The 72,089-nt window shown below is 45.9% G+C and overlaps 3 protein-coding genes and 1 long non-coding RNA gene across 5 annotated transcripts in view; 1 reads left to right on the forward strand and 3 right to left on the reverse strand.

Annotated features, from left to right (window-relative positions):
• Window positions 1-680: 680 nt before the first annotated feature.
• Window positions 681-56,926, reverse strand: faf1 (Fas (TNFRSF6) associated factor 1). Of its 2 annotated transcripts, none has more exons than XM_060068102.1 (18): window positions 56,619-56,926; window positions 54,870-54,935; window positions 53,818-53,864; window positions 50,683-50,963; window positions 50,423-50,514; window positions 49,307-49,398; window positions 43,032-43,137; window positions 36,771-36,857; window positions 28,022-28,117; window positions 27,733-27,856; window positions 27,386-27,449; window positions 27,179-27,260; window positions 20,556-20,710; window positions 15,731-15,867; window positions 15,420-15,508; window positions 11,253-11,333; window positions 10,919-10,996; window positions 681-6,866 (listed from the first exon to the last, which is right to left on the reverse strand). In XM_060068102.1, exons 1-18 carry the CDS (start codon window positions 56,676-56,678, stop codon window positions 6,450-6,452), a joined length of 2,154 nt encoding a protein of 717 aa, XP_059924085.1. In that variant the 5' UTR covers window positions 56,679-56,926; the 3' UTR covers window positions 681-6,449. The 2 variants fall into 2 exon arrangements, with proteins under 2 accessions (XP_059924085.1, XP_059924084.1); XM_060068101.1 differs by having other exon boundaries at window positions 50,683-50,966.
• LOC132469961 (uncharacterized) lies at window positions 7,144-10,082 on the reverse strand. The gene is made up of 2 exons (XR_009528533.1): window positions 7,565-10,082; window positions 7,144-7,402 (listed from the first exon to the last, which is right to left on the reverse strand). It is a non-coding gene; the product is annotated as an uncharacterized LOC132469961 (long non-coding RNA).
• Window positions 56,927-65,045: 8,119 nt separating the features above from the next.
• Window positions 65,046-68,271, forward strand: rsph4a (radial spoke head component 4A). Its single transcript, XM_060067172.1, has 7 exons — window positions 65,046-65,338; window positions 65,552-65,777; window positions 65,892-66,191; window positions 66,262-66,714; window positions 66,835-66,979; window positions 67,074-67,191; window positions 67,278-68,271. Exons 1-7 carry the CDS (start codon window positions 65,259-65,261, stop codon window positions 67,516-67,518), a joined length of 1,563 nt encoding a protein of 520 aa, XP_059923155.1. The 5' UTR covers window positions 65,046-65,258; the 3' UTR covers window positions 67,519-68,271.
• The window catches only part of rnf11b (ring finger protein 11b), a 10,313-nt gene continuing 6,494 nt past the window's right edge, over window positions 68,271-72,089 (reverse strand). Inside the window, exons 2-3 of the mRNA XM_060067173.1 lie at window positions 71,400-71,569; window positions 68,271-70,671 (exon numbers count right to left, since the gene is read on the reverse strand). Of these exons, the coding sequence (XP_059923156.1) occupies window positions 70,500-70,671; window positions 71,400-71,569 (342 nt within the window). The 3' untranslated portion in view covers window positions 68,271-70,499. The remainder of the gene's footprint in view (window positions 70,672-71,399; window positions 71,570-72,089) is intronic.

Genomic DNA, 72,089 nt, shown 5'->3' on the forward strand with positions numbered 1-72,089 from the left:
GCGTCCTCATTTCGACGTGTCATTGAGGCTCTTTGACTTCTCAGCGGGGTCTTAAGGAGCCTGTCGGCGGGGCGGGGCTGTCGCCTCAAACCTAACGCAGCCCGGTCGGGTGAACCGCCTCATCACACCGCGTCCTTCGAACGCAAGATGGGGAGTCAAGCGGTGTGTGTTGATTTCAGTGCGCGGCACACACACACACACACACACACCTTACCTTGGTGTGTGCATGTGCATGCGCACATGCACACACCAAGGTAAGGTGTGTGTGTGTGTGTGTGTGTGTGTGTGTGTGTGTGTGTGTGTGTGTGTGTGTCGGGCCGCGACGGGAATCCGTCCCGGCCGCGGCGATAACTACCGACACAGCTGCTGGGCTCTTGTTTTTTCCCACCTCAGGAGTGGTGCACTGCAAATGGCTGCCATGTTAATGAACCTGAAAGGCTGTTATGACACCATAGCATCAGGTAGGGGTAAATTAGGCTTTTGGGGGTGGAGCGGGGATGGTGTGTGTGTGTGTGTGTGTGTGCGCGCACGAGTGCAAGTGTTTTTTTTTCTTATTGTGTGTGCGTTTGTGCGTGTATGTATCCATGCATGTTAAGCTAAAAGTCAAGTCTGGTGTGAATGCCTGTAACTGGGCTGCCCTCTTGGGTATTGGGAGAGGTAAGGGGGTGGGGATGGCGCAGGGTGTTGTTGGTGGGGGTGGGGGTGGGGGGGTGTGTGTGTGTGTGTGTGTGTGTGTGTGTGTGTGTGTGTGTGTGTGTGTGTGTGTGTGTGTGTGTGTGTGTGTGTGTGTGTGTGTGTGTGTGTGTGTGTGTGTGTGTGTGTGTGTGTCCGCACGCACGCACGCACGCCAGCATCTGACTAAGAAAATGAAAGTAGGGAAACAAGATGCCACACTGACACAGGAGACGAGTGCCATCGGTGATTGTTTACATTGTTATCCAATTAACAGACCATAAGCATGGAGGCATCTGTCAACAAACAAAGCTGTTGTTTTTTCCCCCTGCTCTGCCTAAGCCATATCTCCTTCTCTGTGTGGGCCTCTGCACGCGGCCACGCACACACACGCACCAGACAGACACAATCTCGCCCGCCTGCCTCCCCCCCCCACCCCGTTTGTTTTGACCTTGAGTCAATATCATTTCAATCAACCCATTTGGATTAAATCACTCCGTTACTTGTTGAATTATGAAATTGTTCGGCGACTAATTAAAGAAAACGTGATTCGCAAAGATTCCGGGTAAACTCGGAACAGCCTGCGAGCCATCGCCGCCGTTAAATAATAAAAAATACATCATAATTGAGGCGCTTAGAAATCTGAATTGATTCCAGCGTTTGTGTGCGGCCTGAATAACCAACAACGAAACAACAATACAATTACAGTCACTAAAGATTCTACCACCGCAAATCCAACTTCAAAACCTGGAACTTATGGAAAGGAGACCTGTCAATTCTTGGATTGAAAAACAGTAATAATGTCCTCCAATAATTAAATATTATATTTCAAACAAGTCGTCATCACATTTCACAATATAATAACGCGCTAATAATATCACCTCGGTTAATAGCCACAACGCGGTGGCACATCTCCTCGCGGCTCACATCACATCATTAACACTCACGGGGAACTCTGAAATGAGCGTCGCAAATGCAGATTGCCTTATCCAAATGAAAAAAACACATTGATAACAGAAGAGGGGGGTGGTGGGGGGGGACAGTAATGCTCGCGCAAAGAGAAAGAGAAAATAAACACAGCCCTCCTGAAAGATGTCCCGTTTCCAACTTAATCAAACGCGCAGCTGAAATAACGCATTTTTAATGAAGCCATTACAGGCCCTGACTATGTTAATTAAAACCAAATAACTTGTCTTTTTAAAACTAGTGTTGTCAAGTGTTTATTTGGCCAATTACAAAAGCAGTGGGAGATCATTATCCGCTGCCAGCCGCGGTGACAACACGTAGCGCCAGGGCGTGAACACAACACCGCTGAACAGCACAGATTAGGACCCGCACATCAAAGAGACGGCTGCCGCGGCCGGGCAACGGCTGGGGGCGGGGCCGGGGGAGAGAGAGAGGGGAGAGAGACACCGGCTGAGAGCAGGGGGTCGAGAGAGAGAGAGAGAGGGGAGAGAGACACCGGCTGGGAGCAGGGGGTCGAGGGAGAGAGAGAGAGAGGGGAGAGAGACACCGGCTGGGAGCAGGGGGCCGAGGGAGAGAGAGAGAGGGAGAGAGACACCGGCTGAGAGCAGGGGGCCGAGGGAGAGAGAGGGGAGAGAGACACCGGCTGAGAGCAGGGGGCCGAGGGAGAGAGAGAGAGGGGAGAGAGACACCGGCTGGGAGCAGGGGGCCGAGGGCGAGAGAGAGGAGAACAGAGGGAGAGAGACACCGGCTTGGAGCTGGGCCGAGGGAGAGAGAGGGGAGAACAGAGGGAGAGAGACAACAGGGGAGGGCCAGGGGAGGGGGGGAGAGAGAGAGAGAGAGAGAGAGAGAGAGAGAGAGAGTGAGAGCGAGAGCGAGAGAGAGACTAGTAGAGCCAGGGGAGAGAGAGAGAGAACAGAGAGAGAGAGAGAAGGAGACACCAGGAGAGCCACGGGAGAGAGAATAAAGAGAGGGATCAGCCGGCCAGTCTTGGAGGAGGGAAAGAAGTGTAGAACGAATGAAATAAAATAAGGAGCACAAAACACTCATTGAGAAAGGAGGAGGGGAGGGGGGGGGGGGGGGGTGAGGAGAGCAGGAGTGGAGCTGGCAGGAGTAGGAGGGGGGGGGAGGAGGCCGAGAGACATGGGAGGGAAAAGTGACGGCGGGAGAGGGAAAGTCAAGAGGAGGAGGAGTAGCTCAGAAGGACAGGGATCCCCCCGGGGGAAAACCGCTTTTTGACCTCAGGGAAGAAATTGGGACCCAAAGGCGTCTTCCTCTCTCCCTCTCTCCCTCTCTCCCGCTCTCCCACTCTTCCTCTCTCCCTCTCTCCCACTCTCCCTCTCTTCCTCTCTCCCTCTCTCCCGCTCCCGCAAAGAGGCAAGCGCACCTGCACACGTGCACACAGACAGGCCTTTTATCAATTACCTGGGGTCATAGCCAGGGACGTCTGCGTCGGTGTCCTGAAGGAGGCGTGTGGGTCCGATGCCTCAAACAGGATATTATGGGGACGGATTAATCCGAACCAAATAAACTGCAATAGTTCTTTTGCTAATTCTTTCAGAGTGAAAAAAACCCCCCCAACAACCGGTTTCGGTGCAGATGTGAAATCCATCTCACAGCCGTCCACAGACCACGCTGCGTCGTTTTTGAACAGCTCTGTTTATTTTCCCTGCATCTTAAGTTTTGTCTAAGAAGCATTTGGCTGAATTTGCACAGTTCAAACATTTGTTTGAGACGGAGCTGGAGGAGAGATTAGGAGAGTGGGAAAGCAGGAAGAGGGTACAGTATCACAGTACCAAGAATAATATGCTGCTCAGACCGTGTTTGGGTTGTCACAGAAGCTGCTTCGGGCGAGGAGTGAAAAACTGTGAAGGGGAGGAATAATGAGCCTGGGTCTGACTCATGGCGTCTAAACACGCTTTCTCGCTCGTCTAAAGAGGACGGGCTAACAGGCCTCTGCGATACAATAAACGCTACGGCACGATTTATTTATATCCCGACATGGCTGCTTCTGAATAAAAAAAACAACAACTGAAATCAACGACCCCCAAAATAACGTATAGGTCCCTCAACTGCCAGCTATACTCCACGCCATATTGCGGGGCCAATTGTACAGCATCTCTCCCTCATCCCCATTCATAAATGCTGAATTACTGCCGAGGATCCACCACCGCGACGGCTCGGTGCCCCAGGGCTGCCCAAAGACGGGGGTTAAGCGAGACTCTCCCTCTGCAGTAGCAGCCCGTCACTAAGAGAGGCTAAGTTTGCAGGGCACAACAAAGCCGGCTACACATGCTGCCAGTGTACAGGCTGCTGTAGCGCCGCGAGGAGCTAAGCCGCTCGCAACCAAATGTCGAGGAGGAGACGCCGTCCAAAAAACCGGGGGTAATTATAGTCCCCCGCTGGGCGACACACGGGGAACTGCCACGGCGCAAATCTAGGGAGGGGGATCGTATTGTTTTGGCATGCGTTTTGATGTACATCTCAATTTATTTCCATTTCGTCCTTTATTTGTTTTTTATCTATTTGACACACAGGAACCGGCTGTTTTTGTGGCAAAGTGCTTCCCGTTTTTTTGGGGTACGGTGCGTATTTCAGTCCCATCCACTAATTTATTTATTTTTTGCTTTCTTCCGCCGCAATACTGAAGACAACAGTAATGGCAATTCAGAGCGAGAAGGAAGAAGAAGGCAACACTGCGAGAAAAAAAAAACAGAGCAAACAAAAGACGAGAGAAGCCGCCGGAAAAAAGGAAGGTTTCAACAGTTGTGGCGTTGGAGAAATGCAATAGTGGTGGATCCTCCATCCTGGGCTGCTGGCAGCACGGCAGGGGGAAGCGTCTGGAGTGGATGAAGGCTCCCCTGCGCACCCCTCTCATTTAATTACATTACAGAGCTGCCGGATTAGAAGCGAGGCCTGTGTTCCGCACCGCCCCCCCCCCCTCCCAGCCCCCCCCCGCCCAGAGCCATCCCCCAAATCTCTCGCCTTTTGTTTTCTGGAAGCAACTCTCTTCCCTCAGCTCTCCTCCGCTTGTTGTTTTTATTTGTTCTTCCATACTCGCAGAATGTATCTCTAAATTAAATGTTTTCTTTGTTTAGGATTTTCCCCGCTCTCTCTCTCTCTCTCTCTCTCTCTCTCCCCCCCCCCCCCCCCCCCCCCGTCTCATCCCGTTCTGCAGAGTCAGCATCCCATCCGCTGTTTCCCCCCCCTCTCCCCTAATCCCGCCGTCCTGTTTCTGCCCCGAATTTCCTCTGCGATGCAGACACATCTTTATCTCTGTCTCAAACACATGTTTACTCTTGATTATAAAGAGACAACTGTGAATCCTTTAAGTGACAAAGTTGTGAGCGAGGCATGTCGTCGCTTGAAAATATTTGTGGATGTGTTGAAGTGGCTGATTGCGGCGCCGGGGCGAGAGTGTGCAGCGGCGGTGGCGGCGGCGATGTGTGTTAGTTTGAGACGTGTGTGCGCGTGTGTTAGTTTGAGGTGTTTGTGCGCCTAGCGTTCCCTGCAGACCGCCATGGCACACTGCCTGGGCAGGCCCACACACACACACACACACACACACACACACACACACACACACACACACACACACACACACACACACACACACACACACACACACACACACACACACGTTGCATGCGCGCGCACACTCCCCTCTTGATTAATGGAAATCTCATTTTTGTTTCCAGCCGCAAGGCTAATTAAGCAGGTAGTTAAAGCAGTGCTCATTAGCCAGCGAGCAGAGTGCTGCAGCCTAGGCCCCTTAATGAGAGACTGCAGCCGATTGGCTGCAGCGCGAGCCATAGAGAATACTCCCGTTAGTGCTGACAACTGTATCCTAACACTGACAGAGTGTAATGTATACACAATGGGCTGATACTAATTAATATTCACCCAATATATACACCCGGGCAGGTGCGCCTGGATTTAGCGGTTGGCTTAGCCGATCCTTTTCGCAGGTACGCGTAAACAAACACACAGACGTGGGAACGTGCCCGTCGCCGCACAGCGCCCAAGGCCCCACACTGAATCAACAACCACACGTACGATAAAAACTAAAAACACATCCACACACACACACACACACACAACACAAACATACAGCAAAAGTACAGCCTTGGGGCCGGGCGACAGGTACAGAGACAGTCCCCTCAGTGCGGGGGCCGGGCGACAGGGACAGAGCCATTCCCCTCAGCGGTGTGGTCCCGCTGTCCCTCCCCTCACAAGCCAGGCCCCGGAGGCCCGGCCGGGCATCACACCCGGGCGGACCTCTGCCCTCGGGCTGGGACACCGGAGCCAATTACAGCCGAGGAAATCTCCAGCAGAGAGGAAGGGAAGGAGGACAGAGAGCCGGCAGTAATTTGAGCTTGTGATAGTGGTGAAGGAGGAGGAGGAGGAGGAGGAGGAGGAGGAGGAGGAGGAGGGCAGATATCTTCTACCTCTTCGAATGATATCTCCCCATCTCCCTGGCACAGAGATGTACATAGATAAGGAGATACGGGTGGAAGAAAGCTTCTATTCTATCATGTAGAAACTATCTTTCAGTGCTCGTTGCTGTTTCTGATAGCTTAAATGGATGGTAGGTTAACATTTAATAGCTGTTATTGAGTGTGCTTGGTTAGAAAGTCTGCCATTAGTGAGTGATATGCGCTGTGAGAATATCTTTTCGGAGTGGGGAGGGCCCTTCTTTCAATGAGCCCATTTCGATTTGAATCACTCCCGTCTCATTTCTGAACAATCAAGGCCTCTCTTCCCGATTCAGTGAATCAGAGAAATCCTCCTGCCCGTCAAGCACAGCCAAGCACTCAGCGATAATCTATCAATGGCGGGGAAATGGAGTGCAGGGAGAGTGTGTTATCTTGGGGTTGTTTCTCTTCAAAATCCCACCAAAATCCCACCGTCTCTCTGCTCACACGCCTCGGACCCCACCCACAGCGCCGTCGAGTGGGTGGGTGTGGAGAAGCGTGTTTGTGTTGCGTGCGAGCCTTACGGCCGTCCTTACGTACATTTTTACGAGGGAAGGTGGTGAGCAGCTTGAACTCTTCGAAGGGGTACCCCTTGGACGCCACAAAGTCGAAGAGGACCTGCAGCTTACAGCTGCCGAGGAAACGCCGCTCCAGGAACTCGCCGCTTGGCGTGCGGATACGCAGCTTGCTGATTGGCTCCCCCTTCTCCTGGGTGGGCTCCGGCGGTAGGGCCTGCTCCAGGGACAGACGGATGGCCTGGGAGGGGGAGCAGAGAGGACAGAAGAGGAGGGGATGAAGGGCGGGACCCAGCACCTTATGAAACACCTGGTGGATAGAGTTTGATGAGTTTGACGTTTTTGAAGTGGCAATGTTTTGGAGCACTACCGCAATATCTCGTTAATCTGGCGAATGCATACGAATCTTAAATCAACCTTGGACTTATAGCATTCACGTTTTTAAAATATGTAAAGCTGCGCTGGGTGACCTTATTCCGTTGAAATATTTGCACACAATCTTTTGCCCAATATCGACATTAAAGAGACCCAATTATACTACTTTTCTGGTCTTAATTTCTTATTAATGACTCCTATAGCGCAACCTGACACGAATCACAGCACAAAAAACGATGTAGATTTTCGGGAAACTCTTCCTCTCATCTGGCCGCTTTCAGCATTCTCTCTCAATGCTCGGTTTCGTCCTTCTCTGCCCCCTCGCCCCCCTCCTGCCAACCCCACTCCGTTGTGATTGGTTACCTTCCGGAAGACCTGCTAAGGGCGGTCTTGCTCCACCCCCTCCTTCTGCGCGTGCATGTAGCCTACTACAGCAAAGGTAATCTTTCGGAAAACCAAATAAATTAAATAAGTTTCCCTCACAACCAAAAAAATATTTTTTGGGAGGGGAAGGCATTGTTCCATAAACGTGCAAAGCTACACTGTGAAGTGAAAAGTGTGGACTTGAAGCGCGCGCGGGCAGATTTGACCAGGCATATGGGGGCGTGGCAGGAGTGCCTCTACGTAGATGATTTCCCGGAAATGTGAACAAGTGAATCGCAAACGTTGTTTCGAGTGTTTAGCGCTTTGCACAGCCACCCCAGACTGTCGGCAGGGAATACGTCGAAATGCATGTACGTCATTATTTAACACTTTAGCATGGTTAAACATGACTATCACTCATTATAACAACGTTTATAGGCCATAAAAGCCGAAAAAAACCATAATAGGTCCCCTTTAAATAAACAAACAAGACACCAAAACTCCACCATCAACTCTGCTCTCCACAAGCAAAGCTAATCAACTCTCCAGCGTCTCCGAGACCCTGCTCCAACATCTCCCTCTGGCCTTCTCTCCGCCCTCGTTGTCCCTCCCACCCCCCCCCCCCCCCCCTCCCCCTCCCACCAGCGCCGCCTCCCCCAGCTTGTTGTTCGTGTTGGGCCAGCCGGGGAGCATATGCTGTGACAACAGGCTCCGGCTTTATTTACACAGCATAATGCAATTATATTTCATAAGAGTGTACAACAGTAGCTCATTAGCAGCTTCTGGTGTGCTGGTGGGCAGGGCAGGGCGCGTGCCGCCCAGCTACGACACGTCCCCCCAGGTACCCTGGCTGATGCTGACTGAGATAAAGGAGACCCCGGGGACAGACAGACAGACACACACACACACACACACACACACACTCACACAGGAGGGTGCACCCGGAAGGTTAACACAAAACCACATTGAGACAAAGACAACCACATACACACGTGTGCACATATGACAGTGCAAGCGTCCCTACTTAAAACACCACAAGGCTGGGGGAAGGGGGGGGGGGTGGCGCACACACACACGAGAGAGAGAGACCACGGCCTGCTGCGCCCAAAGAAGCGTGCATGGCTCCATCCCTCCTGGCGTCTATTCACCTTGCTAGCGCCGCCATGCTAACCACAGACAGAACAAACAGACTGGGGGAGGGTGCAGAAGAAGCAGAACCACCACCGCCACGCCCCCACATACACAAAAAAAAGTGACACCAAACCACATGGGCACATGGCTGTAAAAACACAAAAACATTTGCATGGCTGGGGGTGCACGTGCACATGCACGTAGGAGGTATGGACACACACACACACACACACACACACACACACACACACACACACAAACACACTGACACACCCTTCAATTCATCTACTCTTACTTTCATCTTCCTTTGCGTTGCACAAAGGTACACAAGCACCGAACTCTAATTCCCAGTCGCACTTTGGTCTCTCCTGCGACTGCTTGTGTTTTTGACTGTTCACAACAGTCGAAGACGTTAATTACCCTATAGTTTGTGTTTGAATATTGCTGATTTAAGAAAAACTTGAAACAATATTCAGTATGATACACAAGTTTCTATTTCTGTACATGAGAAATTATAAAAAAAAAAAGGTTTTATCCTGCCTCAGCAGCTCTCAGAGAATAAATGGTTAGTTATCATGATTGTAATTGAAGGCGTTGAAAACAGTGTCTATTTGTATTTACTACTTCATATATAGCTTTCCTGGTTTGTTGAAAAAACAACAACATCTAGTTTGTTCTTATGACCACCGTCAGTTAGCTAACTGACGGTGGTCATAAGAACAAACGAGATGTTGTTTTGTATCCACTCATTTATCACTACGGGGAGTTGCACTCATCAAATCTTTACAACTGTACTACTACGTCCATCCTCCACGGTGGAACAGCACAGGCTAATTCTCCCTTCAGGTCACGAGCCACGGTTATGACGACCCACGGAGGCCCCCATTGTCCGGTCTCCGAGAGGCAGCTGTCGCTAAACCCCACGTGGGTGGCTGCAGTGTAGCATAATGCTACCACTTCCGACCAGGGACACCATGGAAACCAACGAGTTTGCGGCAGGAGCAGGGACATAAATAAGAATGACACAGCGGTGATGACCAGTATAACCATAGCGATGGTTATAGTGTCCTTTGTTGTTTATAAAACACACACACACACACACACACACACACACACACACACACACACACACACACACACACACACACACACACACACACACACACACACACACACACACACACACACACACACACACACACACACAAGTTTGCGTAGTGGACAACAGTGATATAATTAAGAAGGCCGTCTTTTGTTGTAGTCTTTTTAAATTTGGAGACAAATCACCTGAGCGAGCTGGGTCACCTGATACCTTCCAGTGGCCTGAGTCTAACTGCTGCTGAGTAAACAGCAATCAGCCAGGGCTGCACTGTTCCACTAAAGGACCATTATTACACTGGTGCCATCTTCACACACAATATTGTTTTTCTTTTTACCCGCAAGCAGTGTGTGTGTACGGTGTGTGTGTGTGTGTGTGTGTGTGTGTGTGTGTGTGTGTGTGTGTGTGTGTGTGTGTGTGTGTGTGTGTGTGTGTGTGTGTGTGTGTGTGTGTGTGTGTGTGTGTGTGTGTGTGTGTGTGTTGTGTGTGTGTGTCCTGTTCACATGCAATTATTGCTGTGAGTGAACGTGTGTTTACTCAAGACTGTCTATGCATGTATGTGGCCATGTATGTGTAAGCCAATGTGTGTACGTTTGTGCGTCAGAAATTGTACATTGTCGTTTGTCCACCTGCGCTTCAATAAGAACCCTGTACAAATACGCAGCGTTTAAACGGAACAATAACTTAATTGAACTTGTGTGTGTGTGTGTGTGTGTGTGTGTGTGTGTGTGTGTGTGTGTGTGCATCTCCACCACACATGCAACACAAATGTGGTTTAGCGACTGAAAGGTTTTTAGCGATACTGCAATATATTTGTCTCATTCTGCTGTCCTGGCGGCAGTGACGGGGGATAATACACTGGATAAACAACCGCTGGCTCGGCCAATGCTGCCCCGTGAGTGGCACATCATGACACGAAACGCAAACAGCTCACAATACAACACTGAGGAACACGCCTGGCGAACGCACGACGGACACCCATATGAAACCTCCGCTTGATACTCGCTGTGCTACAGTACTAAACAAAGGAGCCAATCACCGGCACAATTATGAACATCCCACATTACAAAACGGACTATTTGATTATGGGGTTATGTAGGAAACAGAACGGCGTCCACAGCAAATAGGACCCGCTATCGACAATACATAATACCTGAAAAAAAGGGAGACTGTATTGGATCACCCAAGGATGAATCCCGAAACAATTGAGGTAATATTGCTCCACCCCTCCGGTGCCTTATAAATGATTATAATGAATGAATGGCTCGGTGAAAGAAAAACCAGAGGAAAGTGGCTTTGGTAGTGATGGACTATCCCCTGCTCACCTCCTTCTCATCTTCCTGCTCCTTCCTCATTTGTTCTTGGCGCACCTGTTCCGCCTCCTCCTTCTCTTGTGCTTCTCTCTGCAATGCAAACACATTATTATTAACATATTCCTCACGCTTCGCGTCCACGGCACGTCGCAGTCGGAGGTGGCGTGCGGTTGTAAACCCATCATCCTGACTGACGGGATTGACAGTTGAAATTAAAAATTGCAACAACCGCCGTGGGTTGGGCCGTTGTTTCATTGCCATAACCAGATTGTTGACTGGCATGTTGGCCTTCACCAGGTCCAAGACAACAAAATGGCCGTCCCCAGCCCCAGGCCCGTCAGTGTACCTTCTTACGGTCGGCCTCGAGGGACAGGCGGTAGGCCTCGTCCTGCTCTCGCTTCACCATCTCCCTCGCCTCGCGCTCGTCCTGGAGAGAGAGAGAGAGAGAGAGAGAGCGAGAGAGCGAGAGAGCGAGAGAGAGAACGAGAGCGAGAGCCGAGAGAGAAAACAAAAGGAAACAAAAGACAGTTTAGCTGAAGTACAACAGGGCACTCAAGGCATGTGTTGACCCAGGGACAAGACAAACATCTTTGTGCAACGGGAGCCATGGAAGACCTTGTGCATGGTGGGACTCAAACACCAGGTATAACAGAGCAGCGAGCGGGGAGCGGTTCATTCTGGCAGGCTCGTCCTTTGCCAGGGGGCCTCTTTTAGGTCCCCCCCCCCCACCCAACCCCAACACCACCCCCATCACCCACCCCCATCCCCACCCCATCCCCCCCCCCCCCCCCCCCCCCCCCATCTGTTTTTCCTCTTTTCCCTTTCATTCACTTTCTTTTGCTGTTTGTACAGAGGAAAGGGGACGCGCTCTACCTGCTGTGGGGACAAGGTGTTTTGTGAAGAGCAGAGCCTAAATAATTGGGCCCATTGTGCTGATAGCGCGCAGCCATTTGTCCCCTCCGCTCTATGGGGGCCCACACTGGGGGCCGGCCAGGATGTGACAAGGTACGGCGTCTATTGTGGGCGATGAGAGGGATAATGCGCCGCGAGGTTGGGGTTAGGCCTAGAAAAAGAGATGTGCCATATTGTTGCATTGAGTTTGAATTTGCAAAGGATACATTGGTGCTTTGAGTACACATAATACGTTCGACCGGTTAAAAGAAACTGTAGTTGAATGGCAGCGGGACGGCCTCAAAGAAATCAGTAAAAGACCATCAGTGTATGAATTCAAAGTCACGCAAACAATACAAATACAAAAAAAACACAAGCACACACACAAGCTTAAGAGAAACACTTTTTGTGCGGCACAACTGCGCCCTACAATATTGAAATTGTTTATCAAAAGGAAACGCCCCTGCTTTTCTGTATACAACTAAAGCCATTCACAGATAGCCATGTGCATTGCATTGTTTCCGCGTCTTCCCAGGTCCTGAAATGAGAATAAAGCAACCTGACATTGGCCCCCTTTATATGGACATGCAGGAAATGACATCATTAGCAACCTGGAAAAAAGACAACAAAACACATCAGCCCTCACAAAACAAACGGAAGCTAACCGCGGCTGAGCGGCGAGCCGGTGTGTTTAGCTTGTTGTCTCTTCTAGAACGTAGCCGGCCAGCTGCTTCCACTTCCACAGACACAACAGTCACTCTCAGACTGGAATGTCTAAGCAGGCTAGACGTTTTGCGGTCGTGTCTCACTGCCGAAGTTGAAGAGCAAAGAGAGAGCGAGAGAGATAGAGAGAGAGCGAGGGGGAGACAGAGGAGGAGGGGAAAAGGAAAGTCAAGAGAGAGAGAGGGGGGGGGGGGGGGGGGGGGGGGGTAAGTGGTGAAGAGAGACAAGACTCAGCGAGGATTGAGATCTTTGCCGCAACCCTAACATTTGGGATACCCGTTAAGGTTGACTTCACCCCAGAGATGGAAGGGATCTTGTCAGCTGGAGGATATAGTGGAATTCCTGTGGCTGTTCGAACCGGTGCAGAATAATCCTGGATGTGCATCACACCCTCATCGGCACTTGAACTCTCCTCGGCTGCATTATCACGAGCCATTTCCCCTACGAAGCCTGATGCCTGTGCAATTATCACACTTCACTCATAATTAAGGAGATGGGCCTTCCTGTCTGTCCCCAGCAGCTCTGACACAGCCTCATTCACACTGGCATATTGCAATCTGATTACATCAATATGTGGCGCACTTCTACCGGTCTAAAGCATTTGAGTGTGAAAAAACTATCTGATTGTGATTACAATAAAGTGTAGTATACGGTAAATGGTCTTTTAAAAAAGTATACTGCCCCCAACATAAAAGGCAAAGTAATGTCCAAATGAACAGATAAACGAAAGCAGAGCTCATGTATTACAATGAGGTTTAAGAGAGAGCTCATGTATTACAATGAGGTTTACACATGATGGTAAACGGAAGGAAACATGCTTTTAGCATGATCAAGAAATAGGTATGACATTGATCTAAAAATTGAAAACACAATAATTCCTGTTTTAGCATACAAGTGACCGTCCCAATAGAGGCACACCTTTAAGAACCCGTGCAACCCATCAATGACTCACTCTGTATTAAAGCATTCAAGATCTCACAAATGAACGCTAATGAGGGAGGGCCTTTTTACTTTACCCACACAAGCTTGAACTACTCAAGGCATGTGGCACAGTTGCCTACAGACAAACGGAATGAGCACTATGTACCAAACAACAAGAACACACTAGCAGACAACATCCAACACCCCAATCGCAACCTTGTGAATCACGACAGGTACATCATCGGAATAGCTCTGGTGGTTTCTGTTGAGCAGGCTTGATCTGTGTCAAGAGGACATTCGCTTGTCATTTGATGTGACTGCAGATCTCCATCCCTTGAGAGTCACCGACTAAACACAGAGAGGAGAGGTCGTGCCGCGGGGCTGGCGGTGACGACACAGTCCATGATCCCCTAGGTTCCCATGGCCGGGGTAAGACATTGTTGAGATAGCAGAGTTGACTCACTGCACGGGTGACTGGCTGATTTGAGACGGCTAAATACCTATGATGGTGTGACACTGGACTAAATTAGTTACAGTAGTCAAACATAGGCAAGGCAGATGTCTGAGTGACTTAATAGTCTGGGGGAACCTGAGGTCACAGGGTGAAGTCTCGCGTCATCAACTGTGCAGACCAAAGCCATACGATATGTCCCATTGGAAGACAATGGGAAAAATTAAAACACAATAAATGCTATTAATCATAATAAACTATTGATGCTAAAATATATACACTGAAAACTAATGCTAATAAAATAGTACCAATACTATTTGAATAATTTATTTTGAAATATAATGGTAATAATATGCTGCAAATACTAATGCTAACAGTAGAGAGAAAATGTAAACTGTACCCCCTCTCTACGGTAGAAACAAGTTGTACTTTCACTTTCCCAACAAGCCAACAATGCTCCAGGTGATTGCTCACAATGGAACTGTTTGATGCAAACAGATGATCTACCTTTAAAAAAAAGAGATCAACATCACTAAAACATCCAATGGCCTGCAAAGCAAAAGGCGCATAGAGCTGTATTCCAGACCCTGATTGAAGTCATTGACCAAACCAACAACCGAAAAAGGGCGAGCTCACTCTTTGACGGACACAAAGGGAAGACTGGGTGTGTGTGTGTGTGTGTGTGTGTGTGTGTGTGTGTGTGTGTGTGTGTGTGTGTGTGTGTGTGTGTGTGTGTGTGTGTGTGTGTGTGTGTGTGTGTGTGTGTGTGTGTGTGTGGGGGAGTCTTTGACAGTGAGTGAAACCTCTCTCGTCGTACTGTCCCAGAGAGCGAGCCGTCTCTCCCGACATGAAAGGGGGGAGAGCCACGGCGGCTGGGCTTTCTTCTGCGGAGCGGAGCCCTTGAATGGTGTTTGTCCTGGGTCTATTGGATTAAACGCAGGCCGCGGAGGACGGAGGCCGTGGAGCGCACCGACGGGCAGACACACGAGGTTGACTCAGGGGACAACTCTGTATCCTGTGCCTATTCAGACACCGAAAGGCCACAGTCGACTCACACTAAAAGGAGAGAGGGGGGGGGGGGGGGGGGTCGTGGGGAGGGGGGCGAAAGGGTGCTGTACCCCCCCCCCCCTCTGGACTCTGAGTTCAATGGCATGCATGCTGTTTGCATTCCTCTTACGACTCTTTGTGATGTGTCCCAGCATGTTGTCGTTTAGCTCTGCTCACGTCGCCAGACATCAGACCCACTCAAGTGGCCTTCCCTCACAAGGGTTAGACACCGTTGGTCGTTAGTACGGGGGACTCTGTGTACACCTGGGTTACTGTGCTACTGATCGTTACCAGTAAATAGGGTGTGTAGTGGGTTTGATCCCAAATCGGAGGGACACATTCAAGTCATTTTGGTTATGGAGCCCAACCCACAGTTTAACTCTCAATAACAAACCATGACTTCCACCCCTGAATGTCTACCACGAGGAACCTCTATTTTGGTCCCAGCGGTAAAAAGGAAACCGGTGGATTCCCCCTTACCTCGTCCTTGATGTCCTCTTGTTGCTGTGCTGTGAAGATTTCCTGGGCCCCCATTAGCCTCATCATCAGCTCATCCACTGTCGTGTTCCCTAAACACGTCAACGAACAACAAGGAGTCAAGACAGAGAGAGAGAGAGAGAGAGAGAGAGACAGAGACAGAGAGAGAGGACCGTTGCACCCCGCAGAAATATTTGTAGACACAAAAAGAATGATCACCAAGTAGGACATTGAAATTAACATTGAAACGATAAGGAAATATTGAAATTAATTCGAATGGGTGGAAAAACATTTGAGTCGTAGATTATAATAACCTTGAATGACGTTTAACACTTCGTTGGACGTGCGTTTGCCCATAACTATGAGGAGCAGGGGGAACTGGTCCGTCTTGTAGGTCCGTATGGTCTGTGCCACCACACTGCCAAAATGCCTTGTGCACATGGTGAGTAGTCTGGAACACAAAAATTAGGGCGGAAATTAGTTTATTTTTTTCCCACACAGGCCTCGTCTCTGCCGTGGTTAACAGACATGCGGCTACAAATTATGCAAATAAGATAACAAAGGCAAATGGATAGGCTAGAGGAGTTAGATTTGAGTCCATTACAGACACATTTGTGTGTATTAGACCCGCCTGCTTTGACGCACACACACACACACACACACACACACACACACACACACACACACACACACACACACACACACACGTGTGTATTTACCGACATTCCATATGCAAAGCACAAATACACCAAACTCACGGCATTAAAGACTTTAAAACCAATTCTGCCTTTTCCCTCATTCCATCAGAGTGACACGCTGTCTAAATAGGAACCCGCATATAAATTAGTATTCCTCACCAGGCTCCCTGAATTGATAGGGCAAGAGAGGATTTCTTATTCCATTACAAAGACAGAACTTTTTAAATTAACATTTCAGGGAAGGAAAAGGGTAGCAGGCAGCCGGAGCCCTGCCCAGCGCTCGCTGTAAATGTCATAATATTAATGAATTGCTATAGAGTGAATGCAAATATAGATTAGCTTTTTCCTCCTCCTCCTGCCGTCGCCGCCTTTTAATAAGATCTACTTTAATAACTGGGCTGGTAAAATGCAGGAGTAATGGAACGAGGCAGAGTGGCAGAGGGCCAGGGGGAGATGAGGTGGCGTGGTCAGAACAGACTGCCTTCAAATTAAAAACATGAATTAAAGTTAAGACTAGAGAGACTCGGGCCAAGTTCCGGATGCTGGAACAGGTGTGAGCACGAGAACGCTCTGGGATGAATCGGGATAATCGTGAATGTCAGGAATGTTGCATTTTCAAATGTAAAAATACTTTGGATTAAACTGTATCGATGTTCCTCAATGCTTTTGTTGCCCTGCCTTGTTTTCGAACAATCCACTCAAATGGTCGACCTACTCTATTTGAGAAAAGCTAAGACATCAACTCTTGGCTTTTTAAGGCCTTCAAATATGTTTTGTATAGATGAACGCTAGACCCCTAATAAACATCTCTGCTAAATAGATAAATAAATCTGACCCAGGGCACATTTAACATACTTTTAAACCATGAACTTCCTGTAACCTGGCGTAGCCCTTCTCAAACAGGGGCTGTCAAGGTACCCCAACTCCTGCAGTGCGTTTTGATCTTGACACTGGTTCTTGTAAAGCCCTCAGCCAAGGCCGACCACAACAATAGCTCGGAGGGAAACACTAAACTGTAATGAAAGTCTGGGGTGACAATGGACCCCACCTTGAAGGGAAACCCAATCTCACTACCCTCATCAAACACACTCCGTCGTCTTCTCAGGGGTCAGTTCAAGGCTTTCTTAGGCTGTGCTTCTGCATTTAAGGACTCGACATTATCACCATTCAGTCATCGTGGAGATAAGAAAAAAATTGTGGGGATAATAATGACTTTTTAAATGGGGAACGTCCATTGTCTATTATAAATGGTGGAATGACTCCTTGGATGCAGAATCGTGGTTTGCCCTCAGCGCGTGCCTCTAAGTTACAGGAGTAGGAAAGGAACATGAACACATGGATACAGACCCATGTATGGAACAAGTACTGACACAACAGTGAGTGAAGGAGGAAGTGGGGCTAACCCCAGGGAGCTGAGGTGAACAGTTCAGGGCTTCCTAAACCTGCCGCAAAAGCATCTCGCTAAGGAATGCAGCCGGAGCTACACTCAGGGCACCCAGAGGCCCCGACACAATCCTCACCAGACATGTCAAATTTAGAAAAAGAAAAACACCCTCATTACCAAAGTCGCGAAACCACGGACAAAAACTGCAAAACAAAAACCTCAACATTCATGACCTTTTGGCTCTTGGTTGGGCGACTAATGTGATGGACATGTTCAAATTCGTCACCGCACTCAACCCTAACGCGTCTGGAAGCACACTCAGGTAGCTAAAATGGATAATGTCCCCCCCTCCCCCCCAGCAAGTCAAGTTAACGTTCTCCCCCGTCAGTGCGGTGGCTGAGCACCAGAGACGACAGGCGGTCGGCACGACGACAGGGGCTGGGATTGGCAGCTGCAGAGCCAGGAGGGTACAGTTGCGCTGCGGGAAATCTTTCCGCCCCGTCACATGTATGGGAACCGGATGCAGCGCGTCTTGTGCTCAGTGTGTTACTTGGGCGTTATTGCTTTAAAAAACGAGCGAGGACATGTTATGATTGGACGAGAGCCCACGTCCTCTCACCAATGGTAATCACGTTTGCATCTGGGTCGAAGGACAGCCAACAGTCAAGTGTGCGGGACACATTTAGTGGTTTGCATTTTTTTGCTTTGTGTTCGTCCTGCAGTGAGTGTGAAATTACTAGGAATAAGGGTGTAGCAATAAACTAGTCGTACGATTCATAGAAAAAACATTTTGACTGCATTTGTATGTACCTATATGCGTGTTCGTGCATGTGTTATTATGTAGAATTATTTTGTATGTCGAAATCATGTGTTTTGTTATAATCATGTTTTGTTATAATCATTTAGTTTCTGTATAGCTGCAAGTCTAGGAGCTATACATAAACAAAATGGGTGCACAATTAAATGATTAGTAACAACGGGGTTATAATTTGCAAATAATTTCCTCATTAGTATCACCAACATACACACAATATATACACAAGTATATATGTATAAGTTATAATTAATCTTAATGAACTGGTGACTAGGCACCATGCTGGTCCAATGAATGGACACATCGCCATCCAATAACTGACTCATATTTCCACACAAAGCATGACGGCAGAAAAAAAGAAATCAGTTTAGTCTCCTCTATTAAACGTTTCAATATTTGGAATGTGCAGAGAGACTGTCGTGTCTGTGATAGATCACATGCCGTTCCCATGGGGGACAATTACACATTAGCATGCAATCAGCAGTACTGCCGTTATGCATAATTAATCATTAAACATTGAGGACTGTGAGAATAAAGAGAGGCAACTCTACATTCCAATAGCAGCAGGTTCATATAGCGCACGCGCGCACACACACAGACACACACACACACACACACACACACACACACACGTTACAGCCCCTGTGACTAATGCCAATCACTCGTCACTCTGGATCAACCATGGAGCGTGAGAATTCACCAGCGACAGTGCATGTGTATGCAAGCGTGCACGTGGGGCACCTGTGCATGTGTGCATGCATGCGTTAGCGGGGAAGCTGTGACTGGCTGTGTGCGATGAAAAGCCCCAGATGTTGCCTGGCATTTTTTTCTACGAGCAATAAAAAAGACTCCGCTGGGGCAAAAAGCAAAAGGAGAAAGAAAAAGAGAGAAGGAGAATGAGAGAAAGAGTGTGGAATGAAGCAAGCGGTGAATATCTCTAAAGGGAATAATGATGGGGTGAGGTCAGAGGGTGAGGGGCTTTTCTTAAACGCTTCCTACCAGGGGGCATTCATAACGCAGGGACGGGGGAGAGGGAGAGAAAGAGACCGAGCAAGAAAGAGAGAGAGAGAGAGAGAGTGTGAGAGTGAGAGTGTGAGAGAGAGAGAGAGAGAGAGAGAGAGAATGGAGAAGGAGGGAGGTAAAGAGGGAAAGAAAGAAAGTGGTTCAAATGAAAGGGCGAGGTGCATTGAGGAGAGGCGGTGAAGGATTGTCAACGCTCGGCTGATAACAGACTCTGGGTGAACAGGGGACATGTCCTTGCCCTGGCTCTCCTCAACACCTCAAATGTGAATGTCATAGCTACATACAATTTAAGATAAGGCCTTCGGCTTAAGAGCCAAAAGGCCCCATGGGCTATATGGGCAACATATCTGATTTTATATCGAGAGGGGGTAGAGCTTGCACATGCATAAAAGGTGATTTTTGGCCACTCCTAGCTCTAGATCTTCAACATCTGGTGTTTGGCCGTGTGAACAGTGGAAGAAAGTCTCAGTCTAGTTAAATAACAAAACACCGCCATCAGGCCCTCGTATGGCTTAATGTTACCACAATGAATAGGCTCGGCCGTCCCACTGACCGCAGAGATGGAGATGTCTGAACTCAGGCCTCAACCCCCATGGCCCCTGCGTTCAAACAGATTAGTCAAGTCCAGCCAATCAGAGCACAACATCCCGCAAACATCTTTTGTTCAAATGCGCAACGGTCTCCTTCAAAAGGTTCTCAAGTTAAAGAGACCGCACAAAGATACAGAGATATAGGTCCAGCCATGGGCTTCAGATATTGGCAGTAGGCAGAAGTCAGAAAACCAATCACATGATATTCTTTGCAGATGAAACCTCCCTATGTTGAGTCAGCATGGATAAAATATTTTCTTATCTTCAAGATCAATTATCTACCTTTCTTTAATATACGATGTAAGCTCATACCACAATTACCAACAGTGATTAGATATCAGTGACATTGATATACAACATTATTGTTCTTATTCAAATTAATTTACATTTTCTTCTGCGTCACTGTGCCTTTATTGATTTTTCGGTTGGCATGGAAACATCTTGTCAACATTTATAGTTGTCCATAACGTTGGATATGTAGCGCATTTACTCAGAACTGTTATTGAAAATAATGCACACCCGTGGAAAGTTATGACCAGTCAGGCTCAAGGATTGAACAACGCCGTGGAATAAACTCATATACACACACTGCTGTCCATGGTTCTGCTGATGTAGCACGCCATAAGGTACCTGGCCTTGTTAGCTTCTTTAGTGACGTCCCAGGCCCATGTGATGAAGTTCTGGCTCAGGTAGGCGACGATGGAGTCGGCGCACATCATCTGGGAGCAGAAGACGTTGCTAAGGACACTCTCGTCGTTGTGGAGGTAGATGGCCAGCAGCTTTCTCTGTGGCCAGGGAGAGAGAGAGAGAGAGAGAGAGAGAGAGAGAGAGAGCGAGAGCGAAAGAGCAACCAAAAGAGAGGGAGAAAGAAAAGGGAGGAAATGCACAGTTAATAGGATTTTTATACTTTCCTATATGTAAGTTTCTCAAATCGTTGAACTGAAAAAAGACCATTGATGTCCTGAAATCAGAGTTCAGCATTTCTTTCCTAGAGTATTAGATAGATACCACACAAGACCTGCAAACACTATCGCAAATAACCTTTTTTTAATCTGGATCAATTGCAGTCACCCAATTTAATATGTAAAGAAAGCGGATTGGAAACTGGGAAACGCAAGCCCTTGTCTTACATATGCTGTGAATTTAATGAAATTAACCAATAGAAAAATAGTGGAAGGGGAAAAAAGAAACAGTATTGACTACTTCCAATTCTGCCCTAAACATGGCAGAAAGGGGGCGGTGGGGGCGTTGTACTGCCTTATGTTGTAGTCATCACGCCGCTCGTGACATCTTCCTCTCTACAGGACCATAAGATGACCTGTGGGAGAGAATTAGGACCAGGGGCCGCACGGCTTCCATGCCCCGACGCAGAGAGACGCGCGCGGACGACGACAGGGGAGGAATAAAAAATAAAAATAAAACAGAGAGGCAAATACCACTCAAAATCACATGGACCGTGGTGTAAACAAAACTTCTCGAAGGAGGTGAAAGCGGCGCTACGGACAAAAACAAAACAGACAAATCACTATTTATTTTACACCAAATGCCAGCGGCCTGTACAGGTTAACCGCGACGGGGCCAGACAATATTGACGAAGCTCTAAGTCCTAGGCTATTGACACCTTCATATAAGCCCGGCAGATTCTCCCCGCTGACAAACTAATTAAAAAACAAACACACCCACAAACACAAAAGGTTCCCGGGGACGATGTAGAAAATAATGCACTCTAAATTACATGTCAATTCTCCTGCTATGATATATATATATATATATATATATATATAAAAAAATAAGAAAAAAACACAAATAAACAAACAACCAGATAGAACAATCACGCGCCATAGCGTATTGTTTTTTTGTCCCCCCAACCTGACCATCATTTGGTTGGTAGACTCGGTAGGGTTAGATGGTGTGGGCGGGGGGTGTTGCTGGTGGTGGAGCATGGAGGAGGGCGGTAAGCAAGGTTACATACACCCGAAAGCGAAAAATCCACACAGCCTGTTAAAAGTGAGAGAAAAGTTGACAAAAAAAAAAAAGAAGGAAAAGATAAAGAAAAGAGTTGTGCTATATTGTGGCCCGTGTGGAATGGGAGAGGGAGAAGACTGCTGTGTTTGCTCAGCGATTAGAGCTTTAGAATAATCTCCTGGGCTCCTGGAGAGAAAGGGCTTGGGACTCATTCACAAGACCAATTCGCCGGCCTGAAAAGATTAAACACTCATGCTGAGAGAAATGCAGTCTTGAGAGAGAAGCGACAGAGAGCAAGAGAGAGGGAGGGAGGGAGGCTCGGAGTGAACACAATCCAACACACACACACAAACGCAACACACATGTGTAGACATACAAGCGTCCCACTGTGTGACATGCACAAGTTAAGAGACTAGCGCTTGCGCACATGCTCAATTAGAGCAAATGTAAAGACCAATCAAAATGGGCATTTTTCCCCAACTGGAGGTTCAAATAACATCGTCCTTCATCTTAGTTAAACTGTCCATGCCCCTCTGTCCCCTCTCCTCTTTCAAGTTGAATCTTTTGTATTGCCTTTCTTAACAGGGAGGAGAAAATCCCCCGCTCAACTAAATTACTAGGTCCAACCTGAGCTAGATAGTGACCCCATAGCCTTCCACACACCTGTTCACCTAAACCTGAGCTCGGTGTGTGTGTGTGTGTGTGTGTGTGTGTGTGTGTGTGTGTGTGTGTGTGTGTGTGTGTGTGTGTGTGTGTGTGTGTGTGTGTGTGTGTGTGTGTGTGTGTGTGTGTGTGTGTGTGTGTGTGTGTGTGTGTGTGCATTGATTCAGCCTAAGGCCTCCTGCAGAATAAACATTATTTCACCATAAGTTCCCCAGGGAGCGTCAATCAATAGTGAATCCAGAAAAGAACAACTAGTGAAATCTACAATGGCAATGGCAATTAACGTTAGCATCCTCATGAACAAATGTATTTTAGATTACATTTAAAAAAGAAATGCACAATGTAACTTTAATTAATGGATTAATCAATTCTGTCTGAACAATATGTGAGTTGAACGATTGATTATCCTATCTTTGTGGGGAGATGTATAATTACCCACATCTTAAAAAGTCACAGACAGTCCTTTGACAGTTGTAAGACAATATATTGTATTCGTCCTATAATAGTGCGTTGTGTTTGTGTAGCATTGTGCGAGGAGATCATGACAAAATCTAAACGTTGCAACTTTCGGACCAACACTGAACACTAACGTGAGGACGATGACCAATCAGCTAGAAGTGTTTATTCTACTACACTGGAACAGCAGTTCTCGAACACCTCTTAAATGTTTCTGATTGACCTTTCACTCTTTTACACACACACACACACACACACACACACACACACACACACACACACACACACACACACACACACACACACACACACACACACACACACACACACACACACACACACACACACACACACACAAAGCCCTATAGTACATGCATGCCCGCGCATGCACATCTACACACACGCACACACCTACACCTCATTTGGCCTGACTTAGCCAGTTTGCTTTGTTAACGCAACATGACACCTGTGAAACAAGCGTTTGTTTGGTTCCAACATAGGAGTCTCTGTACTCTTTGGCTCACAGGGCCAGGCAGGTGTATGTTCCAGTCATCCTTGTCTGCATGATATGGACTCATAAAGGCTATAAACCTGCCATGTGTGAAACAAGTGTTCTCAGCGTCCCAGACACTTCCATTGGAGGTTATACAAAAAGAGGATATAAAATATATATACAAGGCCAAAGGAGAGAGCCCATAATACTACAAGACTAATGTTATCACTATTCAATATTGTGGAAATATGGTATGTACAGGAAACCAGTAGGTGAGGCAGAATACCAATTAATTAAATATAATATTAAAAAAAAGGACATTTCCTTTCCATTGCATAATTATTTGATTGAATGATTAAATAGCTAAAGGAGCAATGAACATACCTTTAAACCCATATATATTTATATATATATAAATATAATAAATCAATAAATCAAATTAATGCTTCACTCATCCTCAATTTACAACTAAATATCAAATATTCAACGAAAATAATTCAAGTTTAAACTTTAACAATATTGTGATGCGACATTTCCTTACACAAATTAAACACTGAGCCAACGCAGTCAGAACAGTTGCACAAAAGGTGAATCTAATTAATCCTAGTGCATAATATTCGGTTCATTCTTAAACATGTGTCTTCGTCAACAGGCTTTATAAATCAAAGTGCTGGGATCATTCTATTATCCACGACATAGCTCCAACGCCATCAGTCGTATTCAATCCACAGATTGGGACCGCTGCAGATTATACGACTGCTGAATAACCTCTCCCAACGCGGATGTGGTTTTCATTAGGGCCCTCAGGCCTGGCCTGCTGGGCAGATGTTCTCTGTGTTGTTGGTAGGCAGGTTTTAATTATAACTATGTTGAACAGGGCTTGGGGGGAGATGGGCAAATAAGATACAGGCAGAGTGAGGGGTGAGGGCGGGAAGGGAGAGCGGGATTGAGCGGGGCAAGAAAGTCATCGTTCCGTTGGACGGTAAGCTCACATTGGAAAAGCAAACACTTCAAAATGAAGAGCTCAGATGACTGATCCAGTAACACACACACACTCTCCCCAACACATACACACACACTCTTGGAAAACACATTAAGGTCCACCGTAAGCCCCATGGGGGGGCCACTGACGCCCCCCCCCCCCCCCCCCTACTGAAAACACTCTTTATGACAAGCAGAGATGGGGCTCAGTGACCCCCCAACGAGATGCTTCCAGCCCTGGGACGCACCTTCGTTATTTACACATTATACACTTTATTCGGACACTTTCTGAACCTGCATAAGCCTCAAGAGAAGGGCTTTGAGAGAAAAAGTTTGTCAAATTTTAAAATGGGTTTCAATGTCCTTCATATGCTTGGGACATGGCCAGCTATCTGTGAAATCCTTTGCAACGTTGCATCCATTGCAACTGCATTTATCTTCTTACAACAAGACAATATGTTTTAAATAGTAGCATCTATCTAAATATTATTTGTGTTAATTATGTCAGAATTACCACAATTCACTTTACTTGAGCAAAGTGAGTCTGTGGACTGAAACAATAAACAGAGACGGTGCTCCATGTGGAACTGTCCCGTTCAGGGGACAAGAATAACACTATCTGCTTTAGAGAAACAACAACGTTAGACAAAGCAAAAAAAACAACACTGTTTGTTATGACCCAAAAACGTGAGTAGCTGTAACACAACGCTAACGTCCTCACTCTATGCGGTCATCCCTGAATTAGCTCATCTTCCAGAAGAGGCTGTTTCCTCTGGCGGTCGCCCCCCTGACTCCTGCTCAACGAGGCAGGGCCTTCTGGCCGGCCCAAAAGTGTGTCACCGTAATCCCAGCCAGACTGAGACGGTAAACGGCCAACATCTCGACCCAGATCTCTACCCTTTCCTCGAGTCCACCACTTCAACAGCGCTGCTCTTTTCCCTCCAGACCCTTCGGAGGCTCGGCCCCCGGCCCTTGAAGAGGGCTACTTGGCAGCGATAAATCCTTGAACTCGCCTCTCTTGACAAGCCTATGAATTTTGATGCGTCTTTGTGTGTGGCGGACTGGGGGGAGGGAGGGAGGGAGGGGGAAGGTGGGGGAGGAGAAGAGGGGGCACTTGGGGTTAGCGCGATTAACCGCTGCGTTGATGGGGATTTAGGGGATGGCCACTAGTGATGGGTGGCCTATCTGTCCCTACGCTCTGACTGGCCCACTGATCCCCAAGAGAGTCCTGCTCGGCAGCCCAGAGCATTTTCATTAAGGATGGATTGAGGCACAACACTCCTCACACACACACACACACACACACACACACACAAACACATGCGTGCGCGCACACACACACACACACACTTTCAGAAACACTTCATCAAACGTAGTGTTTTGCTTAGTGATTAGCCTCTCCGGGCCTTTGAAAGAGTGAGACTGATTCCCCCTGCATATAAACCCAAGTGTGTCCGCCTACTGCAGTCCAACCTGCCTCAGTCCAATATCCACTTAATGAGACGGGATCAACCGGGTCCCATGCCTCTTTCAAACGGGGACAGGGCAACAGAGACACCGGGAGATGGAGAGGTGGGGATTGGGACAGACAAAAAGAGACAGCAGCAGACAATTTTAGTTTGAAGTGGAAAGCAAGATGGGGAGACAAGAGCGAGACGGATGAGAGGGAGCATGTGATGAATCCCAGGGAAATGCGCGCGCTCACACAAACACAGCCCACTATGCATTGAAACAAGTCGACGACAGAATGCGTTGATGTCACGATGGCTAGCCTCAACACAGCAGGAGACAGACACAACCGACAGATCAAACTGTTTCCTTTAGCCCACCACCCCCGAACCACCACCACCACCACCACCACCACCATTCAAAAACGATCACAAGCATTATTTAAACCCGTTACCGCTGAAGCACAGTTGGCAGCCTAAAATCCAGCTCTCACTTGAAAAAAAAAAAACTAAACCAAGTTAAACACAATGAAAATGAATACTATTTTTGACAGCCTGTGTTGTTTCGCGGGGCGGATGTGTCAGCAGAGAGCATGTGTGTGAGCACCAGGGACGAGGGCCATATTGCTCTGGCTTAGGGAGAGGAGATCGGCTGGGACGTAGGCAGGAAGCCAACCTTCCCTGCCTCTATCTTTCTCCCTTCCTCTCTCTTTCTCCCTCCCTCTCTCTTTATATTTTATCTAATCCATTCATCCCTCAGCGCCTCGCTCTCCTCTAAACCCGTGGGGTTGTTTTTTTTCCCACCTCCTTACTTTCTCTCCACGCCGTTTGCGTTCCCGATGTGCTCCTTCCTTCCCGTTCTCCCTCTCCTCCCTCTCTCTCCTCCCCCACTCTCCCCTCTCCTCCCACACTCTCTCACACTCGTCGCCCCTCTCTTTCCGTTTGCCCCTCTCCTTCCCCTGTCGTCTCTCCGGCTGGAGATCTGAACCCCCATAACATCTTGCTGCGTCCTCGCTGTCTAATGAGTCAATAATCCACACAAGCTGTCAGTTGATACAAGGCTCCTTAGGAGGACAAAGGCAGGGTGGCAAGGGGGGGGAAGAGAAGGCTAAAAATAAAGCCTCAGCTGTCAGGATGAAGATTTGATGAGCGTTTTCCATTTTTTTTTATACATAGTGATGATAGCAAAGGACGACGTTAACTATTCCTCAACACACATGGGACACTGAGCAGGGCAGGCCTCTTACTTCTCTGGCTTTGCCGTAGAAGGCCTCTTGAGACGCTGCTTCCAAAGAGCCGATGAAGAACATCGGATGTACTTCTCCATATCTGCAAGACACACACACACACACACACACAAATACAGGAAGTGAAAAACATATGGTTAGACATCCATTTTCGTAGATACAAAAGCTGTACTGTACTGAGAGAATTTGATGTTTTTTTTTACCAACCTGGTAGAAAATTCGGCAGTAAAGTGCAATAAGGCATCCCCTTCATTCTCACTATTCTCTGGCACTGCAAAGAGACACATGGAATCAATTAGTTTTGTTTAAATTAGTCAAATTAGCCTAACAAAATTAGTGAATTAACAGTGATTAATTTATGTGATTAAAGTACATGAGAACATTGCAGGGGCTGTTTAACAGTAGTTTCTTCATGACAAAATGGTATTTGGTGGATATTTTAGGTCTGTGTACCATAGAGCTTTAGCGCCTTGGGCTAAGCGGTCCTTAAAATACATGTCATGTCATGAATGAATATGAATATTAGTGATAGAAACTCTTTGTTTTGAACATACTCAAAGGGGATTTGCGACTGGTTGAGGAGCCCATTCCAAACATCTCTGAATCGTCGACACCAAACTCTGACGCATCCTCAAAGTCATCGCCCTCGCTGTCGCTGATCATATGGACATCTGCACACTGCAAACACACACACGCACACGCACACGCACACACAGGAATCACATCAACATCGATACATGTATGCCTCATAGGGAAACCTTCATATTACAATCGGGTGACTGAAGTCCACCGTGAGTGAGTGAGTAAGTGAGTGATTGGATGTGATCAGATGGAAACGCTTACCTCTTCTGTAGGATCCTGGGCGTTGGCTGGCGAAGATCTCCGACACACACTGAGATGATGGCAGGGATAAGTTATCCCAGAATTTGCTAGTGTCATCTGCAAACAAATAAAAACAACTGGATCAGGCTACATTCGTTTATAGATAGCATATCAGATGCAAGAGCCTACATAGAAGCTCTAGAATGCAGTAAAACATCCTAAAAAGTTATTATCATTGAATGCAATGTTTTAATAGGAGGATGTCATCTGTGAGATTCTTTAACGCATCTGCTACAAATAGATCGTAAAAGGGCGTGTTCAATCGACTAATAAGGGAGAGCAACAGAGATGCTCAACATAATTAAACGTCAGCTTATTTTTAAAAGAGACCATGTTGTCATTTCAATAAACTGGCACCGAGTGATTATTATGTTCTGTGATGTCTTTAGGGCTTTTTGAAAGGAGCTGATACTGTCAGATGTAATTATAGAACGGCGTCGGGAGGCCGGCTCCAATCAAGGCCAAACCCAGGGCGGTTCACCTGCTGACACAGGTAAGAGGAGAGGTGGAGGTGGCGGCGGCGGCGGCTTTTAGCGGGAGAGCACCCTTGGCTAATGAGCTCCGAGAGCCAGAGAATGCCAACGTTCAGCAGGGACTCATTACCGCTGCACCCGACGGTCTATGCCCTGGAGGGGGGCAGCACAGGTTGCAGCCACAGCGTGGTATAAAGAGGAGACAGAGAGGTCGTCTCCAGTTGTACAACAACTGCGTTTTGGATTGATTCCAACCTTGTGATATAGCCCTTTTTGTGTGTCAATTATAAAAGGTTATTTGAATAAAATGACTCTTAATGACGTCTGTGGTTAATTGATCAATCATCGTTATATTGTCTTCTCATACCAAATGTAGCCAATTGTAGGGTTACATTACCTCGATAAATACCCACATTAACAAGGACATGGATTAAACTAAAAGACAAACAATGTCTTGTCTGGGAACCAGCCATCCTACCATGTCAAAGTAGACCCCCGTGGCTGAGTTTGTGTTCGCCGATTAAATGTAGAGATCCCAGCCGCCATCGATATGATTGGTCCAAACAAACACTAAGCGACAGCAAGTGAAAGCCCCCATTCAGCCAGTTTTGAGCTCGTCTGCCATCAAACTTTAGATATGAATCTTGAAGTCAGTTTTGTGAGACTGGGTGAAGACAAACGTCCACAAGGGGAAAACGCACAGCTTCTTATCGTCTGCTTGAACGGCCGCTAAACCACAGCGACATCCGATGACCTGTGGACCGTCAGGATACAAACACAAGGCTACAGATGCCAATGCTGCTTTCTGGGAGAGTGAACTTCCACACAGCGTGACCGGTCCAGGGGCTGGCAGGTCAGGCCAGATAAGAAGCCAGAGAGGCTGCATACCCCCCCCCCCCTCTCCATCATCCACCGCCACCCACTCCTTCAGAGATGCTGTGATCTGCGCCATTGTCAGGTGCTGGGCTAACCACAAAACACAAAGAGCAGCTGGACACTGTTGAATTAGGAGACGATTACATGCAACGCCAATTGAGTCTGAATGGAGCTAGAGAGACTGCAGGAGTTCCTATCTCTATAAAGGGAGGCACGGGAGGTGGGTGGGGGGGGGGACTTCATGCTGGCTTCCACTTGTATAGCAGCGGAGAATAGCTTAACCAACAGAGCAGAAAAACAGACTGAGTTCTGTGTGTCGCATATGAAGCAATTACCGACAAGAAGCCAAACATATAACAAAGTCAAACACTGTTGTCGTCGTCCCCTCCATGTTTGTGGAATAGCTGATTCCATCCATGAAACCAAAGCAGAAAAAACCCAGGCTGCTATACGTTATACAATAACAGTGGATGATGTCATGGTGTAATTACGCAGAAAAAATAGTTCTTGCTGTTGTCATCAGAGAGGGATGTACTGGGTGTCACTGGGATGAATGCCCTTCATAAATGCACTTGTCATTTTTAAATTAAATGCAGTGTTTACATAGAGACCTTTCCGGGAGAAGATAATAAACCCTATCTCTCTGCCCCGAGGGGAGACAATCATTTTATGATTTGCTGGAGTCTGGGGAATGAAAGCAAGCTTTCAGAACACAGAAATAGGTTATAATATTGACCAGTGTGTTCTAAAGTCCCTTCAGGACAATATCCGAGATGCAGTGAGATATGAGTTATACAGTATCTCCCTCGATAGATCGAGAATGAATAACACACTGCTGGTATCTGAAAATGGAATATAAAAAAGGGAAAAGAAAATGACAACAGTGATAAAAATCACACCATGTCCACTGGGAAATGCTGTCTCCTTTGCAATAATACATGAAATCATAGTTAGGTTTAAAATCTAATTAGAACACCATAAAAGCTTAAAAAGGGGGATGGGGAGTGGGGGGCTGGTGGGGAGGTACAGTGAAGGTTCCTGGTCCACTAGTAATTAGAGATCTGTTTATTAAACGGTAGGTTTAAACATGCAACAGGCAGAAGAGCCGAGTGTCAATGGAACACCTAGGGAGAACACTTAGCTGAATTGGCTCCTCTGCATTCAGGCAACGTCATTCTGACCACGTTCATTCAGCATCGGGACACCAGCCCTTCAATTGTTGCCCTCTTCATATTTCCCCCCTCGAAGAACGCACAACTTGAAACTAGAACAAAGGCGCGGCTCCCCTGACAGTGGAAGTAAACTGAGTCCATTTATGACGCTCCTCTGTTGAATGACAGAAAGAAACAACAGTGGCCTACAGAAGAACCGTGTTCATTTGAGAGATGATGCTCGCAGCGCCTGAGGGTTGTCTTAGGCATTGGGAACAGGACTGCCCCGGCCATTGAGCGACACAAAGCCATACAGAGTCCGGGGCTCAAAGAGATGTTAAGGAATGGCCCGCCGCGCTATTCTCCCCGTCGTTCTCCGATCGAGTGGCAATCAAACGTGAGAATCTTGACAGCGGCTGCTGACGGGACCAGCCACCAACACCCCCCCCCCCCCCAATCGCAGGCTTTACTCTGAGGGCCAAATGAGTGTATAAATAAAGTTGATCACTTCCCCTGTCAATGGATGCCCGGAGGGCTTTGGCTGACATGGATGCAAAGAGGGGAGGAGAAAAGACCAGAGAGAGGGAGAGTGAGAGCGAGAGCAAGAGAGCGAGAGAGAGAGAGAGGGAGAGAGGGAGATGCCTCTCTATCCTCTTCCTTGCTTTGACCCACCGGCCTCTCCCAGTGTTGAGGTGCACCAGTACAGCCTGGAAGCTCAGCGGCGAGACGCCAAAACAAGGCCGGGACGCCGCAGGGCACGGGGTGAGGTTAACCTCCAGAGTGACCTCCTCACACATTTCCACACAAAGGGCCTGCCTCCTCTTTTTTTGGATTCTTTTAATTAACACTTGCATTGAGGCCGTGCGCATTCAGGGGCTGATGCAGGGAATGGAATTCTCTCTCTTCCTAACCCCTGCGCCTCTCCAAAAAAAACCCATGCTAAGCCTTTCTTCCCCTTCTTTCCCCTGCTTCTCTTTCCTCCCTTTCTCTCCCTTCATTCTCCCCGTGTTTCAGTTCATCCTTTTCTAGTGCAGGCAGTGTTTGGATTAGGTGTCTGGCTGTGAGTGTGAGATAATTACTACTGACAGCTGCACTGACGGCTACCCCAGCCACACTACCACCTTACTCCACTCTTTGATGGAGGGAGGGACGGACAGAAAGACAGAGAGACAGACAGACAGACGAGAAAGAGAGAGAGCAGGGAGAGAGTGCAAGCGAGAGATAGAGAGCGCCCGAGAGAGTCAGTGGGGAAAAGAGACAGATCAAGAAAAGGGCTGAGAGGGATGGTACAACAACAAGAGAGGAAAAAAGACTTGGGAAAATATGAACGGAAGGTAAAGAGAGAAGGGAAGAAAAGAACAGAGGGCGCCCCGCCCTAAACACCTGTTGGTTTTCTCCTCCGGGCTCCTCTGAGCATTGGCTGAACACTTGTTGTCACTTCATATTAGGAGCTGTGGTCCCGCGCAAGCCTGCCCGGATTCATCCAGGCAGAGCACATACACAAGCATCCCCCCGTTCACACATACACAACAAACACGGGCTAAAAAGCCAAGGTAGGCATAGGTGACAGTTAGATCATTGGGACTGCAAACAGCGGGCGGCTTCGGCCCCTTTTGCTTGCGTTTAGGGGGGTTGTTGTGGCGCTGTGCAGGCGGCCGGCGGGGGGTCCTGGAGGTGGCTGGGCTAATGGGGAGGAACACTGCCACTAGTGTGAAGACACAATAACACACACACACACACACACACACACACACACACACACACACACACACACACACACACACACACACACACACACACACACACACACACACACACACACACACACCCTCACACCCTCACTCAAGGCACTTCAAAAGGAAACTGAAGGAGGAATGAAGAAGCCCAGAAACAATGGAAGATGTTAAAAATAAGCAATAGAAAAATAGAATACAAACAGAGGGGACAGAGGGGCCCACTGTGCCCTGTGTCACCTGAAGACAGCCAATCATGGGATTGAGGGCTGGGGGGGGGGAATACATTCTTTATGAGTTTACCGCTGAGCCCTGTTGCTACAGCAACCGCCAGGCCCCCTTAATAAGCCACAGGTTTCAAAGGCCCTCGTCAGGTATAGGAGGATTCCATACACGCAGCGCCTTGGAAGGGGAAGGGGGCTGTGGGCCCACAAGGCAGGGGCCCACAGCGCTAATGCATTAGCAAACACCGTGAAACACTGCATAAATGTCAGCAATTACTGGAGGGGAGGAAAGAGATAGGGCCGAAGGGGTTGGAGGGAGGGGGGGGGGGAGGGGATGAAGAGATAGGAGGATGTAATAAGAACGCTCCAAGGCCTGCCAATCAATCCCACAGGATGGAGGAAAGGCTGTCAGTCATTGCACCTGAAATGTAAGTGAGTCTTCCTGGAGAAAGCTTCAAGAGGGTTCTTTTTTGTATTATCCGGTCATTGCACTTCCAAGTAAAGTATGGAAGTGCAATGACCGGAAGCACTATCCGAGGTCTTGCAGTACTGTGGTACAGTCACACTGCCGTCACAACATCAGGACATTGTCGTTTTAGGGGATAATATAAATACTCCTAAATATTTCAAATCCGCCTATTTGATTTAATATTATTTAATCTTTTATACCTCCAAATGTTGTATCATTTAATTGCATCATGTTTGTATTTATCTTTGTTGGAAAAAAAAAATGAAAACAGAGATTTCTCGTTATCAATTACAGACGAATTAAGACCAGCATAAAGCTAATTATCAATTATCTGCCAATATCACAATTATTACCATAAAATAACATCACTCTTATGAGTGGAGCCTTTTCACTTTAAAAAGCACCCACACAGCATCCATTGGTCATTCCCATCAGCTGCATTTACCTTGATGTCATGGATAGTTAAGAAAGCTTTGAAAAACAACATGCACCAGCATCAAAAGTGGATATAGTTTCAGCCTTAAACGATCTCCATATGTTGTCAAGTTATGTTTAGTTTCAAACCAGATGGGTGGTGCTATCATAAAGTTAGCAAAGCATAATACCCCCCAAACAAATGATTCCGAAACGCTAAATCAATCATCTTGCCGGAATATGCAAATCCACTTGGGCCCTTGTCTCTCTGCTGACAAATGCTTTCTCCTAAACCTCTGTCATAATTCTGCCATAGTTATGACTGATAAATGAGCAGCCGTTCCCTGTTCCCCCAACGCACACTACGCTCCTTCTTCCCGCTCACGTTTACATTTCAGCTCCTTTGTCTCCCGATAGCCCAGTGCGGTGAGTAAACTCTGCTGTTTGGCGCTACGCAAGCGTCCTATTTCAGCTCTCTTTATTTGGCCCTTCAATGCTCCCGAGCACAATAAACAATGAAACACATTGAGAGGGGACAGTATCAGGGCAGGTGACGCTAAAAAAAACAAAACAAAAAAGCTAGCTTATTTTTTCGAAAAGTGAGAACTCCCTCTCGAACCAATTGCTCTCCGTCATCACCAACAAAGAGACTCTTGGCTCGCTAGTTTCTCTCAAAAGTTGAGGGTTTAATTCCCAAGAACTCGCTCCCTTGCTCGGGCGACACATAATACAACAACGGAGCACTCAGTGAACAAGAGAACTGTTTTTGGTTTCCCAGCAGATCAGTCACTGGAAGGCACAGATAACCTCAACAAGTCAATCAATTAACTAAACTATAATTAGACAGGAATGCACCCCTCGGTGTGAAAAATGGATTCCGCGCCACCTTGGTACGGGATTATGGTGCGGTAATTGATGTGCCAAACCGTCGCCTGAGGAGAAGATGTGGGTCGAGCTTGCGTCCTGCTGGGCTGTGAACTCCCATCTCCTGGATAAACTCACCTTAAACACAAACTACTGAAGCTGAGCGCCATCAGTAGCTCATTTGAATACAAACCCAATTCAAACCACCCACCCACCCACCCACCCACCCACCCACCCACCCACACACACACAATAATAAAGGCAGAGCGAGGCCAGGTCGTGAATCGATTCTGAGCGAGCAAGCGGCCCAGTGTGTGAGGCTCATCTCGGGAGTGGAAGAGTGTCTGCCGCGTTTATTGGTTCAAACCCCAGGAGATTAGACTAGGCTAATGAGCTAGGCACTGAGCGCAGCCTCCCGGCCCAACTGGACGCCTGCTAGGCTTCGCGGGCCCTGGGCTTTTCTGCCTGTTAATACCCTCACACTCGTTTCAATAAAGGGGGCCGAGGGCTAGGGCTGGAGCCGAGGCCATTATTACCCTTCTTCTCTCTCCCTGAGCTTTTTAATATTTCCTCATCCCAGAAACACAGACGCTGCGTATGCCGCTCAGCAAGACGCCAGAGTGGTCCTGTGATGCCACGTCCTCTTTGACCATGGGATGAGCCAAATGCAGGGTCTAGGCATGGCACAACCACGGTCACTAAGAGACTGTGCCTAAAAAGTGGTCAGTCATTACAAGACACATTCATAAACAACTGGATAAAACTAAAATAGTCATATGTTGTTGATTTTCCGATTACTTTTAGATAAATTAAAATATGAAATGTTATTTACCACATGACGTCTTCATCATGGTAAAAATATAAATAGAAAAAATATAAATATTTCCTAAGTTTCTGCTATGAGGGCAGAACATGACACCACTGTATGGGGCTAGGCATTATTTGTAATTTACTTGCTGCTAATGATCTTGTTGAGTTCTGTTTATGAATCGGTACATGTAATAATCAAATAGAGCCACAGAATAGAGGCCACTATTCTCTAGTCAATCCTATTACCGACCGCCACCGCAGCATCCTGCCTGTGGGTAGCGCTCTCCTCTGGAAGAGTAAACAGGACCTTCAGATACCTACAAGAGGATGCAGCTGCTGTTGGATGAAGGAAGGGATCGTGCAGCAATACAGTGTAAATCAAGAACTGCACTCCATCATGACACCCCGGCGCCCGCAAAGTGCTTTTCCATCGCCACAAGGCCTGCATTTATGTTGCAGGCAACATAACGTACTGATCCACATCATAGCCGTTTGATTTATTTCAGGCCTCACAATAGCCTGATACTTGCTGCAAAGCAACAACAAAAAAAACAGCAAACATAAATTTTTCTAAAGAATAAAAGCATCCAAAAGCTTTTGTCCTTTTCCCTTTCAGCGACATTAATGTCCACGGAAATCTTGACTTGGAACAGTAACCGTAGCAGGTGCAGCCAATGTCCATTCACAGAGCATTCAACTGAGAACAGGGAAACCGATACAAGAGTGTATCCATGAAAACCGTGTCGAGCATGACAGCCATGTTAAGTGACCAGCGGCAGGAAAACAGGAAACGTGATACTTGACAACAGAGGTTAAATTGGTCAGACAAAATAATACCACCACCGATAAAACAAGAGTAGACACAAGTGCTTCAAGGCAAACCACAATCACGTTGAGATATGAGATGAGAAGGGTGGTGGTGGTGGTGGTGGTGTTGTGGGGGTTAAAGCTAAAGTGTAGAATGTGTGCGCAACAGCTTCGCAAAGTAGCATAATAAACCGGCCCTTACAATTAGCATGGGAACACATATGCTGTCAAAGAAGGCCGAGGACAAAAGGGGTCAGGGGTTCCCCAGGGGTCTGTGTGCAGGCCACCTCTGATCAGTTTGACCATGTGCGACGGTGAATGGGCCGGACGGGCGACCCCGGGACGGCAGAGGTCGGCGAGACTCAATGATGTGAGCTTTAATGTCCACAGATAGAGGACATGGTGACGGGGAACCCCCCCATTGACGTCTTAATTAGCTTCGACGTCTCACTCTCCCGCCTCGGACAGATGCCGACAGCATGGCCGAGGCTGTGGGACAGTAGCGTTGACAGTCTGTGGCCTTTCGGCCTATTGTAGCGGCGTGGCGTGACTCCGCCGACAGAGCGTGGCAGGGGGGAAAGAAGCTGCTAAGCTTTAAGTGTGATCTATGCCTTGTCCCTTGACATTTGCAGCACTAGTGTCTTAGCTTTGTTTGAGCACAAAGCATGTGTGGCGTACACATGCATACAGATGGGACAATGTCGTTACACTGTCCTACAGTGGGAATTTGTGGTTTGTGTCCTTACAAACATTTGAGATGCTAGCTAACTTGGTCCTGGTGTGTGTGTGTGTGTGTGTGTGTGTGTGTGTGTGTGTGTGTGTGTGTGTGTGTGTGTGTGTGTGTGTGTGTGTGTGTGTGTGTGTGTGTGTGTGTGTGTGTGTGTCTTACAGAGTCATCGGATGCTGACGCAGGCCATCCTTCCCACTGTTGGTGCCGCACAGGGATGTTGGTTAGGTCTGAGACGTTCCTTTTCACCTGCACACATAAACAGAAGGAAGAAAAAAATCACCCTTCAACTCATTTGCATTGAGATTCAGGGCAGAAAGTGTGTGGGGAAACAAAAACCTCTTGAGATTCGTGTGTTGTGTTTACATGGTTGACACCACAACTACACTGGGTATGGAGGATTCCCAAGCACTCGTTCCAATATTTTCCTATTCTCAGGTTCGGCATTCATGTTCACTTGAATGTGCTCTTGTTAAAAACAAGGCAACTATCTGCTTGTTCATAAACTATGAATATGTCTTGCATTCGTAGAACCCTGGCCAATAGATAGATACACAATGTATAAAAAAAATAGCTTATATAGGAGGCATTTGTATAAAAAGGCGAAAAAAATAATAATGGATAGATCTATTGCATAAAATCTGGTTATTTATTAAATGTATGAAAATATTTTAGTTTCTATGCATCTAATGTTGGCAAGATTGCAGGTTTCAAATGAAGAGACAGAAAGGATAAACGAATCTGGCAAAAACACAAGCCATCCGTGATTAAGCTGTGAGGCTCTGAGACATTGCACTTGCAATGTGTTGCAAGTGCAAACGCTGGATGTAAATATTATGATGCGGGTGTCACAGATCTCAAAGCGGCACTATAGAATGAAGCTTGAGTCAGAGTCGCTTCTGCTGTGCCATGCTTTTACACCAACACCGGGGGTCATTTTAGGCCAAATGTCTTTGCTATTAGTAGCAATAAAAATAACTACTAATTGCCATTAATTGAACCGAAGTGGCTAAAGCTTTTTACATAAATAAGTGCGTCTGACGATATTAGAAACGACATTGGAATTGAAAGTGTGCAGGGATGCCCGCTTGGCAGTTGTCTATACAGCACATGGAAAGGTGTGGGGGGGGGGGGGAGTGAGAGAGGGAGCGAACGGTTAGAAAAGCATCCAAAAGGACGAAGATAAAGAGGAGAAAAGAAACGCCGGTGTTATCGGCATTCCTCGAATGCCTCGCCTAATGCCCAGCGGCAACAAACCCTCGCTCTGAAATGAACAGTATTTCTCTGCGCTCGTTCGGCGGCCGCGGCCGCCCGTATCTGCACCACTTAATAAACCTTCTGTGGTCTTAAACGCTGAGCCGGGGGCCCAGCGCTCGCCGCCCCCGCTGGGCGGCCAGTGTCGCGTCCCACGGCTTGTTGGTTTTAAAGCCCCAACGCCAGCCTGATGTGCGCCGGGCGGGAGGTGATCAAAGCCCCTCCGGGGCCGGCGCCTCTGTGCACTGGCGGCCGTGGATTCGGGGCGCATCACTGGGCCGAAGCCCAGCCACCGGGCCCGCAGCGGTGCACACTGATGCCGTGCAAGCCGCCCATTGTGCCGCAAAGCCCGCTCAGCACACAAGGTCAAATCCAGCCTTTGGTGACGGCAGCGGGGAGGGATGTATCCTTGGGCATACGCGGCGGCGCACGGACGTGGAAACTTCAAGAACGCTACAAACACAATGTCGGAGCCAGTGCCGTGCGGAGCAGGAAGAGCAGCAGTTACAAAACATCGGAACGCGATGGCCTCGGGCACTTTGGTCGGGCGCTTGCACCTTTTGTCCTTAATGTTACTGCAGTCTGCCGTGTTTTTCTTTGTGCGTCTGTGCGTGTGTGGGTTGAGGGATCGATCACGCGACAGCAACTGTCATATTATGAAACACGTTTAAAAAAAATACGCCACCAGAGTTTTTGTTCCACAACAAGACACCAAACCTGAATTCCCGCCACGACTTACAAAAGTTAGGACTTGAATTCATGCTTTAGGTGTCAGCAGCAGTGAACAGCTACAACCACTGTAAGACACAGTACGCCGCGAGCGGTAGAACCTGCCCACAGTCTCCCCACAGTACATTCAGCGTCGCTATACTAATGGAGGTCTGCTACAGGCCAAGCTGGCTGACTGGGGTCAGGCCAGGTGGCCAGTGTTATTACAGAGTGTAATATCTATGTTTGACCAGCCAGGCTACAGGGATTTCACTGAACGGCACCGCCGGTCGATCGGATGGAGGGCGGAAAGAAGAGGAAGAGGGGCATAAACACTAGTAATGAAGAGGCCGCAGTCAGAGGTTAAAGCAGCATCAGAGAAACAACAAACTAACGGCCACCATGAAGAGGGCGGGGGGGGGGGGGGGGGCGAAGAGCGAGGAAAGACTGGGGAGCGATGGTGGAGGGCCCACCTGGCAGTGGAGAACATGACCTCACCACGGAGCAATAACAACGCCGCACAGCAGGTGGACTCATCAACACAACCAATTAACAAATAAGCGCAAAGTCGATTATTTCTCTCTCCATATAACATTACGTTGGAGTGTCGTAAACTGGTTTTAAAAAAGCGAGATAGACGAGAGAAACAAGCCTGATTTTGGTTAAACTAGTTTAAAGTAGACTTTCACTGTATTCTACAACACACCTTGAGCAAAGCCCCATGAAAGCAATGTTGAGATGTTGGCTCCATCCACTTCCCTGTGTGCGACTGAGCTGTGCAATGCTGCCCCCTGTCTGCCTTGAAACCAATTTCACTAATTACTATAATGGGCGATTGGAGTCTGACCAAGCCGTTATCATTTAATTTAGACTTTGTCAGTTCAGATGAAATAAAGGGATATGGTTGGAATACGATAAAAGAGGCAAGGCACAACCCCAACACAGTAGAGTTCTGGGTGCATATCCTTAATTTCAGTGTGAACCAGATGGTCCTCCACTATAGTGCAAGGCATCAAGTGAGCGCCAAAAAGAGGACTGATAGCTATAAAAAATAAATTAACTTTAAATCTTGGTATTCAAATACACTGAGCGAGGGGGGTTGGTCCCGTCCTCCTGTTGCTAAGGCGCAGATGAAGAGAGAATAAGTTGGTTTCTGCGGCACAGAAGAGCTAGGCTGGCAGCGATCAGTCGCCACAGAGCAATACTCTTCGCAGCAACATTAATGATCCAATCACTGTAAATGCCAAGTGCCTGTAATCCCTCGCTGGAAGGGAATCAAAGCGAAGAAAAGGTTGCCGTTAAACAGTCTCAAGCTCTCTCTCTCATTTTCTGTCTTCCCTGTGCACCAGATGCCATTCATTCATCCCTCTCTTCATCCACCCTTCTTTCTTTCATCCCGCTCTGTTGTCCCTGTGCTTGTGCGATGGGTGCCTCTGTGTCACCCAGCTGCGTGGAGAAGGCACGGGACCCGCTTCCCGGGCCTCCGGGGCAGCAGAGTGAGCGAAATCCCCAGGACAACTGGTCTGGTCACGGACGGCCCGGACCCAGCGGCCACCCCTATTCTACCCTCCTCTTCCCTGGCAAACATTTGCTCTGCAGCTTAGCCCGCGCGCTAGCCAGCAACGTACCCCCGCACTCTTGTCTGGGAATGCCAATCTCAGTCTACCCTACACAGCCCTGGGCTCTGGAGAAACACAGAGAGGGGAGAGAGGGAGAGAAAGAGGGAGAAAGAAAAACAGGGATGAGGAGTTGGGTGCCGGGCGTTGGGGGAGGGGGTGTGGGTGTGGGTGACAGTTCCCTGGGAGCCACAAGGCAAAGCCAGAGCCTTTGGCAAAGACAAACAATAAGACGGGACTCTATCCCTATTGATATGCACATGCAGGGACCATCGACTGGTCCTCAGCTAAGACAAAGGGGAGCCGGGCGAGAGAAAGGTGCTCTGTAGCCAGGACCATATGTGTCCGTGAGGAGACACAGTATGGACAGAGAAAGGGAGTCGTGCTGGCTGAAAATGATGTAACTTCTTTGTTACACTTCAATGAGAGAAAAACAGCCTTCCGATTGTGTGCGTCGTTGTGAACCCGTATTCCAGTCAAACACACAAGTCTTCTGTCTACGTCAAGTATGACCTGAAGCAACTCTGATTTCTCTTAAATATAACCTTTTTCCATTGCCCTGCCTGCACCTGTAGCTCTCCGCCCCTAGTTTTTTTAACCTATTCACCGGCCTCTGGATGGTGTGTACACTGGCTTTAATGACATTATGTCCCCACACATTCCAATATTCAGAGGAGGGAGAAAACAGCCAGTCCCCCTAAAGAGTAAATAGAAAGAGAGTATGGTCAACAGAGGGAGAACAGAGTCCAGGTCTTTGCAGGTTAAAGTTCTGGGCCTCCTCCTCACGGCAGGGGGGGGCACGCTATGCCTAAAGACAAGCATGCGTGAGGAAAAAGGACCACGACAACGGGGCCCCGTTTGAGCCCGCATTGTCCCCTTCCCCAGCGCTTACGGCCCCCGAACGGGCCCCCCCACCAAGCCGGCGGCCCTCTGCTCCCTCTTCTGTGGCCCCGGTTCCCCCCTCCCACGCCACAGGCACCACTCCCCAGTGTTTGTAATCCCGGCAGAAGCACTTAAGGTTCACAGTGGGCGCTCATCAGAACCATCTGCCTAAGAAGAGAGAGGCAGAGCGGGAGGCCGGGGAGACAAGAGTGATGGGAGGGACGGCGTGGTGGAAGGGTTGAGGCGGGGGCCTCGCACAGAGGCGGGAGAGGGCAGGGGAGGTGGGCTTTAACACACTGGCTGCACTAATCTGTTCAATTAGCATCGTTACAAGCGCCGCTAGGAGCCTGGTTATTACCGCTGCGCTGGTCACTAGAGCCAGGCCCAGGCCCGGGCGGTCGTACGCAGGGATGGGGGGGGGGGGGGATCAAAGCCTGTAGGCCTAGAGTAGGAGGAAACTCACTCAACAAACAGAATCCTACTGCGGGTGAGTCAGCCGAGAGGTTCTGAGCCTTGACGAGTTGACATGCACCGATCGTCAATGACAGGAAGATAAGGTATGGCGAAATAGTCGAGCCAAGCCAAAGAGTACTTTGTAATAGCTATGTTATTGAGGACCAGGTTAACAGGGGTCAGTGTTGATGACCGCACACAGTTTGCGTCTCGCCTAACCTGAAGCGGCAGGATACCATCTATGAATACTAAGACGACGTATGCTCTCACAAGAAGGGTAGAGCGAGAAGAAAGACCTTATGAGGCAATCGGGCCAGGGGAAACAGTACAATAAAGACATTCTCACAGTATAAATAAAGCTGCATTTCATAACTGTTTAATAAAGAAGGAGGCACGCTGGACTGAGCTCTTAGGAAGCACACAAACACGAGTGCACTCAGACACTCCTGGCTAAGCAGTGAGGAGCGGGAGTGAGTTTACCCTTCAGTCCCGGTAAGAAGGCTTCAGCTGTGACAGTAATATTAGAGAGACGGGAAGAGAGACGGCGGACTCCACACTACTAGGCCCTGCATGAATAACCATGAATATTTCATTTGCCTTCAAATCCACGGTTTAGTTTTAGATGGAGGAAATGAACGGACCCGTGTGTCCTCACCCCCCACATATGCCCAGATCAAACAGGATTCAGTCATTTAGTCCAGGGTCCTAGACCACGGGGAGAGTCACAGGGCGGCGGGCGGGGGGGGGGTGGGGGGGAGCAAAGCGGGGAGAATAAGACTGGAGTGTACCAGACCACAGCTGTGAGAGTAATTATGTGTTCGGAAATTTGATCATTTGTGCTGAATAATGAATGGGAGGCTTGAGATAGTCTAGCAATGTCTCGCAAATAGAAGGAAAGCTGCATTATGGTCGGCCGCACGGCTGTCGAGGCTTTTCTCTGCCAAAAAAAATGAAACATGGATGAAAAATGGATTATCCAATTAAAATGCAATTAAAAAATGATAGAAGTAAATATTATTAAAAACGGAATGATTTTTAACCTTGCGAATTAGAGGGGGTGGGGCAAAAACTGTTTTGTCTATTTGCATAAACAAAAGGGAAACAATGAGATGGATATGAGTAAGACATTGTGATTAGCAGAGGGAATGATATTTCAGTGGGAAAGTCTTGATTCCTTATTTGCTTGTACCAGCATCTGAAGTACCTCACTATATTTGGAAAGCAGATCAAAGCAGAAGGTAGCTAAAACAGTGAAACAGAAATATCCCAGATCTGTCTCATTCAATTATTGCAGTCAAACCTTGAGTTGTATTGATAGTGGTTCTAGACAGACTAGAACCAAAGTCCAAAAGTGTAATATATACACTGATTTGTGCAATTTCGGTAGTTAGTGATTTGAATCTTTTTTTTTGGTTTTGGTTTGTTTTTGTTTTTTGTTTTTTTCTCATTTCATGCAAAGCTTGATTGTGCATTCAGTGTGTGTGTGTGTGTGTGCACGGGCAATGCTGACCTCCTGTATGGTTCTGGTGCCGGGGAAGTTGAGGCTGTACTCCTTCTGGGTCTCCCGATGACTGATGACCAGCAGATAGTTCTGGTTTAATGAGTCTGGGAGAGCACTGCAGAGTGGGACAAAGACACAACAAGGGAGAGAAAAATAAATGAGAGGGGAATAGCAGCAGGGGGTACCAGGTTTGACATCACATGGTGCGTGAGTGTGTGCGTGCACGTGTGTGTGTGTGTGTGTGTGTGTGTGTGTGTGTGTGTGTGTGTGTGTGTGTGTGTGTGTGTGTGTGTGTGTGTGTGTGTGTGTGTGTGTGTGTGTGTGTGTGTGTGTGTGTGTGTGCCCGCGCGCGTGCACGCAGAGAGTGGGGGAGGAAGAAGAAGGCATTCAGAGAAGAAAAAGAAGAGACAAAAGAAAGAAGAAAAAAAAAACATGATCACTAACAGCACTGTTGTCAAGAGAGGAAGCAAGCTAGGACAAGTCAGTCAGCGGTAGCCTGCTGTGCGGGTGGACCTGGACGGGGAGGGGGGCCGGATGTCTAGCTAGTCTAGCTGCAGAGCGGTTCCTCCAGGGGACGGACGGCTACTACGCTGGCTGTGCCCCGACAGGCCCGCATAGTGCTACTGTACCCTCGGCACAGCAGGCGGCCGCAGCCAGGGCCACCTGCACGTCGACAGCGGGGAAGGCAAACAAATTGACAGCAAACAAATCGGTTGGTAATGGCGATGGTGCGGTAACGGGGCACTTAACGTATGCCAAGTTATACCGGGTTACTATGGCGATGGAGTGAGAGCGCTTCCTGTAGGATGGTCGCAATCAACATTACATTTAAAGGGGACGGGTAGAAATGGTGTGCTTTCACAAAAACACTATTTATATGTAATTTAGCATTTTTTTTTTACCAAAAAACATGATGCTTCTCATTAATGAGCAGACAGAGGTTAGGCATTGAAGAGCACGAACAATACTGTATGAAACGAGAATCTCAGTAAGACAAAAACCCTAACCACTGCCCCATCAATACTTTATTAGACCTGGAAACACTGCTCACCCTATAAAACAGTCCACTATACCAAGGATACACAACATAAACATAATGTGCAGCATTTTATTTAGAATTTGGGGTCCATCTCATCGTCTATGGGACTTGGACAAAACCAGGTCCAGTAAACTACAAGGTTCCTGAGGACAGTTATTGAGTTACATCGGGCCTGGAACTGTGTTGAAAACGACAGGGACACGTCAGGTTTGCTCCAGGGTTTGGTCCCTTGGAAGACGTGTGGTTTAGCACCCTAGCTTTCTCATTAGCGGGAAGAAATAGAATTGACAGAGAAGATGGCTATTGACACTTTGTGCGCTTCCCATATTTATACGTGAGAGAGAGAGAGAGACAGAGACAGAGAGAGCGAGATGTGAGGGATCAACTTTTGGAAGCTTCATTTACAATAAGCTGTGAGGTTAAGTAGCATTTTGAGCAAACGCTGGGACTGTGAGTGTGAATATCAATGCAAGGCTTAGGGGCCAAGGCGGCCACTTAATCAGGGCTCAACACCGAGGGAAAAGAGGAAGAGGAGAGAGCGCGGGATGGACAAGGGAATTAATATGTAGCGCACACATTAATTATGCAATCACCGCCTTAATCTGCGCAGATCTGGACGAGCTTATGTTAACAGAAGCTCAAATTTACTGTAATGACAGCATATTTACATTGACTAAAACTACGAAATCAATATGTAAATGTAATGTTTGTTGTAGCTAACCGAGGGAAGATTGGAAATGTGTGGAGTGGGAAGTGGCTGCATATGTAATAGGGCTGAGCATAAGGGAGCGATGGTCTCTCTCTCTCTGTGTGTGTGTGTGTGTGTGTGTGTGTGTGTGTGTGTGTGTGTGTGTGTGTGTGTGTGTGTGTGTGTGTGTGTGTGTGTGTGTGTGTGTGTGTGTGTGTGTGTGTGTGTGTGTGTGTGTAAGACGAAGTAGGGACTCATAAATAAGGATCCGGTTAATATCACGATGATTTGTTTGGACACAGTCCCGCGCTGCTGCTGGCAGACAAATAAACAAATAAACATGCAAACAGCCAAGCGCAGAGTGAAGTACGTAGAAAGAAATAAGGACTACAGAGATATAACCGAGACTGGGATGAATAAAAAAAATAAAATGTTACTCTGTATAATTTGAAATATTCAACCTAAGATATACCTTCCGAACCAGACTCGCTGATCTTTCATTGGGCTATCTACAACCATACAACAATCGCACCACAACTGGTAAAAAAAACAAACAAACAGACAAACATAGTAGTCTGCAAGTCTTCACAAACGGGAATAAAAAAAAGATATCTTTCTTTCTATCTATCTATATATATATATATATAGATATATCCCTTAGCACTCTAGCACTTTTCTCCCCCAATAGCTATTTCTAAGCGTCTTTATCTTGTGATGGTGGCAGGACCCCTCCACTGTTGTGTTGACGTGTGTGTGTCTGTGTGTTTGCGTGTGTAGCCCTCTATCCCTTCTCCCTCTCTCTGGACATGCAGAGGCATCTGGGTTGGCCTGCCGCCTCTCTAGGGATCCTTGACACAACATAAGGTGGATGGGAGGAAAATGTCACTTAACTTTGAGGACGAGAGAAATCAGAGGTGTTTTTTTTTTTTTTTTTTCTCACAACGGGACCAAAGTGAAGCTAAACAGATTGGTTTGGTTCTGAGGTAAAGCCCACCGTCTCCGCTGTGGGTCCCTATGGCACAGAGCAGACTCTAGACCTTATTAAACGAGCACCGTCGCGTGCACACACACACACACACACACACACACACACACACACACACACACACACACACACACACACACACACACACACACACACACACACACACACACACACACACACACACACACTTTATCAACAACTCTACCAACACACAGGAAAAAATAAAATAACATCCTCCCAATGTTTTAATGGCGACTCGATCCACTCGCCCCTGGTCGAAGCTCCCCGGGAGAGGGGGGGGGGAGGACACAGGCAGCCGGGCGGACGCACGCTCCCCTTACCTTCTCCATATCTTACATCCACAACAAAACAGGCGGACGCGAAACCGCTCGGGCTCCGCTCCTCTCTCCGCCATGGTCGCGCACTCGGGGCGGTCACCATGCTAGCTGTCGGAGGCTCTCCATCGCTGTGGCGCTAGCCTGCGAGGACTAGCTGCCGGCTAGCTGAAGCACCCGTATCAGTTACAATATAAATGGCTAGCCCGGCTGGGAGGTGAAGGAGAGGAGAGGGGAGGGTGGGGGTGAAGGAGCTGGGCTAGCAGGGCCCAGGAAACAAACAGAACCATGGCTAATGAATCCATTCTTTTGGTCTTTTTCGAATTTCCACGAAAACTCAAATAACCTTTGAAAAGCAAACACGCCGAAGGATGGCAACCAGGGGGGAGGGGGGGGGGATAAATGAAGATGCAAAAAGGACAGCCATTAAAATATTCATCAGGGCATCATCATTTATGCAGGGGATTAGCTCCTCCTCAGTCACCTCTTGTGCTCACAGGCATTCAGTCAACAGGGCTGTGGAGAAGGACCCTCAAGAAGAGGAGGCGTTTAACAATGCAGCCGAACCGCACTGCTGCCCTACAGACATGAGCTTCAGGAAATAATGATCCCATTTGTGGCTTCTTTCGGCATCAGTGGTGGGAAATTAACTACATTTTGAAAATGAACACGATAGTTATGAATTACTTGTATTCATTTTTATGAAATGTGCATTTGGATTTCTTTTTAGGCATGTTTTTGATTTGTATATATTGCAGCATTACTACTTATTCATATCGTTACCCGACTACAGGTTCGCTGTGTTCGGTAAGTATAATGCATATTAAGCCGCAAACCATCTCCCTGATTGCAAAAGGCAGGGCCACACACACACACCTGTGTGTTTTGGAGCATGCAAAAGAACTGGGAAGTTTATTTTTACTGCAGACTAACAGCTTGCCTGCTCCCACTACAGGGGTCCGCTCCAGACTGCACTGTGATCTGCCACCTATCATCTCACAGCAGCTAGAATGACAAAAGGGTCACTGAACTCCCGCAGGCACACACACACACACACACACACACACACACACACACACACACACACACACACACACACACACACACACACACACACACACACACACACACACACACACACACACACACACACACACACACACACACACACAGGCCTCCACCAAAATGGTTGACACAGAATAATGAGATTTTAACACCAAAAAATGATATCTATGACACTTGGGCACTGCTAAAAAGACACAGCGGTGACGCAAGGGGGGTGAGAACGGGGGCGAGGGAAGAGAGAGCAAGACAAGCCATTAACTGCCAGGAAAATATACCCAACACATCGGGTGACTTGCAGGGAAAGCTGGAAATGGTTGTGAAATGATAACTCTTTGCTGCTCTTCCCGGACGGTAACTTGTGTAAATGCTGACGAATTAAACTGTTCTGCTCAGATTGCTGATGGTTTAACTGGCAATAGAAGAATTGCTTGATTCCAAGTGGATGCGGCCCCAAACATGTTCACCATATTAATGGGTGGGAATGATATTGCCCGGATTCTGAGAGGATGCTTAGGTGAATGGATTTTGACATAAAAAAATGCTTCGTACAACATGGTAAAATGGTCCATTTCCATTTGTTCATGGCTCAATAAAGGCAACATGGAAATGCAAGGACAGATAACATAGTATCCACCTGTGTTATAGTACCCCAACTTGTGTTTTTAGAACTGTTTGGGTTTTTATTGCACTTTATTTATGTTACACTGGTGGATTCCTGTGTCCTTTGTCTTTGGATGATGTTATATAAATCAACCTTACTTACTCTCTTACAAACTACTTGTGAAGAACCCATTATGCGTTACTTTCCCATAAAGAAAAAAAGTGAAGTTATCAATCGATCAATCAAACTAAGTAAAAATAAGTCCTGTAAGAAAACCTGACTACCGGACCGGTATATAAAAGATCCACTAAAGCGCTTCAGTAATAAAAGGCAGAGGTAGGTTTTATCTTCATGTTTCTCTGGGTCCCTCCGGGACGGTTAGTTTCTCCCTCAGTAGAAGAGACCATCAGAACCACCACCCTGGACGAAGCATCTCCAGACGAGAGTATCGTAATTTCGATCCTCAGTATGTCCTGTACATATTGCTGAATTGACATTAAAAATGACTGACTTTAACAAATGAATACAGCCTTTAAAATGGCTGCCAAACATGACCGATTACAAACACATGCAACCACCAAAGAGATAGATAAAAAAAGATAACAAAGCAACCGCGTTGCCGTAAAATACTCCTGCGCTCAGACACATTCATTAAAAAAAAAAAAAGAAGAAAAAAAAGGGACCACTGGGTTTGTCGTCTCCAAGATGAAAGTGGAACAGAATAAGGAAGCTAATGGTGGTCCCCATTAGGGGTAGGGGTAGGGTTACCTTTACCTAGCCCACTGATGAGAGAAAGAGCACACGTCGCCCCGCCACCTGTCACCGGATTACGACACCACTGCATCCTCGCATCCAGTGGTCGTGACATTTCCGATGGAAAGGTTGCTCATATCGGCACCGGTTCAGCGAGGCTAGCCTGCTGACCTGCCGCGCGAGGCAGACTGGATTAATGGGGCTTCTCTCAACACAACGCTGTGGTCACTAGATACGGCGATCAGCGGCTTATGGTATATTGGAAAATTAATGAAAGGGATGCGTGGAGGTGGTGTGTCGGTACACAAGCTGCAATAAACTCAAATCAAAGGAAGCTTTTGCGGAGGGACAATATCAGGTGGAAGAAATATACGGAGGCAGTAGAAAATTACTATTTACATAACGGGCAGATTGCGGCAGTCGCCTTTTCCTTCAAAATGTCACAATGGAACCGAGAGAAAGGCATGCGCTCCGGTGTGTCAAAGGTTAATATCATCGTAATATTCAAATGGAGATAGAATTCAGAGAATGTCACTTTTATAGATTGTCTTGGTTCACATCCGACTCCGTACCGGTGCTCGGTGGAACAAGAGCCCACCATGCACTGTGGAATGTATGGAGATAGGGCGCCACCTGGTGGTCACCGTCATGATTCACCAGCACTACCTCTTGCTTGGTCTTTTTTTTTTTTCCTCCTCGCTCAAAACGAAAATCTGCAATGAACACTAATGCACCAAAATGTTTTTGGAGAAAAAGAAGAGGGAAAGAATAGATGGGGAGAGAGAGGGCAGGGTTCAGGAGAGCCATGGGCTTAGTACCTGTTCTGGCTGGTGCTGGCAGTGGGGGCAATATCTGGTGTCAGGACATAGAGGCTGTTGTTCTTGGGCAGGTGTAAACTTCTCAGGACCGTCTGGACAATGATGCATAGAAATATATTTATATACACACTAAAAATACACACTAACCATTCAAACTAATTACCAACACTACTACGATGCTAAAACATTTTCACGGACTGTTCAAAGCCTAGAAATACTGTGGCCTTCGAGCAGTGTATCAACCCATGGCAGGATTAATGAGTGTAAATCCTCCAAAGCTCGATATAGGGTGTGAAAAGGTAGCATTCTTAGGATCAGTGCAAACCGTAAGAACACAGAACATAGTTATAAGTATGGTTGCAAAGCAATACACAATATTGATATTCTATTCCTAATTTTCAGGACCTCTTTTCTCCTACAGTTTTTCAACCCCAGACTAATGTCAAAAAATGTGCACCATTTCTAAGATAGTAAACATATTGTATTCTTTTTATATATATATATATTGTACATGGAAAGTAAATGGGGCCAAAACGCTCAAGTCAACAACTCCATACATCTTGTTGGAGTTCTCAAATTTGGCACATATAAGGAAACCGGAAGTAAGTATATCTCTCATGTTTTGGTACTGCATTGACTCCAGGGTCCGCCATACTTCGCATTCAAACCTAAATGCCCAACACATCTGCCAAAACATTTAGAAACTTGCCATCAGGGGCTGAATGGACATAATAGACATATTTTTGCCTCAATGACCTCAATGATGGTCCCTCTATTGGAAAACCTTGAAAAAATTACTGCAATTGAAAATGACACAAAATTTGGTAAACATTCCCTTTTGTATTTCCTGGTGAAAGTTTTTTTTTTTTTTTTTTAATAATAGCCGAGCAATGGCCAAATTTGATTATGCAAATGAGCCTACAATTATTTAAGCAATCGCAAGCCCACTTCACAGTAAGCCAGGGAATTCAAACTCGGTCAGCACTTTAAGTACATCCCCCTAAGGTAATTTGGAAAGTTTGGTGTTAATAGCTAAACAATGATTAAAGCTTTGAAGACACCATCATTTATTTGACCAACCATTTTCCCTATTCAATCGAACATCCCATAACTCACGCTGTCTGGTACGTCACCACTCTTCCATCCCTTCAGCTGCATTTTGGACACTGGAACCCCCAGCTCTGTCACAAGGATGTGTTTGATTTCCCCTGGAGAGAGCGGAGGACGTTTACTTTCACTTCTCCACAAGGTGGCAGTGTGCGATCAGGTTATGCAGGTTAACATGCTGCAAAATGGATCATGCCTCCAATCCAACATCGCGATGCATAACTCTCGCTCCTATGTCTGTTTTTTGTTTTGGGGGGGGGCATACATACCAACTGTGCTGGCCTCCTCCACTACAACCTCAGTGGTCCGCTGCCGGTACTCCACCCTGAAGTTCAGCATGCGGGGCTGGCGCTCGACGATGTGTCGGGAGGACTGGAGGATGGGGCAGAAGGCGGAGCCGGAGGCGGAAGAGGACGGAGGAGAGGAGGACGAGGACGTCGAAGGGGGGTTGGGGGCCGGGCCTACCGCCGCCGCCGCCGCCGCCTCGGCTGCTTCTGATTGGTTGAGGGGTCCGTATAGGTTGGCTTGACTCGCCGCGCTGGCAAAGCTACTGCTGGGGGACAAAGGGTTCAGAGAGATGGAGGTTAAGGATCACCCACTGCCTAAACGGTCACTGGGATGTTCTACACACGACACCAACATAAAGCTGATTCCATGAGTGTTGATAGGGGCTTAAACGTACATGTCACATTTATATTATTGTCCAAAATTATATATCATAATAATGATATAGGTTCTATAAACCTTCACCAGGATGTCTATCAAGGGAGCGATCCCTCCAATGTGCCTTGCCATGGGTCGTTCAGGGAGTTTGAGAGCTTAGAAGCCCTAGAGCCCTTTGAGACTAACTGTAAAGATTGAATTCAAATCTCGGTGGGAAATGTGCCGTGGAAATGTTACGAGTGATCAGGATTGTGCAGACGATTGTTGGGAGAAGGCAGCTCAAAGTGTCCTTTGTGACGACAACGTGCGTTGGGCCTGGCTGGCACAAGAGATCCTGCATGCTCTTTCACCACAGTTGGCTCTGGAAACACTAACGCCCGTTAAGTCGACCGTTGGTGCCGTCTAGCCTCGCTGATCTCTGGCCTACATCTAGATGGCACTGCTGTCCTCAGAAGCTCGAGAGCCAGTCCACGCACAACTCTGGCCACCACCGAATGTAACTGTCATCACCACAGGACAGTGGGTTTTACAGTGTATTCAGTGTTTCTAATAACTGTCAATAATATATATATCTGTTATGTAGGATGTGGCCTGGAATAATGACCAAAAGGGGAGGAATGAAACACTGCATTTCAAACTGAAAACACAGCCTCGGGCTCCAGCTGGCTCGGGTTCAGGTCACGTCATCAGAGGTTGTTTACTGGGCAATGCCAATCCCTCCAAATCCGTGCCAGCCACTTAGTAAAGTAGTTGGCTGCTGTTCCCCCAGCCCGCCAGGCTCTTTTCATAACAATGTATGCCTTAAGAAACATCCACCAACTTCTCATGGGCCGAGGGCCTAAAACCTGGACAGGCATGTGTGCGCGCTCCAAAACATGCACGCAAGTGAGGCAGTATAACAGAACCTGAGAGCAGCTCTGCTCAGAGAATCTGACCGTTGACTGGGAGAGAAAAGCCCAATAGTGCCTACAGAAGCCCCTTTCTCTTTGGAAACGGTTTACAACTCTACTGTTGGCCAAAGGGGGTAGCAATCCAGTTTCAAAGTTTCTTTGCCTTTTTTGTGGCAAATCATTTTTCTTTTCTTTTTTATCCAGCAGCAGCTTTGGAGAATAAGCATAGGACAAACAAACTAGAAAAAGCTAATACGATTTACATTTCGATGTTTGAGTGAAACAATGAATATGCATTTTTTACTCTGCAGAAACCAAGTAGGGTTATTCTTTGTTGATATATGGTGGGTCTCACAGGAAATAGCATTGCTACCGGTTATCTTGAGTTATCTTTTAATCTGAAAGTGAACAAATTGAACCAGTCTTAACCATCGATTTTCACCTTTTTAGTTTCTTGCCTTGTTGCTGAGGTAATTATGCGTTTGAGGGCTAAATTCAACTACTTAATGACCAGTTTATCATTGAAAAACCTATATCATGGGTGCCCCTTATTCACCAAACTAAATTGTAACATTGTCGAAAAGTAATTGATAAAAATTGATTCGGTAGAACAGTAGAAGCAGCTGGATTATAAAACCAGGAAGATGGGAGGGCTTTCTATACTATTATTTGAGACCAATTATTTTGGAATGCACAAGAACCCAACTAGAATCAGTGATTACACTAAAACCTGTGATCATGCTGATGATGTGCACGTGCTGATGTTCAAATGTGCAAAATACATAACATCAGCACTGTGCATGTGCACATCAAAATAGCTAGTCTCCCTCACACCTGATGGAAAAATTCTTAGGGGAAAACCTTCCTGTGACGAATAATGAATCACGCACCTTTTATCTTAGTACGCAAACGACGATACTGGAACACATGTTTAACCTGAATGGCATACAAACATGCATACAAAACTTATTTAAACCGATAAAGGTTGGACAGAACTCGTCCGTATTGCGAGTGCAGCTTAGTGTATTCCTGAGAATCCACCGTTATAAAACTGAAAGCAAAACTGCGGCCACAAAAGTGCTTCCCCTTAAGGAACGGTTTACGTCTTTACACAAGGTTTTTTACCTCTCAATCATATCTCAACAGCTTTGTCTTTAAACGTTTCAATATATACTGGCAAGGTTAATTGCAATGGTGCAAAATCGTGGTTGGCGATTTTGCAGTAGATTTTTTGCAGTAGATTATGCTAGTACTACAACACAATCTGTCAGAGGAAATAAACAAGCCTGTCTGTAGGTTTCTTAGGAAGAAACCTTTTATGGTGGAACCAACCACAAGGTTCTAAGAATTGAACCGGTTCTGAAACAACAGTGCTAGGGCCTAAAAAAAAAAAAAGTTTGGTTCCTGTTGGTTGTCAGTTGAGGTCATGGGTAGGTAGGGAATTTATTTTATTTTTTTATTTTATTTTTTCCAGCGGCAGCGAATGATAGGTAGGTTGTTTTCATTTAAAAACGAGAAAATTCGCTCATCCTTGTACAGAATGAAGAGGTGCTGTACCAAAACGTGATTATAGTTTGCATAAAAAAAAAAAAAGCTCATAAAATAATTTGGGTCGCACATAAATTGACAGGGTCGGTCGGAAACCGGAACCAAACAAAAACATTTTTTAGGCCTAGTGCCTCGTGGGCGAAACCTTACATGCAATGGCTGTGTCGCGTTTGAACTTTTGCCAGCATCTTCGGACGTCCAAATAAGTAAACAAAGATTCATGCTGAGTTTGTCCCTACTGCTGTGTTGTATGTTCCGTGTATTTGGTTGAGTGAAAAGTCACTTATTGTGAATGTGTGTTACCTTTGTAAGATCCCGTTCTCCTGTGGTATCACTCCATTGATTGCTGCCTAAGAAAAGAGTAAAAAATACACATGGGTGAATGACAATGAGAGAATACAAATAGGGTAATAAAACAAAGGCCATACAGGTAGGGGGAAAAAACGGCCTGAATATTCACATCGGTGTGCTGTGCATGTGTAACCGGTGTATTGATAGTTATGTTATATTTCACCAATAATTATTTTATTCCTTTAAATTATTATTTTCCCTTTATGTATAAATGTATATTTGTTTTAAACGCTTTTATTTTAATACGTTGAGTTGTGTGTAGTCACTTCCTGTTTATTTCGCGCCGTCCTCTCCAGTCAGAGAGTTGCCCTGCTAGAGAGAGGTAGGAATGTAGAGTGCTCCCGGTTTATTAATATTAAGGTATAAAACATGGTCAAAACATAAAACAAACGTAAATAATATTTTGAGTTTGTGGTTGTTAGTTTCTGACTAAAGGACGCTCTGTTTAGTGGGTAAACATACTTTTATATTCAGTTCAGCCGTCTTTGTTTGATTTGGCGCCTTATGTGTCCCCTTGTTTAGAGTGCTCGTGAGACAGACAGCAATCACAGCACTGACATATATACATGCGTTCCCACACAGGCATGTGAGCTCTCTTTTTGTGTGTTTTTATGTATCATTCATTTCGGTGTACGTTTGTTTAATTTGTTTAGTGGGCATGTTAATTCTGATGTCGTAATGTAACATGTTCGGGAGTCGGAGAGTTGCCCTGCTGGAGAGAGAGTGCTCGTGAGACAGACAGCAATCACAGCACTGACGTATATATTAATGTGTTCCCACACAGGACCCACACAGAATAAAAGCTCCTGTGGCAAATCAGCAGTTGTCTCCTGGCTCATTAACACAATGCAGAATTAGCCTATGCAAGTCAAGGCCGGCTACACATGCACATGTCAACTACTTATACTAATAAACCCAACCGGGACATGGGTGAGTTAGACTACATGTCCCCAGTATAAATGGCAGATGCCAGGTGTGCAGAGGAGGAATGAAACAGAACGTACCACTAAATCCCAGTTGTTGAGCTCGAGTAGAGCGATTGCCTCCGCAATGTCGATTCCAGTGCAAGCCTGTGTGGAAAGATGAATGCAATGAAAACGAAGCAGGGCAAGGTGCATATCATAGGCTCAGCTCAGACGATCTCAGATATTTTGGTACCATCAAAACAACACTGACATCAATTTCTAGAAAACTGTTAAAATAACACGTATCCTCCATATATATTGTTACAGCTGTTACATGTTGCATTGTTGTTTAATATAAACATTTAGACCCCATTTAGATCCTAGACTGGACTTAATTGCAGCATCTATGATAATGAAGCAAAATAATGTCTAATTTAAGCCAACCAGACACAAATGAATACAATATATGCAATACCAGACGTCTGCGGTATACAACCGACATACCGGTCAATTGTATAGAATCCCAGAGATATCGGTCAATGGTATAGAATATCAGAGATACTGGTCAATGTATACCAGACATACTGGTCAATGTTTACCAGACATTTAAGAAAAACATACTTTAGAAAGTATGAGGTTTAGGTCTATAAGTCTTTACCAAATGACATCTGGAATAATTTCCAAATCATTCATTTTAACATGTTTTCTACATCAAAACAAGTCAACATATAGTATGACGTTCTTCCTTGGGCCAAACATTTCCAGAGATATTAGACATAATCAATTAATGGATTAAAACATTGGATAATAACAGCCATTGTTAATGCTGTTAACACGCTTGTATTCCGTAGGTATAATGTATTGGTGATGTCTTACGTTATTTACAATAGCATTTGCATTTTGGCCCTACGCAAGATATAAAAATGATGCAGTCTGTTCGAGATGGTTATGATCGGTTATTGTGTTATACATGATTATAAAAGCGAGGACTGGTAAAGGTTGGTTCACATAATAATAAGGGATCGGATTCTGTAGCCTACATTCCTTGAACAACCCAGTAATGTAAACAACGTATTTTTGAAAACGATATTTTGGTGCATTCTGCCAATCGCTGTCTGGAATTGTCCCGGGCCTGTACCTTAAACCCTATTGTTATAACAGTTAGTACATAGCACTCATAACATTGTATATTATAATACGATCTAAATAATTTTAATATGAAGCAATTTCGACAAGGATGACAATGCCCTGCTTTTGACGTGATACGATGATGGCAATCCAGAACAAAACACTTTAGCTAAGCAAGAGCCAATGTGTTTGTGGATGGCGGCGTGGATATCTCCTTAGAAATGCCTCTACCAACAGCCCCATTACAACGAGTTGTTTTCCATTCTATAGCATGCATCTTGTGTCTTTCTGGCTAGCTTCATGGACAACAAGCTGGCTATCTGATCTGTTAGCTAAAAGGATGTTACACAAACTTTCATCCATGGCAACAGAAAACATGGAAAGTGCCTAAGCAGTGCTAGCTGGGGGCTATGCCATCCACAGTATCACAGAGTCACAAAGACGGCAGTCGATGTCCTCTGGCTACGACCAGACACAGTTCAGGCTAACCTATTTGGCTGTACACTTGTCAACGGGCTAAGTGCAGGTTTATGTTTGGGTTAGCAGACTGTCAACTCGCTAGCTCCCCTGTTAGCCACAGTGAGCGCTAGGCAGTGTTTACGCCGTGAATCAGCTGATGGTTGTTGTTGTCACTCGGGCATTAGCACAATCGCAGATAAGAGATTTGTGAGTTGCGTTCGTTTGAGGGCGAGATAAATGAAGGGACATGTAGAAACGCACCTGAAAATCCGCCAAAATCATTTCTCTATCCATGTTGCTATCGCCGCTATCGGAGGCCATGGCAATGACTGGCTAAAAGCAATTCTTCTCCTTGCGATCCCCGCTTTCTTGCTTCTCGAAAGGTGACGAACTATTCACAAAATCCTTCTCCCAAGCGTGACAACGTTTGGGAACTTAACAAATGTCAAGTACGTCACTTCATCAAGCTCCAAAATCATCAAAAAATCACATATGAGTAAACTACAAAGATCACGTATCTCCTATCATTATTCTCAACTATCCCATTGCTTTACGGCAAACGTAAAATGGGACTATTGCGGGAAAATGACATAACATAAACTCGGATTTTCGTGCATTAACCATTCGCATCATTGTGATTATTATGTGTAACGGTAATATGTTAATGCAAGAACAAATAATATTTGTTAATGAGCCCTCTATATATCAAGAAATTCCTGAGTTGATATAGTTATGGGCTACACCTTGTCGCACTGTTCAATGTGTGCATCAATGTGTGAATGTATTTTTCTACCAGCTGACCAGCTACAAAGATAACCAAACTCGGAAGTATAATGTGAATGGACTGTGCAACAAAATATAATGTCCTACTCAAAGGCAGTTGGACAAAACACTGTTTCCAACTGCACATTGAACATATTTTGTGTGTGTGTGTGTGTGTGTGTGTGTGTGTGTGTGTGTGTGTGTGTGTGTGTGTGTGTGTGTGTGTGTGTGTGTGTGTGTGTGTGTGTGTCGCCTCGTGCCCACTGCACCGTCAGTCAAAGGACTCAGAAGGCGTGGCTGACGGATGGGGGAGCTTTCCAGGGTCGTCAGAGCCCGAGTAGTACAGTGCCTAAATTTGCATACGTGATCTGATTGGATGACGGATCCGTCACTGCCGAAAAAGGTGTACATCTTTTAACTTTTTGACGGAGCCTTCAGCGCACGGATCCACAATGGGATAACATAGCCATACAAAGATCCAATGGATGGGAAATCAGCCTGCGTCTGACACATTTTCTAATGCAAGGACTTCTTATACCGTGGCACAGGTCTCAGAAATGCTGAGATCAGCTCTGCTCCACACATGATGTGTGATGGAAAAATCGATCATGTTGTTTCCCCTTCATCATGTAAGCTCTATCTCCTATTCCATGCATTGTCTAGCCACTCTACTTGTCCCTAGCGTTATCTAACGTTAACCTTTGTGCCTAGGGCATACCGGGCACGAAGGAGCAGAGATCCCCTTATGCATTCTTCTCCTTGATGAGAATACAGGAAACTCTGTCCTTTAATTAAACTTTATTTGATTTGGTCATTGACAATTATAATGTGGGGTCTCATAGTGGTGACTTCTCAGTTGGACCCTTCGACCATTGACCACCCCAAGGATGTCAGTGAAAAGGCACAATCAACAAATGGCAGGTACAGAAACTGAATGTGAAAATATCATTTTCACATTACAGTCCCCAAGGCAGAGGTTACATTTGCGTCCTCTCGATATATACTTGTCGAACACGAGGGGGCGATATTGATTACAGGGTGTAACCTAGCTGTATTTTCAGACGACAGAACAAAATATGTAGTTATTGAGCATTTTGGCTTAAATGACGTTGCATCGCTAATAAATATCTGCCCTTAAATTCGAATATCAAACCACATCGGGCCTACTGCGTTGCATACCCCCCCCCCCCCCCCCCCGCCCCACGGCTGCGACGTTGCACTGTTGTCCCGCCCTTCTTTTTCTTCGAGACTATTTCAAAGTAATAATGTCGAAACAAAAATGCAATGGCTTTCGATCGTCAAACAGAACCTCCAGTGTGTGTACCAATCAAATTTGGACGATTTTTCGAGTAAATCTGTTTCACGGCAACCTATTTTTTATCTGAGGCGTTTGAAAGATGGGTCCGTATCAGAGCGATGATCTTCTTTCACTGAGTAAGTTATTTATGAGATGTAGCCTACAAATGATTACGTTGAAGGGCGAGGAGTCAGTTTAACTGACTACACTATAGTTTGCGAACACAGCTGAGTTTGCTCATTATAGCATTGGAGATATTTTTATGTCATGATTTACATTAACTCGTTCGAGACAAGATAGTAGGTGGACGGCGTTTCCCCGTAAGTTTTAAAAATGAGCGGCAAATATCTGCAAAATCCGTGTCATTTTCTGCGTCACCGTTATAGAGCTTGCATGTAAATATTTATGTGATCTAATTTTCTTTTCAGATCGCCAGGACAAACTGGCAATCCACATTGTAACAATGGTTAATTTTAAACCTGAGGATGGGATGTCGACGTGTTACATGGAGGAAAGCACCGGACATGATTTTACCCCTGGACTATAAATACGATCACCGTGAGTTTTGCAAAATACTCTCATAATGGTACGTAATGCATATTTGCATATACAAATTAGCCTCAATCTGATGCACAACAAAGCAAATAGGGTTATTTTAGCGACCTGGCAGAAGCCATGCTTATGCTTTGGTTAAATAACAAAGTATAAGCAAAATAAAACAGTTTGTGAAAGGTTTTCAAAATACTGTAAAATGGTTGAAAGTCCACCACAGTAGGAAATATGGGCTGCTTACTCTGCCCCCGCTGTGCTAGGCCTTTCGAATGTTTTATTTAGTTTACAACGTTTAATTCAAAAAACACTTTAATTAAAATGTAGGCTTGATTTAGTAAAGTAAATATAGGATTAGGGCTATTTCCTCTATTAAAAAATATAGATCAAGTAAATCATCTCACTTTTATAAGTGGTAGAGTCCACACAATAGCAGTTATCAAATGATATTGGTCCATGAACTGGCTGTTATGGCAATGTCTGCTTTTGAAATGTTAACCAAAAGGATTCGTTAAATCATACCTTCTTTATTTAATTCATTCGTTATAGGCTATGTCCTGTTATTTCGAAGCATTAATTGCGCCAAGTAGTCCACTGGTAATATCCTCTATCAAAATACATAAATAATAGTCCTATTATTTAGTTCATGCTTCAGATTCAAGCATGAACAAGAAAATGATTGTAACCATATTTCATCATATATCGATAGGATCTCATATTGAGTTTAACAAGAATATTATTGAATAATAAAGTCCAACCTGCAATAGGCCCACAAAAAGTGGGCCTATTGCAGAAAATACATTTTTGAGAGGCTAGTATAGTGAGAAAAAAAGAGGAGGTGCTTCATCATGGAAAACACTCCCATGATACAGAAATCTACTTTTTCATGCACTTATTCTTTCTCAAGAATGGCAGTTAGATCACAGACTGAGCAGCTCTGCAGTGCTTCTGCAAATGGATACCTAGCTGGTGTCAAACAGTGTCTCCAAAATGGAGCAGAGGTCAATGGATATAATGCACATGGCAGGACTCCATTACAGGTTGGTGTTTCTTTTTCTTTTTTCCATGGGTTTTTATTTCGAAAGAAATGCTCTCCTCAGAACTCGGAATTAAAACGACCTTACATTAGCCTTTTTTAAGATATATAATTTGTGATATGTAGATGTTAAATCATTAAAACAGAGCCACACTTCCTGCTTTTGCTCAAATAACGTTTACTACTTTGTGGTTAACCATGAGGTCGTTTTTCAATGTTCACATATACCTAAACATGAGTTGAACAACTATAATGTGGATATCTGGATATAACACAATAATTTGATATTGCATGAGCGTTTTAGAGCACTGTAAAATACAGTCTCGCCCCACCACATGGTCTTGCAATTTATGAAAAGGAAGAAGGAAATTGAAAGAAAGTATTTTGAACAAAAAAATAATAATATACATATATATGTAATTTTTTTAAATGACCAAGTTGCAAGAAACAATAACTTCAGCTGATAAGTCATCCACTAATTTGCACAACAAGTTTTAGTTCACTTCAGATGTAGCAAGGCATTCGTATTCCTAAAACATTTAGATAAATAAAAGATTAGAAAGTGAGGAAAGTTCCCTAAATATAAAAAAAATAAAACATTATGATCAGGAAATAATGCATGATAAAGCTAATTCAGTACTTAGTCCACAGTATTTTTTGGGCGTTTTTTTTTTTTAAATAGGGGATTGAGTCTTATGTGGATGCACAATGATAACATGTATGGAAGCATATATGTAGCAAAATTCAAATGGCAATGCAATTTGGAATTACATTATGCATTTGACAATTCATTATGCAATTTTATAATGTAATTTGTAAATACGTTATTCAAAGTGTATTTTAACATGCAAAGTGACAATGCAATCCTCAATTAAATTTGCAAAAGTTATAACAATACAAATAGAATAACATTTTGTCTTATTCTTTGAGTTCCTTTATACAAATTGAAAAGCTATAGCGTCCCCGTGATTGCAATCCACTTCGCCACGCTCCGTGTGTTGCGATATTCAAATGACATTTCAATCCGCAAAACGAACGCTTTGCAAAAGATTTGGCAAAACGGAATCCAAAGAGGAATCCAAAGAGGAATCCAAATAGGAATCCAAAGAGGAATACAAATAGGAATCCAAAGAGGAATACAAATAGGAATCCAAAAAGTCAATATGCAAAGTGGCAAACGTATCAGCCAATCAGCGTCTGGGCGGCAACTACGTCACTTGCTCGTAATTTCCTTGTTCCCTTCTAGTTCGTAGCCTATGGTCCATGGTCACCAATGGAGATTATTGATACGCTCCGAAGTTTGGCCGATGATGTGGAGAACAATCGTGTTGAAGACACAGATGCAGTAGATAGAGTGCGTGTTCTGGGAGATAGGATACGACTTATCCTCACTGGTACGTTTTGACGCCAGTGTGGTATACACAAAGATTTCCCAAGTGCTACAGGCACTGGGTGCAAAACATAGGGTCGGGAGACCCACCGTCTCCACCCACTCCTCACCTACAAAGCTCTCCACAACCTAGCCCCCAGTTACCTCTGCGACCTCCTCCAAGAATACACTCCCTCCCGCTCCCTCCGCTCAACCTCTGCTGGACTAGGCCTACTATGTATCCCCACATCACGACTCATTACGAATGGGTGCCCGGTCATTCAGCTGTTCAGCACCCAGGCTCTGGAACTCCCTCCCCCCACACATAAAACAGTCATACACCATTACAACCTTCAAGTCACAACTCACCTGTTCAAACTCGCACAATACGTCTAACTGATCACTGTCTTGATTGTTTGTTTGTTTGTTTTGTCTTGTTTTTGTTTTATTTATTTATTTATTTATTTATTTATTATTATTATTTTTCCACAATGTGTTGTTTTAAACTATTTATGATAACTTTATGCTCTGTAAGGTGACCTTGGGTGTCTTGAAAGGCGCCCTTTAAATTAAATGTATTATTATTATTATTACCGTGGAGATATTTGGAGACAATAGAAAGTGACGTCCAGACGCTGATTGGCTGATACGTTTGCCACTTTGCATATTGACTTTTTGGATTCCTATTTGTATTCCTCTTTGGATTCCGTTTTGGATTCCTATTTGTATTCCTCTTTGGATTCCGTTTTGGATTCCGTTTTGGATTCCGTTTTGCGGATTGAAATGTCATTTGAATATCGCAACACACGGAGCGTGGCGAAGTGGATTGCAATCACGGGGACGCTATAGCTTTTCAATTTGAATAAAGGAACTCAAAAGAATTTGACAAAATGTTATTGTATTTTTATTGTTATAACTTTTGCAAATGTAATTGAGGATTGCATTGTCACTTTGCATATTAAAATACACTTTGAATAACGTATTTACAAATTACATTATGAAATTGCATAATGCATTGTCAATTGCATAACGTAATTACTTATTGAATTGCAAATTGCAAATTGCATTGCCATTTGAATTTTGCTACATATATGCTTCCATAAACATGTACAACAACAACGATATGCTGATATGATTCTCCTGGCCGCTTTTCTTTATTTATTCCCAATAGGTGGTCAAATTGGGCTGTCCTGCTGTCGCTTTATATCTTCTGGAGTCAGGAGCTGACCCGAACCGACCCGACCCTGTCCACCGCCTCACCGTCCTGCACGATGCCGCGCGCGACGGCTATTTGGACATGGTGCAGGTGCTCGTGAGACACGGCGCCGATGCAAATCTAGTGGACGACCGCGGAAATCGACCAGTGCATCTCGCCGTGCAAGAAGGCCACATGGAGGTAGCAAGGCTGCTAGTTGAACTCACTGCAAACCTCGGCCTGGAGGACCACGAAGGCCACAGTGCTTGATTTGGCACGAGAAGGTGCTACAACGGCTACTTCAATAGTAACTAATCAGGATCCGAAATAGCCTATAGGCTACTCATAATCATGCAACTTGATTGGTTTAGTAAAGATTTTAAAACTCTAAAATTGTGACGCCAACTTTATGGCGGAAAAGAGGCCTTTAATGGGTTTGCCCTCATCCTCAGATTAAACCTTGATGATCATGAGTGTGTGCGCTTCGTTATTGCCTCATTGCCATTTTATTCTGGATTTTGATTTTCGAAAGGAGAGATTAGCCTACTTGATATTGATCTTTCTCCTTGCCTTAACTTGACTCATTACATTGGTTGGTCAAAAAAGTTGAAAGCGCACCGTGACAAGATCAAAAGATATTTCGGTGGAAAGTATTTTGAAACCTTATGTTGCAACTTTTTTTTGAGTGATAGTCTATTATAGCCTATTGGCTCGCATTTGCAATATAAGCCAAGGCCCAGAACGTTTGGACAGCAAAAGCGTGAAAAACGTTTTTTTATAGATTTGTTTTATTATTTTATTCTTATGCTTATTATTATATTCAATTCGTTTTTCAGTGCAGGTTATACATTGTCTGTGCAAACACAGAAAAATGCGCTCTCACACATGAGTTGCCCCTTGGAGGCAATATTGGCGTGCATGTTGATTGTGTCGTTTACATCGTGTGGTTAATATCACATGGTATGTCAACAAGAGTAAAACAAACGTGAGAAGCAGTCATGCTTGTCACGGTCCTGCTTCTACAGATCAGGTCGTGCTCCTATAAGTATAGAGTATAGATATATTATTAACCCTGGTTCTGCCCAGAGACCTACAAGTATGGCTGAAATTAGTCAATATCAACGTATATTCTAACGTGAATATTATTTATTATCAAAGCGCATAGTTCTTGGCAAGAAACCAGCTTTGTATTTGGTCGTAAAAAAAAAAAGTCACCTGGTTAGGCACAGGTTAATGTTAAATATTAGTGTTTATTTTATACAATCACTTCTATAGTTCTATAGGCTTGATATTTTATTTTACTGCTTGAGCTGTTCCCCCCGCGACCCGACCCCGGATAAGGGGATGAAGATGAGATTTTATTTTACATATTTGTGTTGTAGCCTATAGTTGCATAAATGGAAGACAAAATTCCATGTATGCAAATTGCAGAAGGGATTTTGTGTGACCACAGAACATCCCGTTGTACGGCTCATTCACCCTTGTCTATAACTGACAGCCTCCTGATGTCCAATGCTATTTTATTCATTTAATACTTTACAACAACACGATATATCATCCCCCATGTTAAGAAGGCCATGGCTATATTACAATTACAATTAGCGCATTAAACAGACGCTTTTATCCAAAGCGACTTACATCGGTTTATAGCTAGGCTACACACATTGACACACCAACGGCAGAAGCATGCAAGGCGACAGCCAGCTCGTCAGGAGCGGTTAGGGCTATAGGAACACAGCTCCTCTGTGTAGTAACCCAAATAAATAACATTGCATTGAGAACTTCATGTTGGTTTCCATGAGCGTACCATTTTAAAGGGGCTGACCTCCTGTATCTAAAGGGCCAAATTACTTCTTGAATTTGGCGTCATATCGTCTGCAAAGATGTAAATAATAAGGACTGGCACATAGGCCTATGTCTAATTTTTTCAACTCATTACATTTATATACATAGGCCCACACATGAGACAACAGATATGTCTCATTGAAACCACAGACAACAATTTCGAATTTGATCATTACCATTTCTGAAATGCTGCTGCCTGTTGATTGACTCACGCCAACCCTGATCACAACGAATTTTAAAAGTCTAAATTGTCCGTCTGAATTTATTGAATGTGGCCTATTAATGAAGCAAACCATTTATTATTTGTGATGCATTCATGTCTCCTTGCCCATACGTGTGGTAGCCTAGCCTACCCAAGTTACATGCATTTGCTCTCAGGTATAGGTTCATTGCTATGGAGTCACACTGCTTCACAAGCCAATCACACCCTAGGACCATTTATTAATCTATTAGGATTTTGTTTTGGGAATTTCTACATTACATTGATTATTTTTAATTACTACATATATGTATAATTATGATAATAACATTCTATAATAATTTAGCAATACACATTTTGTTTTGGTTATGAGCTAACACTCAATTTATACGGATGTAAACGCCATGCTTTGTGTTTGTCCGACGCTCCTCCTTTCATCCCCGTTTGACCCCCACGATCATAGCAACGGAGCTGTTTCCGTAGCAACTGACAACGTAACCGTTAACAGTAGCAGTCCAACCGCTTTGCTCCTCAATAGCTTTTAATCTTTCATCGTGTATGCGTCGGAGTTGAACTTCCACTCAGTTTACTTTGCCTATTGGCGACGTTACGTCTGCGGAACACGGAGAAGCAACAGGCCGATCAAGAAATGGACAATCAAAAGCAAGAGGCAGCGGCCGCCTTCAAGGCTTTCATGCTTAAAACTAGCACCAAAAGCAACCTAAATCTGTAAGTACTTTGTTGTGACGATTGTGTCATGTCCTTATAGTATTTATAATATGTATAGGTCAAAGTATTTTATGGTATAGGACTTATACTTTTTTTCTTTACGTATAAGTCTTTTTACATCAGCTACAATAACTAAGCCAAAGTCAATATTAACTACAATGACCATACATGTGGAGCTGATGTATCTACGTATATCTATGTTGTGGTTCACAGCTATGACCACCTCGCACGTTTGCTGACCAAGGTGATGGACGAGCGTCCGCCGAATGCTGTTGACGTGATCGAAGATCTGAGCTTCCGCGTGAAAAGGGAATTACTGCCCGACTTCCAAAGCACCTTGCGGGACTTGTCGCTGTCTACAGCCGCTCAGCTATTGGCCGAACAACAGGGATTGCTTTTTTCGCGAGTAGACGAACGTGGCGAACAAGACGAAGAACTGGTATTGGCAACCAAACGCATCCTGATTGGATGAATGCTGTTGTTGTGAAAGTGATGTTCAAGGCAAAACTTTAACCGTGGGGAACTGTGCTTTATTTTTTCTGTCTCCCTTCAGATTGAAAGCCCTCTTCCTAATGTGAATGAGATAAGCTTCTTCCTGGAGCAAGCTGGGGTGGCCCTGGGCGGCAGAGAAGAGATGCAGAGGATCTTTCTTGCCCTAAAGCAGCTTGTTGATTCCCAACCCTTGCAGCGATGCCGGCTTTGGGGCAAGGTCATGGGCACGGAGAGCAATTATATAGTCGCTGAGGCAGAATACAGGGAAGGTGATGAAGAGGAGGAACAGAGTCCAGAGGAAGCACCGGAAAACGAAGAGAGGGATGCTGATGTGGACGACGAGAAGGAGGGTGCAGAAGAGGTGAGCCTGTTTTAGTTTAGTTTTCCTATTTTTATTTCAAACATTACACTTTTGGTTCTCATGTGTTTAGGGCAATGCACTACTACCACAATCGACCTACAAACCCCCGCCGGCAGCTCCAAAAGAGGCCAATGGCACGGGGGTCAACAAGTATGTGTACTATGTGTGCACGGAGCCCGGCCTACCCTGGGTCAAACTGCCCCCAGTGACCCCGGCGCAGATCAACGCCGCTCGCCATATCCGCAAATTCTTCACCGGCCGGCTGGACGCCCCGATCTGCAGCTACCCGCCCTTCCCCGGCCACGAGGCCAACTACCTCCGAGCTCAGATCGCCCGGATCTCTGCGGGCACCCAGGTCAGCCCGCAGGGCTTCTACCAGTTCAGGGAGGAGGAAGAGGAGGAGGAGCCGGACGCGCCACGCAACAGCTACGAACAGAACCCCGACTTTGAAGCGGCGCCCATCCCCAAAATGGCGGAGTCCATGTCCAACTGGGTGCACCATGTTCAGCATATCCTAAAGCAGGTACGACTGACGATGTAACTTTGAGCGGCAACGAGCGGCAACGTTGTGTCTGTACGCGGCCCTTCTCCCCTTTCCAACGTGGCACCCATGAAGGCGTGATGAACACCTGGTCTCCTTCAGGGCCGCTGCACCTGGGTGAACCTGGCCGCCAAGCCAGAGGAGGAGCTGGATGAGGATGGGGAGGCAGAGGAAAAGGAGGAGGAGCCTGACGAGCCCGACCCGGAGGTGGGTCCGCCGCTCCTCACGCCGCTGTCCGAGGATAAAGGTCGGTCCTCCTCTCTATGACCCACTGCAGCATGTTGTGAATGTGTATTGTGTGGCGGCGGGGACATAATGTCCCCTTTCTGGGTTCCTTCCAGAAATACGGGACACCCCCCCGTGGAGCGCCAAGATGTCTTCTACCCTCAACCCTCAGTACGCGGTGGCCGTGCTGCGCTCCAACCTCTGGCCAGGGGCTCATGCATACGCCTGTGGAAAGTACGGTCCAGTCCAACAGATTAGCTGACCCGTGGCCATGAGATCAACCCACTGAGTTCCCTCTGCTCTCGTCTCCCTTACCTTAGAAGGTTTGAGAACATATACGCGGGCTGGGGGCTCAAGTGCGCCGGGGGGTTCTACATGCCGTCTCTACCCCCGGCGCCACAGAGCGAGTACCCCAGCGGGCCCGAGATCACAGAGGCCCTGGATCCAAGCCTGGAGGAGGAGCAGACCCTCAAGGCGACCCTGGAGCTGCAGCAGGCGGCCCAAGAGGAACTGGAGAGCCTGCAGGGAGACGAGGACGAGGACGAGGACGAGGACGACTGATCGGGAGGAAGCGAAACGTCTGAGGAAAAAAATGGTTGACGGTTTGTCGGACACAAAAAATATGTTTGCTACAGCATTTTCTTTCCAGATAAAAGATAAGTGAGACAAAGAAGGATGTATCAGTGGTCAATGCGGGGGTGCATGGTTTAGGAACCCAGAGCAAGTTAAAAGCAGGTTTGTATGAAAGACAAACATACAGATTAGTTTAAAGTAAGTGGCATTCACACAGCAATAACTCATTTTAAATAGGTTGTTGCGTTCAATATACCTTGTTGACCCTCCAATGGATGAAAGTAAAATAACAGAAATGAAACTAGTATCCTTCCCTTTTCTGGTACACAGGAAGTGAGTCACAAACATTTTAAATGAATAGACCTCACCTTCACATTTCACATTTATTATATATCCTGGTATGCATATCATTTTCAAATGAAGGCTTACAAAAGGCAGACAATTCGATCATGCATCCATACATAAACATACCGACACACATTTATCGACCAGACAAGTGTGTGTCAGTGAATCTGTGACGATTACTCTGTCTTAATTTCCGCATTTGAAATTCCCCCAATAGATCATATTATCTGAAGTGTTTTAGCAACTGGTCTTTTGTAGATTAATGGCTGGCTATTGTTGTAGACATTGATGGATACACCAGGACCATCTCAACGTCTAGAATGCATTTTTGTAAAAGCGGTTGGCATGACGCATAAAGCTTTGAAACATGAATTGATAAAACAAGTACAAACAGCTTCTGGATCTCAGCTTTATTGTGATTGTTCAGGAGCCATGGAAGATAAAGGCTTCTACACAATCAGAGCCTTCAGCAATATGTTAACAAATACTGTCAACCACACACACAGGAGTCAGTTGGGGACTCACACCAAACGAACACTACCATTGCTTCAAGATGCAGATTAAACTGTTGGGCTAGCTAGGATCCAACCACAACTATCCAACAAACTCTGAACAAAAGCAGAAAATCTAAATGTTTATTAATATTTTATAACACAAAGTAGTTGGATTTATTTTATTTGTTGCACTACAACTCCCCACAATGTGATTTGAACAGTGATTGTGTCTCAGCTATTATACTGCAGGTTTCCTGCATTAATTCACTTTTTTTTTGTAAGTGGTCTAAATTATAACCACTTTTATTTCTTTGTTAGACACTATTTTCCATACATTAGCAACCAATATTAGTTCAAATATAACCTATAAGGCTTTGACACTCCACCTGGGTGAAGACTAATAATATATATATATATATATATATATATATATATACATATATACATACATACACATACACATATATATATATTTAAGAAAGAACAATCCTGTGTAGAGCCCTCTTTACCTTTTAATCCTATGAATCGCTCTCAAACAGGAACACAAACTGTTTGTGCTTTCATAGTTAACCGGGTGTGCATTTGATTGACGTCTACCGACAGCATGAGTATCTCTCCTTTATGTAAATATTTAACCCCCCAACAACCCACTGCCACATACTCATACATTAAATTAGATGGCTCACCTAATCTGGTCCAGCGCTGTACCCCGAAGGTTGCTGTTATAAAAGAAACCTGATAAAAGTAATGGTGCTTACTTTCTACCAAAACATCGCTTTAACACTTCCTTCAAATGAAAGGTCAAAACCCAGTCTGGCGGTGTGACCGGATTGGCTGCCAGGTCAAGTCCCTCGGCCCAGTGCCTCACTCACAGGAAAAGGACCATGATGTGATCACTGGGTATGCCGATCAAGGAAACAATACACTTTCAAATCGGGTACAGTACTAAAGCGCATAGGAGGAGCTCTTGTAGCCAATACATACATGTGCAAACACCCCTCACGTTTCACGTGGATAATGTATTTAATGTCTTGTCTACAAAAGCCTGTGCCTTGACCAACGGTGTGTAGCCAATACGGGACTAAAGAACATACTTTGACCTTGTTTTGGGATTGCCGTTTTTTGTGTTGTTGATTAATAGGAATTTCCTAACACAGACTGACAGAAATACTACAGAACAGATTTCACAAGTCAATCATCCATCGTTTCTTTTCCCACACATAGACAACTCAAGGCCAGTGGGTAGAAGAAAAGTCCAGGCCCATTATGTTGTCTGCAGAAAATGCCTGCCCATCCAATCCTACTCCTGTAGATTGAAAGTAGTCTCTATCGACAGAGTTCAGTCTGGAGCAGGCTTAGGCACAGGGGGCAGAAATCTTAAATTTCCGGCAGATCCTGGAATCTTTTTTAGGGAGTAGCCCCACACTGCCCCAAGGTGAACCATGGGCAAGAGTCCAAAGACGTCCATCCTCCCGGCCTTCTTCCAGCAAAGCAAATTATGGAAGTGAACAGTTACAGAAAAAGTCAAAATAAAAGTGCGTGTGTCGGTGTGTGTGTGTGTGTACACGTGCATCAAGAAAGGCTGACGTTTTAATGTGACGTAGTGTGTCGTAAGAATTACGGATGATCAACTCTAGGCCCCCCTACCATAAGCCTCCCCTTAGCCCGTGGACCAGTCCGACTCTCCTCTACTCCCAAACCAGGCCTTACTGCTTGTAACCTCCCCTTTCCGCTCCTCTGCTTCCCCACAAGTTTCCTGCCCAGCAGGCAGTAAGGGAAACGCGTTAAACCGCTCACGTACACATCTTTTTCGTTTCTTTCCTCTTTTTGCACTTGTGTGTGCATGCACACAAACAAACAGACACACACACACACAGACACACACAGACACACACACACAGACACACACACCAACACCCACACACCGGTTACACCCCTCGCACTGTTTCTACACTACACTACTTATAATTTATACATTGCCATCATTTTAACCTCCATCCAGGGCATAGACTTTCCAGCAGACGCCCCTCTGCGCTGTGCTGTGCTCCCCCGGCTATCTCTGTGTTGTGTTGTGTGGTGTGCCTGTGTGTGTGTGTGTGTGTAATAGACATGTCTGTGGGTATGTGCGCGTCAGTTGGTCTCGTAGGTGGACAGCAGCGCGGCGTCCACGGGCTCCATGCAAGAGGGACAGGTGAAGGAACGCATTAGCCAGTCGTCAATGCACTCCACGTGGTAGATGTGCATGCAGGGCAGGAACCGGATGGGGTCCCCGTACACAAAGTCCATCATACAGATCACGCACCTGGAGACACACACACACACACACACACACACACACACACACACACACACACACACACACACACACACACACACACACACACACACACACACACACACACACACACACACACACGTCAAGAAGGGAAGATTCTCCTTATTCATTTTGTCTGAAAATACAGACAGAATTAATGTATGCACTGTTAGCAAAAATCGAATTAAATGTACCCCAAAATAACCCCCATGTTATGGCTTTATGCTCTATATGTGAGCAGGGCTTAGGCTTTATAAATATTGATGAAAGTGAGGTACAAAGTGCTGGTGGATATGCTTTCTTATTCCCAACACCTTCAAAAGTACGTAAGATTATGTCTCACACTATATCTGCATACATGCAGCATATGGAGAAAAACGATGTTGCCAAGAGGCTGTTCCAAAGTTGTCTGGCGACATAGTTCCATCCCCAGATGGAACTGCTTGTCAAAGGCAGAGGCAGCCAATAGCCAGATATAATGCTGACTTAACTATTCCTGTCAACTTATAGGCCTCGCCTAGCATCCTTGCACAAAGTTACGAATGGCAAGATTACGGAGGTCATAATAATCTTACTGCAAACCATCGAGCTGGTCTATTATTCAAAAATACCTAGCAGTGTCATACTGTATTTTGTTGATCATGAATTTAAATTAAAAAAGCTCAAGTCCCAATGGAAACAGCCATCATCAGATGGCTCCGCATTGGACTACTTACTCTCTGATCTTCTTCTCGGAGCCGTCCCTCCCGGGGTCGTACACCCCTTTGGGGAGGTGCTGGATGAGGCCTATCCGCTGGGCGATGCGCACCTGCTCCTCTTCCGTCAGCTGTGTGGCCAGCCTGGCCTGGCTGGGGGTGGGGTGGTACACCGGCACATGGAGCTGCTCCTGCAACACAGGGGGGCATGGGGACAGCTGAAACCCTGCCCTGCCAGCGCAGTCTCGACACACTTTTGTTCACAGATAGCTTCCTTTCCTTTCCGTTCCAGATGAAAGGGGATGAAGAAGACACATTACAGGTTTTGCTATGTCATGCTTCCTGATAGGAAACCACAGTCAACATATTTAGAAGAAAAATACCCCTTTGAGCGAATCGTTGTTGTTATGGTTGCATGGCAGTTGCTCTCGCTAGATTACTCAAACTTTAAATGAAACTCAACTAAACTCAAATACCAGTGCGAGTTATCTAGCAGTGGCACTGCCAAGTCAAAATGGCCGATCTCATGTGTAACAGACAGCCATCTCTCTAACCCTGAAGCAGCCTTTTAACAAACAGTTAGTATGTTAAAATAATAAAATAAAGTGTGTACAACAGTGGCTATAAATACCCTGTACATGTTTGATAAAAAACACTAGGGGTCAGTATTCTCCAATCTCCTATTCATTTGTTAGTATTATAAGCAATTAT

This window comes from Gadus macrocephalus, chromosome 12 (genome assembly GCF_031168955.1).
Source record: "Gadus macrocephalus chromosome 12, ASM3116895v1".
Taxonomy (NCBI): domain Eukaryota; kingdom Metazoa; phylum Chordata; class Actinopteri; order Gadiformes; family Gadidae; genus Gadus; species Gadus macrocephalus.

Bases quoted from the DNA above. Each gene is read 5' to 3' on its own strand.
- faf1 (XM_060068101.1), bottom strand. From the start codon at position 56,678: ATGGCCTCCGATAGCGGCGATAGCAACATGGATAGAGAAATGATTTTG. The intron at 27,450-27,732 runs GTATGTTCAAAA...GTCTCTTTGCAG, and splicing joins CAGTCGCAAATCCCCTTTGA to TGCCAGAGAATAGTGAGAAT. The intron at 15,509-15,730 runs GTTATTATAATC...TGACGTGTTTAG, and splicing joins AGTGTTAAACGTCATTCAAG to GGAACACGACAGTGGATGAG.
- rsph4a (XM_060067172.1), top strand. From the start codon at position 65,259: ATGGACAATCAAAAGCAAGAGGCAGCGGCCGCCTTCAAGGCTTTCATG. The intron at 65,339-65,551 runs GTAAGTACTTTG...TGTGGTTCACAG, and splicing joins ACCAAAAGCAACCTAAATCT to CTATGACCACCTCGCACGTT. The intron at 66,980-67,073 runs GTCGGTCCTCCT...GGTTCCTTCCAG, and splicing joins GCCGCTGTCCGAGGATAAAG to AAATACGGGACACCCCCCCG.